This window comes from Staurois parvus, unplaced genomic scaffold (assembly GCF_062004578.1).
Source record: "Staurois parvus isolate SC_StPar_1 unplaced genomic scaffold, SC_StPar_1.0 ptg001435l, whole genome shotgun sequence".
In the NCBI taxonomy this organism is placed as follows: Eukaryota; Metazoa; Chordata; class Amphibia; order Anura; family Ranidae; genus Staurois; species Staurois parvus.
Window position 1 is genome coordinate 622,168 of NW_028319231.1, and position 58,198 is coordinate 680,365.

Consider the following 58,198-nt stretch of genomic DNA (forward strand, 5'->3'; position numbering starts at 1 on the left):
TGACTGTGCCTTCATTTTTAATATTTCAGAGACATACTATACATCAACATGTAGGTCTGGGTCTTGTGATTCTCACAATATAAAGCTCTTCGGTGTAGGATTTATAATTTTTAAACTACAACAGTTTGAAGATGGCAACTGCCAGTGAAGTGAGCAAGTTGGAACAGTTTCTTTTTAACCGCTCTTCTATGCCCTTGCTGTAGAGTGAGTTGCCATAGGAACCCAGGTGTGTCAGCAGGCAAGAACACTTCACACAATTTCCCCAGAAATTGTAGCTTTTCTAGTTATTATTACACAGTATTTACATAGAGCCAACAGTTTGCTCAGCGCTGTACATTACAATGGGAGACAATACACGAGACAGTATAGTAACAATACAATGTGATACATGAGGGGTTTGAGGGCCCTGCTCCTTGGAGCTTACAATCTAGGAGGGAGGGGATAGTGGTACAGGAGGAAGTGGCTGTGGGGGATGGAGTGGTAGGAAGAGTAGAGGAGATCGGCAATTAGCAGGGGGTGGGGTAGGCTTCCCTGAAGAGGTGGGTTTTCAGGGTGCGCCTAAAGGAGAGGAGAGTAGGTGATAGTCTGATGTATTGGGGTAGGGAGTTCCAGAGGATGGGGGAAGCCCTGCCGAAGTCCTGGAGACGGGCATGGGAGGAGGAAACCAGGGAACTAGAGAGTAGGAGGTCTTGTGAGGAGCGGATATCAGGTCGGTGATGTAGTTTGGGGCAGTACTATGAACAGCTTTGTACGTCAGTGTTAGCATTTTGGATTTTATCCGTTGGGCAATCGGAAGCCAGTGGAGGGGTTGGCAGAGGGGGGTGGCGGATACGGAGCGGTTAGTAAGGTGGATGAGTCTGGCCGCAGTATTCAGGATAGACTGGAGCTAATGCATTGAGTTGCTGCCATGTGATTGGCTGATTAGCAATCTGTGTTACCCTGCAATTGAACAGGTGGACCTAATAAAATGTCAGGGCAGGGCTGTGGAACGGACAGGTAGGCCTAGTGGCAGGGTAACGCACTGGCTGACGACAACCACCACCAACAGAGCGAAGTCCCTCAGGGCGCGGAGTCTAAGTCCCAGGCTGCCCTTCACCAGGGCCCCTGATGGTGGGGAGGGACTTGACGCAGCCAGGAACCAGGTCGCGGCCCCCGAGACACCCCGGCTGCGGTAATGGCCGCCGCCAATGGCGTGTAGCTGGTGAGAATGACAATAGCGTAGTCAGGCAAGCCGAGTCGACAACAACGGGACAAAACGGTACAGAACAGTAGACAGAGAATCACAGGTCACGGGCCGGGTTCAGCAACGGAAGGTCAGATCGAAGGAAAACACAGAGAATGGTCTTAGTCACAAGCCGAGTAGGAATACCAGAAGAGTCACGAGAGTATACACAGAGCTGTAGCAAGACAAAGACACAAGACACAAGTGCAAAGAGCATGTGCGGATCACAGGCTTATATGTACTCAGCCACACCCCTCTGGGGGATGGACCTCAGAGACCTGAAGGCATAAAAGCTTCCCACCATGCACAGCAGAAATCCAAGATGGATGCCAGCACATGGAGTAACATAACCTCTGGGAAAAGGTAGGACCTTGACATAAAGTGGCCGGTGAGTGCATGTGTTATAAAACAGAAATTAGGAGATTTTCTTATAGCAGATCTTGCATCCAAATGTGAGGTCCACTTACTAAACACAAGCCTGTCCCTCCATACCAAAATCTTGCAATCCCCTTAAAAAAGAAAAAAAAAAAAGTTGAGAAAAGTTTTAAAAATATATATTCATAATTATAATTTACACCGAGCAAGGCACCTTCCTTCTGCTGAGATGATCCCAGATGTTATGGGATGATACTGTTCTATGCTCTTCTCCTGAGATTTTGGATACCCAATGTCCCCAGAATCCTGCCGGAAGGATTGTGATGTCATTTCCTTTTGTAAGCTGGGTGTAAGCTTTGTGTTTTTATATTTTTACACTTTTTTTTAAAGTGGATTGCAGCATTTCGATGTGGGGGGTGGATTTGGTCCATGAGCAAGTCTGGTGCAGACAGGTGGGGGCACTCTGATAGGGAAAATTCATGTAAGGGGGCCAGGGCCGCTGATAAGGGGTACCTCCGGGCCTCCTGTAGGGGGCCCGACCTCATCACTGTAACAGGGGGGCCTGACCTCATCACTGTAACAGGGGCCTGACCTCATCACTGTAACAGGGGGGCCCGACCTCATCACTGTAACAGTGGGCCTGACCTCATCACTGTAACAGGGGGTCCCGACCTCATCACTTTAACAGGGGGGCCTGACTTCATCACTTTACCAGGGGGGCTCAACCTCATCACATTAAAAGGGGGGCCCAACCTCATCACAGTAATAGGGGGGCCCGACCTCATCACTGTAACAGGGGGGCCCGACCTCATCACTGTAACAGGGGGGCCCGACCTCATCACTGTAACAGGGGGTCCCAATCTCATCACTGTAACAGGGGGCCCCGACCTCATCACTGTAACAGGGGGTCCCAATCTCATCACTGTAACAGGGGGCCTGACCTCATCACTATAACAGGGGGGCCAGACCTCATCACTATAACAGGGGGGCCAGACCTCATCACTGTAACAGGGGGCCCGACCTCATCACTGTAACGGGGGGCCCGACCTCATCACTATAACAGGGGGGCCCAACCTCATCACTGTAACAGGGGGCCTGACCTCATCACTGTAACAGGGGGCCCGACCTCATCACTGTAACAGGGGGCCCAACCTCATCACTGTAACAGGGGGGCCCGACCTCATCACTGTAACAGGGGGGCCTGACCTCATCCCTGTAACAAGGGGGCCTGACCTCATCCCTGTAACAAGGGGGCCTGACCTCATCACTATAACAGGGGGGCCAGACCTCATCACTGTAACAGGGGGGCCAGACCTCATCACTGTAACAGGGGGCCCGACCTCATCACTGTAACAGGGGGCCCGACCTCATCACTGTAACAGGGGGGCCCGACCTCATCACTGTAACAGGGGGCCCGACCTCATCACTGTAACAGGGGGGCCCGACCTCATCACTGTAACGGGGGGCCCGACCTCATTACTTTAACAGGGGGGCCCGACCTCATCACTTTAACAGGGGGGCCTGACTTCATCACTTTAACAGGGGGGCTCAACCTCATCACAGTAACAGGGGGGCCCGACCTCATCACTGTAACAGGGGGTCCCAATCTCATCACTGTAACAGGGGGGCCCGACCTCATCACTTTAACAGGGGGGCCTGGCCAGCAGCAGCTTCCAGCCTAATAATGTAGTACACATGGGCATAAATAATGTAAACATCTGTTGTTCCCCTGGGGCTCCCAAGTAATAAATCCTATTCCCTGGGCTGGGGGGCCCATCAGTTCATCCAGAGGGGCCCGGGAGACTATAAGATAGAGGTACTTTTTTTTTCTTTCTCAGCAGAGGTGGATTCACACAGCAGCGCGGCATTGCCTCATAAATGACCGGCTCACACTCCCTGCTGATGGCAGAGTGATATCATCTTCTTCCCTGCCTGCTGAGAAGAGGGCAGGCTCTGGCTGAGAAGAGGGCAGGCTCTGGCTGAGAAGAGGGCGGGCTCTGGCTGAGAAGAGGGCGGGCTCTGGCTGAGAAGAGGGCGGGCTCTGGCTGAGATGAAATCATCAGCACGGCAGGACGGTGGCAGGATCAGGGCCAATGTAGAGCAATCAGGAGAAGGAGGAGGACTGATGTCAGAGGGAGGCGGCACACTGAGTGACAGGAATATCTGGGGGAATCTTCCCCGTGTGTTCTCCTCAGGTGCGGTATAGCTCTGTCCCCGTGTCTTCTCCTCAACAGGTTCAGTATAGCTCTGTCCCTGTGTGTTCTCCTCAGGTGCGGTATAGCTCTGTCCCCGTGTGTTCTCCTCAACAGGTGAGGTATAGCTCTGTCCCTGTGTGTTCTCCTCAGGTGCGGTACGGCTCTGTCCCTGTGTGTTCTTCTCAGGTGCGGTACGGCTCTGTCTCCGTGTGTTCTCCTCAGGTGCGGTATAGCTCTGTCCCCGTGTGTTCTCCTCAACAGGTTCAGTATAGCTCTGTCCCCGTGTGTTCTCCTCAGGTGCGGTATAGCTCTGTCCCCGTGTGTTCTCCTCAGGTGCGGTATAGCTCTGTCCCCGTGTGTTCTCCTCAACAGGTGCGGTATAGCTCTGTCCCCGTGTGTTCTCCTCAGGTGCGGTACGGCTCTGTCCCTGTGTGTTCTTCTCAGGTGCGGTACGGCTCTGTCTCCGTGTGTTCTCCTCAGGTGCGGTATAGCTCTGTCCCCGTGTGTTCTCCTCAGGTGCGGTATAGCTCTGTCCCCGTGTGTTCTCCTCAGCAGGTGCGGTACGGCTCTGTCCCTGTGTCTTCTCCTCAGCAGGTGCGGTAGGGCTCTGTCCCTGTGTGTTCTCCTTGGATGTGGCATGGCACGGTCCCCGTGTGTTCTCCTCAGGAGCGGTATAGCTCTGTCCCTGCGTGTTCTCCTCAGCAGGTGCGGTACGGCTCTGTCCATACGTGTTCTCCTCAGGTTCGGTACGGCTCTGTCCCCGTGTGTTCTCCTCAGGTGCAGTATAGCTCTGTCCCCGTGTGTTCTCCTCAGGTGCGGTACGGCTCTGTCCCTGTGTGTTCTCCTCAGGTGCGGTATAGCTCTGTCCCCGTGTGTTCTCCTCAGGTGCGGTACGGCTCTGTCCCCGTGTGTTCTCCTCAGGTGCGGTATAGCTCTGTCCCCGTGTGTTCTTCTCAGGTGCGGTACGGCTCTGTCCCTGTGTCTTCTCCTCAGCAGGTGCGGTACGGCTCTGTCCCTGTGTGTTCTCCTTGGATGTGGCATGGCACGGTCCCTGTGTGTTCTCCTCAGGAGCGGTATAGCTCTGTCCCTGCGTGTTCTCCTCAGCAGGTGCGGTACGGCTCTGTCCATACGTGTTCTCCTCAGGTTCGGTATGGCTCTGTCCCTGTGTGTTGCAGGTCCTGAGGAGAACACACAGGGACAGAGTCATACCAAACATGAGAACACGTATGTACAGAGCCGTACTGCACGTGCTGAGGAGAACACGCAGGGACCGTGTCATACCACATCAAAGGAGAACACACAGGGACAGAGCTGTACCGCTCCTGCTGAGGAGAACACACAGGGACCGTGCCATACCGCTCCTGCTGAGGAGAACACACAGGGACCATGCCATAGCGCTCCTGCTGAGGAGAACACTCAGGGACCGTGCCATACCGCTCCTGCTGAGGAGAACACACAGGGACCGTGCCATACCGCTCCTGCTGAGGAGAACACACAGGGACCGTGCCATACCGCTCCTGCTGAGGAGAACACACAGGGACCGTGCCATAGCGCTCCTGCTGAGGAGAACACTCAGGGACCGTGCCATACCGCTCCTGCTGAGGAGAACACACAGGGACCGTGCCATACCGCTCCTGCTGAGGAGAACACACAGGGACCGTGCCATACCGCTCCTGCTGAGGAGAACACACAGGGACCGTGCCATACCGCTCCTGAGAAAACACAGGAAGATGATGATTACACTCAGGGCCAGTGCAAGGATTTGTGTCTACAGTACACAGCAGCGTATTAGCGACTCCTCTTCTCCCTCCATCCATCCAGCACCCCCCCCCCCCACACACACACACACACTATCCTACTGCCATTGTGACAGGAGAGGGATATCTGGTCTGCTGTTCCCCACCTGGTCTGCTCACCTACCCAGCAGAAGCTCCTCCAGATGGTGTTGGTGTAGAGAATCGGGTGCCAGGAGGGGTACTGTTTCCCCAGGCAGGAGAAGATCTCTGACTGCAGCAAAGAGCGGGGGTAAGGCTCCTCCACCCTGATCTTGTCCTCATCTTCCTCCATGGGGCCACCCACTGGCACCCTCTAGCTCCACCCACCCTGCACAGCTGGGTGCACACCACCATTCCTGACAACACAGGAGCCTGCCTGACAGTGTCCCCCGTGCACTCCCTGCACACGCCTGGGATTGGTCCACCACTCCGCCCTCCTCTGCATCCTGGCAGATCTACTCTGATAGCAGGACATGCAGACCACCCTGCCTGCCAGTTACTGCTTTCTCCTCTCTCTGACAGTAGCTTCGTGTAGGTAAACTAAGGCTTCCATGCTGCACCCTCCTTCTTACTGGGAGCAGAATGGGAGATTAAATTTGCCTGTTGGGGGGGGGAACATAAAACTGGTATTATAGAAAATCCAAATCCCCAGCAAGTGGCTGGGATTCAGATTTTACTGCCCCCCCCGCCCAGTGCCCTAAGTCAGCTGCCTAAGTTGCATTATGCTGCCCTGGCCTTTGATATTTGTATGCTTATTCCATATTATTATATACTGTAACACTTGAAGACAAAGCTGCATTTTGTTTTGAATCGGGACCAGGGGTTTAATCGAGGGTGGGGTCAAAGGGGGCCCCGGCAGTTTGGCTGTACAGGGCCCCATGATGTCTAACAGGGGCCCTGGGTAAAGGTGTAGGATGGATTGTTTATTAGCAACGAAAACCTGACAGAGGTTCTAACTTTTCCCCAGTCTACCCAAGGCTACAAAAAAATCTTTTTTTTCTTGGTGTTGGGCTTTAGGTTCTTAAGTGGTTATGACACTAAATGGGTGTGTACAGGAAATGCTTGTAATTAAATAAATTGGTGTAGCGCTCTATCTATAATAAACAAAAATATATATATATACTGTATATTCCCTGTGTTGTTTGTTTGCCCTACCTTGTATTGATGGGCTCGCAGGTCGTTGGCTGCAGTTTCCAGTGTCATGGCCGATCGATTCTCTCTTGTTTATGGTTTGCTACAGTTGTCAAAAGTGGTTCACCAAAGGGGCAAGACAACTTCCTGTTTTGGGTCGCAGCCTCCGATCCATACATTGCCATCTACTATGTGTCAGATCACAAATGTTAGACTGGTAATGAGATTAAAAAAATACATCTGCCAGCGGCATCAGCGAGCTGGCAGATGTGAATTACAATGTCACTGTACTACTTGTGGGGGTGATGAAGATTTTTTTTTTTACACTGATTGCATAAAGGCTGTAAAAACAATTATTTCTCCTTCTTTCTGGCTGCATTCTTGCAGCCATTGAGAACTACTGTGTGAGCTGTGATTGGTCACAGCTTGTCACATGGTACAAGGCTGTTGTGAATGACCTTGTACCATGTGATCTCGGTAATCATTCACAGATTTCACACGTAGTAAGCAATGATGTCAGAAGTGACATCTTGCTTACTACTCTGCATGTGATCACTGATTGGCCAATCAGTGATCACATGATCGGGACCTTGCACAGAGGTCCCTTATGACGATCGGTGTTCCACTGTGTCTTCCGGACACAGTGGGCACCGGATCGCGGTGCTGCGTGCTCCCAGGGAGCGCACACAGTCCATAATGGCGGGCACCGTTTATGAACGGCAACCCGTCCCTGGACTGCCCCCGTCCGCCCATTTATATACAGCTGCCGGACGGCAAGTGGTTAACAAACTGGGAGAGCTCGCTGATGCCGCTGGCAGATGTATTTTTTTAATCTCATTACCAGTCTAACATTTGTGATCTGACACATAGTAGATGGCAATGTATGGATCGGAGGCTGCGACCCAAAACAGGAAGTTGTCTTGCCCCTTTGGTGAACCACTTTTGACAACTGTAGCAAACCATAAACAAGAGAGAATCGATCGGCCATGACACTGGAAACTGCAGCCAACGACCTGCGAGCCCATCAATACAAGGTAGGGCAAACAAACAACACAGGGAATATAACTACACTAATACCGAGGCAACAAACATTTGAAAGTATACAATACCTTGACCTCCAGAAGGTTTTACACCCCTTCACGAGGAGGACATTTTTTGCTGTTCAGCACTGCGCTACTTTAGCTGGCAATTACACGGTCGTGCAACACCCAAATTAAATTTACAATGTTTTTTTCCCACAAATAAAGTTTTCTTTTGGTGGTATTTGATCACCACTGGGTTATTTATTTTTTTGCTATATAAATTAAAAAAACATACTGAAAATTTTGAAAACAAAAAAGTCTCAAAAAACAAAAACATTTCTGAAAAAAAAAGATTATTATTCAGATTATTTGTTTGCAAAATGTTATAACATTTTGCAAACAAATAATCTGAATAATAATCTTTTTTTTTCAGAAATTTAGGTCAAAATGTATTCTGCTACATTTCTTTGGTAAAAATAACCCAAATCAGTGTATATTATTTACTGTGTGAAAGTTATAGCGTCTGCAAATGATTTTATACATATATACACTATTTTGCCGAAAGTATTGGGCTGCCGGCCTTTCTACGTACATGACCTTTAATGGCCCCCCAGTCTTAGTCCGTAGGGATCAATATTGAGTTGGCCCCACCCTTTCCACACGCATGACCTTTAATGGCCCCCCAGTCTTAGTCCGTAGGGTTCAATATTGAGTTGGCCCCGCCCTTTGCAGCTATAACAGCTTCAACTCTTCTGGGAAGGCCGTCCACAAGATTTAGGAGGGTGTCTATGGGAAGGTTGGACCATTCTTCCAGAAGCACATTTGTCAGGTCAGGCACTGATGTCGGGGGAGGAGGCCTGGCTCACAGTCTCTGCTCTAATTCATTCCAAAGGTGTTCTATGGGGTTGAGGTCAGGATTCTGTGCAGGCCAGTCAAGTTCCTCCACCCCAAACTGGCTCCTCCATGTCTTTATGGACCTTTGTAATGGAACCGGACCCCGACTGCTCTAGGGTATTTCCGTTAGACTCCCGATTCCCTGTCCGAACACATATCCACGGACACCACCGCTGACCATACAGGACGAAACAGCACCCGGCTTCTTAAGACAGGAAGTAAACTGCTTTATTTCAACACAAACACAAGATATATACACAGGGCGGGGAAATACAACCAGGAAAAGGAAACACATCAGCAAGTCGTCCCATCAGGGGGAAGGGCTGCCTGAAACACCCCCTACCAAACCAAGACACACAGTAGAACAAAGGGATACACCAGGTGGCAGTAGACAATATAGGAACACATACATCCCATAATAGTTTGCTGGCAAGCAAGACACAATAGAACAATGGGATGCAGCAAGTGTCATTGAACAATGAACAACCCCCACACCCCACCTATACAGGTCCACACAATACTAGGACAGATTACCCTGTTCCCCTAACAAGCACAGGGTACCTCACACATAATGGGAACATGGGGAGATGATACAGGGGTCCCCCCACCCCCAAACGTCACTCCCGTCACAACCTTGCCTTGTACACTGGAGCGCAGTCATGTTGGAACAGGAAGGGGCCATCCCCAAACTCTTCCCACAAAGTTGGGAGCATGAAATTGTCCAAAATATCGCCTTAAGAGTTCCCTTCACTGGAACTAGGGGGCCAAGCCTACGGTATATATATTAGAATTTACACAGCTTTTACTTTCTGACTGCCCATCACCTTTCTTCAGGTGCCCACAACCCCCCCAAATTACCCCTTTTTGGAACATAGACACCGCAAGGAATTTGATGAGAGACATGTTGAGTCCATGAAGCATTTTATTTTTTGCCACAAATTTTCGGAAAATGACAACTTAAATGATGTATTGCTCATGAGCCACTGCTCGCCCACAAAATGCAAGTAGTTAAAAAAACCTAATTTTTTTTTTTAATTCTCAGTATGGTATTTTATTTCATTTAATTTTTAATTTTTATTTTTTAATACTTTTATCAGAATAGTACAATGTTACCATAGTAACATTGTACTACTGTGGGGGGTGATCAGGGATTCAGGGATTTTTTTTACACTTTGCAGAAGAAATAAAGATCATTTCTCTTGCAATGCAAAGCTTGCTGTCATGAACTGTCATAAATGAGTTAGGTTTTTGACAGCTCAAGATAGTGATCTGTGATTGGCTGGAGCTGGTCACAAGGTACAGGGTGCTGTGATTAGTCCCAAGTATCATGTGACAGCTGTGGGCCAATCACAGCTCACTAAGAAGAGAAGCAGAGCTGTTAGATTGATTCATAGCAGCTTTGCTAACATTGTGATCATGTGATTGCATAGCGTTCACATGATCACCGGGTCCCATTCACCGGGATCTTCATTCCGCTGCGCCCTTGTGTTGGTACAGCCAGAGCGACATACCCGTACGTCGCTTTGCCTGTAGCTGCCGCCTTTCCGCAGTGCATTGCGGGATGCGGTTAATGTAGATCAGTCAGTAACTAAGACTGCATGAATGGGTTAGTGACCGTCACAGTAAACACCATCATTTGTTACCATGAAATCCATCCCTGAGCTCCAGTTTGCAACTTTGCCTAGACTTAGATGATGTCATCAGTCTACTGCAGGCAGGAGGAAGCATTTCCTCAGTCTCCCCTCCCCCAGTGATCAGACCACAACAGTGTAACTTTGTAGCTAGTCAGAAGGTGAGAGGCTGCGGCAGAGGCTGATCTGTGTCAGGGATATGTGAATGTTGCCAAGAACTGCACAGGCACCAGGATTTGCATGATTGTGTCATCTCTGAGCCAACATGTCAGTCCTGAGTGTAGATGGTGACCCTGGATGATGCCTGAACAAAGATGGTGATGTCCTTCTGGAGAGACAAGCAGATGAAGGTATAGTCAGGGAGCACTGTGATCTCTGTGAGAGGTAATGAAGACCTGGAAGTGCTAAACATTCACAATTATTTAATTAAAATAAAGAGTATATCTGATGACAGGTCAGCTTTAAACAGACAATCTAATCTAACCAGCTACTTACACCTACCGACCCCCAACCCTCACCCTCTGAACGTCACTTCTGACACCCAAATAATCATTACAAAAACAACACAATTCAGTTATCTTGGGTACAGCAACACAAAGAGAATGAGAGGATATATATTTCCAAATCATACATGAAGCAGAAATAGGAGGAATACATGACTGAGATTACCATGATTGTGCATTGCGGTTATACATGGAATATACACATGAAAAAGCATATTTATTTGAAAATCATATAGGTATATTTATATAAAAACTGCTCATAGCAATTCACCCAGTGAAAGTGAACGCACATTTGTTCTGGGTGAATGGGGCAAATAAACAAATGTCATTAGGCTGTGTCCTGTGCTGGATGAACGCTTTTCATTTATTTAAAATCAAAAATACCGCGTCTGGCCACTAGATGGTGATAAATACGATAGGGAATTCCAATAATATTTAGCACCTTCTAGTGGCCAAATCCAGTATTTTCCAGATCAATGAAAAACATTTGTTTTTGGTATTTTCCCTTTTGAGTGAAAAAAATACTGATAATAATCCAGCACAGGTAGTAGCCTAATGACATGTGTTTATATTCACACAGAACACATGTACATGCACTTTCACTGGGTGGATTGCTATGAGCACATTTATAGAAATACATCCCTCAGTGTGAACAAAATCATTTCTGAGGGTTGTAATGGAAGGGCTGTTCAGGTCTTTGAATGTAACCATACAGTACCACATGGGCGTTGATTTACTAAAGTCAAATAGACGGTGCACTTTGCAAAGTGCAGTTGCTCCAGAGCTTAGTAAATGAGCGGAAGATCCATCATGACTTCCATCATCCAATCATGTGCAAGCAAAATGCCGATTTTTTCATTTCCCTTACAGGTAATTGGGTATTCTTCACAAAACAACGCTTTACCTCTGTAACGGACCCCAAACACCCACAACTGGGTATCTCCATCAAGAAGCTGCTTCTCAGGCTCTGGAACACGAGACCTGTGACTATTGTTACCCCAAGATCCAGACGACACCAGTCTTGAAGTGAACCAGGAGGTAGACTCATTTATTTGTACACAAGATATATACACTCAGGGGACAATCCCCCCTCCCTGCATAATGGCACAGGGTGGGCCAATCTACATTTAGCAACAAGAATCACACAGGTATTCAAACTTCACACCAGCAGACAGTCCAATCAGGAGGGAGGGCTGCTGGAGACACCCCCCACTAAGCTAATACACAAACACATACATCCCATAATAGTTTGCTCCCAAACCAGACAGACAATAGAACAAAGGGATGCAACCACATAACAAATCAGCAACCCCCCACCCCAATATTAGGAGAGATCACCCTGTACCCCTAACAAGCACAGGGTGACTTACACATAAGAGGGATATGGGGAGCTGACAGGGGTCTCCCCACCTCTCCAAAGTCAGCTGTGTTCCATGGGCCCCCCACCCAAAGTGACTCCCTCATTTACTAAGCTCTGGAGTAACTGCACTGGCAGAGTGCACAGTCTATTTGCCTTTAGTAAACCAACCCCCATACACATACTATATACCGAAACACTATAAAGGGAATGTATCAAAACTGGAGCAGACAGAATCTGGAGCAGCCGAGCATGGCAACCAATCAGCTTCCATCTTCAGCTTGTCCGGTTAAGCTTTGAAAATAAAAGCTAGAAGCTGATTGGTTGCCATTCTCAGCTGCTCCAGATTCTGTCTGCTCCAGTTTTGATAAATTCCCCTCTATATGTGAAACTCCAGTGTTGTTGGGGAAACAATCCTCTCCGGGGCTTCCACATACATTACAGATATTCTAACAAACCTTCTTGTAATAATCTTCCCGACTTCTGTTCTGTAGACACTGAGATGGTCTGTTTTAGAACAAATGCTGAAATCCATCAACATGAGAGCTAAATGGAGGTTCTGTCTTATTATATTATAATGTGTAGTACAGGGGCGGACTGACAACTCATTGGGCTCCAGGGCAATAGGGGATCATGGGGCCCCTGTGTCCTTGCCCAAACTCAGAAAAGCTTTTGAAAAAGGTACCAGGGGCATCTCATGGGGCCCCCTACTGACCCCGAGTTTCCAAATGGTCAGTCCGCCCCTGGTGTAGTACAATAAAACATAGAATCAGATGATCATTCCTAGAGAGATATCATCTATAACATTTCCAGTGCAGTGTTAGGAATGTCATAGTCCATGGATACAACCACCACCTGTAATATGACTTGGAATGTTCTGGAATCTTCTGGGAGAAGCAATGATCCCATTATATCATGGGGGGGATGAGGATTCTCAGACATTCTGTCACACCCTGGTTACTGTGGCCGTGGTGGTGAGGACAATATTTGAAATGTTTTTCCAATTAGAGAAAATCCATGGAAAGGTTTTTATTTTTCATAAGTGTAAACGATTTGCAGACAATGACTTGGATGATGAATTACACGTTGTGGTGATTTGTCTTCTCTGTTTAGCTGTTGAACATTTTCTTTAAGCTTTGCAGAGCGTTTTCTTTTGTGATGGATTTCCAGCCGTCTGGTAGATCTGCTGGTTTTGCCTTGTATTCTTCAGCAAATTTCTCATTAAATGTAACAAAAATATATTTCCAGTAATCTGATGACTCGATGCTGGGATCTGGTTGGATGGACCAATCTGGATAAAAGGTACGATACTCTTTGAATGGGTGTGGTTTGAATCCTGTGGCTGAATTTCTAAATGTTATATTAGATACAACAGCTGTACTACATATATCAGTGACTAAGATATCAGTATCATTCCGTCTGTATCTTCCCAGGCCTTCAGGTATGTGGATGGTAGCAAAGTGTGCCTTGTGTCCATCACCTCCGGCCTCACAGGGAACTTTACAGAATGGACAGTGCTTCCCACAGCCAACAACCTTCCTGAACAATTCATCCTGAGGCTTCACCCTCACCCTGGAGAGTAGAGACATTATATCCATAGATTGCAGCTCTGATAAGACTTCTGTTTCTGTATCTTGGAGGAAGAGCTGAATGTCAAATGAAAATTGGCCAACATCAGCCTTGTTCTGGAAAGTGACCGCTTGCATCTCATTCTGTGGGATTACTAATTCTTCCTTTAGTATCTCACGTACACTTTTAAAAAAATCTGAGACTGATAAACTTTTAAGAGAGTTGTCTTCAGTAAGAGCCGATCTTATCTTTGTGTCCAGTGAAGAGAGCAGATCTTCTTGTAATGGTTTTAGGATTTGGGGTGTTGCATATGTTTCAGTGTAATTCAGTATCCAGGCTCTTGTATATGTCTCATATGACCATATATATTTCACATAATCCTGAAAGGACATTTCTTCTAGCAGCTCCTTCAGTAAAAAATCTTGAAAAAATGTTCTACTGCTGAATTTCTTGTTGTCTGAACCTTCTACTATGCTATCCATTATTTTTTGCCCAAGATGGTGGAAAACATGATCCCTCATTGCAGGTTTTAAGCATCGATCACAGAATTCTTTAGCTTTAGTTTGACAAATATCTTTCTCTTGAAATATACTGATAAATGTTTCTAAATATCCAGGCTTTAGTTTCTCCAAACACAGTTTTGGATCGTTCTCTTGAATGAATTTCTCATGCATCTTTTGAAACTCTTTGGAAGCTTTTGCAAGAATGTGAAGCTTGATATCCAGTTCAAACCATGAGGACAAATGAAGATTTTTGGACTCTTTGGAAACATTTGTTGTAATCATATAAAGTAATTCCAGGAAGTAGTTGTCACAATAGTCCTCTCCAGTCCCCACCTTCCCTCTGATATATTTGTCACAGTTATCTATAAGAGAATGAGCAAAATCATTTATTTTGTCAAATTGCTCCTTTCTAGGTCTAACACCAAAAGTATCCCAAAATGAATCTGTCAATTTCTTGAGCCATCCACTCTCAATATATTTCTCATTCATTTTGAAATCAGGTTGAGCGATATCTGGATCCTTCACACCCAGTAAGTGTTCATTTACAGCCGATCCTTTATTACTCATGTCATTCATTAGCTGATGTAACATAGATCTGCTGACAATGTGTGTTTTTAATTCCTCAATCTGTAGGTCTGTCAGTGTCCTCTTCCACATCTCCTCAAATTCTCTCTTTAAATCCTCATTGTTCAGCTTTTCTTTCTTCTCCCGGCACCTCCTGAGGAGATCTGTGATTTTGTCTTCAATCAATTTCTGGGAATTATTTTTCATATTCTGAATCTCAAATTTCCCTTTCTGAATTGAAACAGCCTCATCCAACTTCACAAGAGAATTCCTGTTCAATCCCTCCTTCAGGAATGTTGTGCTCAGAATAAAATCTTGTTTGTATCGTTCTATTAGATGAACATTTTCATTTTTTTGCTCAAAATAGTTTTCTAGCAATTTCATCATTTCACTTTCTCTATTAATCAACACATTGTTGAGCTCATTCCTAAATATGTAGCAAAGTTAATCACTTAGACTCTCTGCAGTCTTATTCTTAACGTTTGTCTCTGTACGGATCAGCCAATCATGGACGGCTTTTCTGAACTCCCATTCCCACTGTGAGAATTGTATAGATAGTTTATTATAAGATTCTGCCACCAGGCTGTTCCTGAAACTGAAGATGAACTTCTCATGTTTTACTGCATTCCATAAACTTTCTATCCATTCTATAAATTCAGGAATGTTTAAAGGCTTGTGCAGGGATTCTTTGCTTGTCAATAATTCCAATAAATACTTTTTTAATTCAGACACATGTTCACTGTACCCAGAATTTACTGGAGCCATTGGTGGGACCCCAAGCCAGAGTCCAGGAATGTACCAGTTTTCTTTCTCCAGATTGTAATCCATCACATCACTGAAAGTTTTGATTTCACTTTTGTTTTCCATCTCTGCAGCTACTTTTGTCATTTCATTCAGATGTTCCAGAAGTTTATTCCTGTCTCTCATGTTCTTGTCATGAGCAGACACATCACTCACATTCTGATGTACAAACTGGCAGTTGGGTTTCTTTCCTATTTCTTTCATTCTAAGAAAAGCATGGACCACAATCTGTAAGATATCCTTCATTTCTGTTGTATTCTCCTTGGCCATATTGACTATGGTGATATCACTCAACCAAACCACTAGTGTGGCCAGTTCATTGTCATGTTCATAACTGCCCTCCAAGGAAGCCAACTCCAGAGCTTTCAGCCCCTCAGTGTCAATCACCAGGATGAAGTCACAGCCCAGCTCCTTCTGGAAGTTCTCTTTCACACTAAGAAGAGTCATGAAGGCTCCTCGTGTGCATCTTCCACTGGCCACTGGGAACTGCAGACCAAACATGGTGTTGAGAAGAGTGGATTTTCCTGTACTCTGCACTCCCAGCACAGTGATTACTCTCATTCTGCGTTTCCCCCCTGTTTTGGTGTCCAGCTCTGTTAGAACATCAGATAACCACCGTAGGGGAATGTTGGAGGCATCTCCATCTATTAGCTCCAATGGGAAACCATTCAACAAGACATCGGCAGCTATTTGTGGTAATCTTATAAATTGTCTTTTGCTTTTATGTATTTTGTTTTCTTTAACCATGGAACATTCAGCTTCATAAAACTGTCCCATCTCACGTAGGAAATGTTCAATTCCTAAAGAACTGTCAGAGATTTTCTGGTCTATCTGTCTGAGTTCTTCCTTATTGATTAAGATATCATTACATTTTTCTTTGTATTCAGCTTGAAGATTAGAAAGATGATTTCTAGCAATTGAATCAAGTTCAAATTTCATCCATTTCAGAAAATATTGTTTCTCAATCTCAGACAAATGAGTGATTGCATCAATAAAGAGCATTAAACCATGGGGCAGATCATGCTTATGTTGTTCCTCACGCAGTGAAATACGTTTCTTCATCAGTTCATCTTGATAATGTTGTGTGTCTTTACCACCTTGCTTTGTCATTCTGCAAAGTTCCTTTTCCACATTAGATAACTGTCTCCAGAGATCTCCCTGTAACTTCATAGTGATGTTCTTATACTCAGACACGTTTGTTATTTCTGCTGTAATTCTCCTGGCAAGTTCCCTGGCCTTCTGACATTCAGGAACTCTTTCATCCACTTGGATGTCCAATCCATGAGTTTCTTTCTCAAGGTCTCTCATTTTATTTTCTTTTGGCTTACTGTTTAAGAAATGAATAATAGTACTTTGTAGTTTTTTTACAAATGTCGCCTCATTTTCTGTGCCTGCATGTATTATCACATTTGATTTTTTCATATTTAGAACTGGCATTAAGTCTTGAAGGGTCTTCAGTGTCTGTGGACTCACAGTTTTGCCAGGACCGGGAGTGACAATGAAGTAATACTGGGTGTCAGTGGTAGGGCAGGATAACCGCAATCTGAATTCTCTCCCAGAAATATCCTCAATGAATATAAACACAGCCGATGAAATTCTTGTCAGAAACATGAACTGGTCCCAGTTGGTCTCCATGTCTCCTCGTAGGTTGGTCACTGTGATGAGTTCTGGGAAAACATCAGACTTACCACAGGGAAAATACCAGGAAACTTCTACCAGTCCATCAGATATTTCCCTCTTAATGTTTCCTCCATCCATATTGTCATGTATGAAGAAGTTATTATGTAGCTGAGGTGGATTAAGAACTTGGTTCAGGATTTTTGATTTGGATAATTTGTTTTTTCCAAGTCTGACAAAAGAGAAGATTGGCATGGAAGTATTGAGCACATTTTCTTCTCTGAACCCTTTACTGTCCGCTAATGACTGAGGTCTCCACTTCTTCACTATGTCTCTCATTGCCCAAAGCATGAGGGTGCAGTGTGACCCGTCACCAGAAGGGAGCAGCAAAGGGGCAGCAAACTGGCACATGGACAATTTGTTTACAATCTCTTGTTGGAGAAAACTGTCTGAGCAATGCAGGAGAAGACACAGGACATCCAGGGGGTTAATGGAGGCAGATGGATTATCACCTGGAAACAAAAAAGCCTTAGATAGGTTGTAATCATCATCATCACCATTATCATATATGTCTACACCAGTAGGCTGATCTTTCTCAAGAAAAATGTCTCTTGCAGCCCTGTTTAAGGCCATAAGTTTCCTTAAGTAATTCCAGGGAAGATCCTCTATAGTTTTAGGAGGTTTGTCATGTACATTATCTAAGCCAATACTCAAGATATCCCTCAGAGTCAATTTTGTAGTCAGGTGTGGTTCCATGTTCATTTTTTCTGCAAACTGATGAAAGGTAGTTTTTCTTGTATGAAGTTCTGTAAGAAAATACATTTTATATTATTATATGTTTCTGTATTACCAGTCTACTTGCAACATTGTAATTAGAGATGAGCGAAGAAATGAAAAATTCGATTCGACTGATTCGGCGAATTCGTGGACAATATTCGATTCGAGTCGAATAAATTCGCTGTGAATTTAACTTAAAAAAGGGTGTTTCTAGGCTTCAGAGAGACTTAATATTAGTGCAGAACACTGTACCTTTAATTTAAATGCCCTTGGAGTCTGCTGGGGAAGAGAAATAATACTGTCTGTCAGTATGACATGCAGATGAGTGCCGTCGATCTTAGAATCACTGCACACTTCACTCCTTTGGCCAGTCACGGGGCCAAAACCAGTGTTTGGAGCCACAGTGTGGCGGTGGAGGCAGCAGCAATGGGAGGCCATACAGCAACCTATGACAAAATGGAAACCAGCAGGAGCGTGAGGAGACCTGAAAGTGGCACATGGCAGAGTGGGAGCAATGGGAGGCGGTACAGGGACCCAGGTCACACTGTGGGCCCAGCAGCAGCGTGACCAGGCGGTACGGGGGCCCATGGCCGATATGGGGCTTGGTGGCACCTATGGAAGGCCTGTAATCTGCCAGCAACCTATGACAAAATGGACAACCGCAGGAGTGTGAGGAGATTTCAAAGTGGCACATGGCAGAGTGGAAGCAATGGGAGGCCGTACAGGGACCCAGGTCACACTGTGGGACCAGCATCAGCGTGAACAGGCGGTACGGGGGCCCATGGCCGATTTGACCTCATTCATCCCATAGTCCTGCCGACTCACGAATAGCGTGGCCTCCTCAAAGGGCCTGAGCAAGCGCAGGTGTCACACATGAGCTGACAATGGCTGACATCTAAGTTACACAGGGAGTACCTTTATCCGCTTTTAACATCAGGAAATCTGTGATGGCCTTTAGCTGTTCGTAAAGGCGGTCTAACATATGTAGGGTTGAATTACACCTTGTTGCAACGTCACAGCATGAGGAGTCGGTACGGGGGCCCATGGCAGATTACATGTCTGGCAGCAGCAATGGGAGGCCCGTAATCTGCCAGCACCCTATGTCAAAAAATTTAACACACCAGCAGTGTGAAGAGACCTGAAAGTGGCACATGGCAGCAGAGTGTGGCGATGGAGACAGCAGCAATGGGAGGCCGTACAGGGACCCATGAGAGACTCTGGACTTGGCAGCAGCATGAGGAGGCGGTATATAGGGGCCCATGGCAGATTAGGGGCCTGGCAGCAGCTATGTGAGGCCCGTAATCTGCCTGCACCCTATGTCAAAAAATTTAACACACCAGCAGTGTGAAGAGACCTGAAAGTGGCACATGGCAGCAGAGTGTGGCGATGGAGACAGCAGCAATGGGAGGCCGTACAGGGACCCATGACAGACTCTAGACTTGGCAGCAGCATGAGGAGGCGGTATATAGGGGCCCATGGCAGATTAGGGGCCTGGCAGCAGCTATGTGAGGCCCGTAATCTGCCTGCACCCTATGTCAAAAAATTTAACACACCAGCAGTGTGAAGAGACCTGAAAGTGGCACATGGCAGCAGAGTGTGGCGATGGAGACAGCAGCAATGGGAGGCCGTACAGGGACCCATGAGAGACTCTGGACTTGGCAGCAGCATGAGGAGGCGGTATATAGGGGCCCATGGCAGATTAGGGGCCTGGCAGCAGCTATGTGAGGCCCGTAATCTGCCTGCACCCTATGTCAAAAAATTTAACACACCAGCAGTGTGAAGAGACCTGAAAGTGGCACATGGCAGCAGAGTGTGGCGATGGAGACAGCAGCAATGGGAGGCCGTACAGGGACCCATGACAGACTCTAGACTTGGCAGCAGCATGAGGAGGCGGTATATAGGGGCCCATGGCAGATTAGGGGCCTGGCAGCAGCTATGTGAGGCCCGTAATCTGCCTGCACCCTATGTCAAAAAATTTAACACACCAGCAGTGTGAAGAGACCTGAAAGTGGCACATGGCAGCAGAGTGTGGCGATGGAGACAGCAGCAATGGGAGGCCGTACAGGGACCCATGACAGACTCTAGACTTGGCAGCAGCATGAGGAGGCGGTATATAGGGGCCCATGGCAGATTAGGGGCCTGGCAGCAGCTATGTGAGGCCCGTAATCTGCCTGCACCCTATGTCAAAAAATGTAACACACCAGCAGTGTGAAGAGACCTGAAAGTGGCACATGGCAGCAGAGTGTGGCGATGGAGACAGCAGCAATGGGAGGCCGTACAGGGACCCATGAGAGACTCTGGACTTGGCAGCAGCATGAGGAGGCGGTATATAGGGGCCCATGGCAGATTAGGGGCCTGGCAGCAGCTATGTGAGGCCCGTAATCTGCCTGCACCCTATGTCAAAAAATTTAACACACCAGCAGTGTGAAGAGACCTGAAAGTGGCACATGGCAGCAGAGTGTGGCGATGGAGACAGCAGCAATGGGAGGCCGTACAGGGACCCATGACAGACTCTAGACTTGGCAGCAGCATGAGGAGGCGGTATATAGGGGCCCATGGCAGATTAGGGGCCTGGCAGCAGCTATGTGAGGCCCGTAATCTGCCTGCACCCTATGTCAAAAAATTAAACACACCAGCAGTGTGAAGAGACCTGAAAGTGGCACATGGCAGCAGAGTGTGGCGATGGAGACAGCAGCAATGGGAGGCCGTACAGGGACCCATGACAGACTCTAGACTTGGCAGCAGCATGAGGAGGCGGTATATAGGGGCCCATGGCAGATTAGGGGCCTGGCAGCAGCTATGTGAGGCCCGTAATCTGCCTGCACCCTATGTCAAAAAATTTAACACACCAGCAGTGTGAAGAGACCTGAAAGTGGCACATGGCAGCAGAGTGTGGCGATGGAGACAGCAGCAATGGGAGGCCGTACAGGGACCCATGACAGACTCTAGACTTGGCAGCAGCATGAGGAGGCGGTATATAGGGGCCCATGGCAGATTAGGGGCCTGGCAGCAGCTATGTGAGGCCCGTAATCTGCCTGCACCCTATGTCAAAAAATTTAACACACCAGCAGTGTGAAGAGACCTGAAAGTGGCACATGGCAGCAGAGTGTGGCGATGGAGACAGCAGCAATGGGAGGCCGTACAGGGACCCATGAGAGACTCTGGACTTGGCAGCAGCATGAGGAGGCGGTATATAGGGGCCCATGGCAGATTAGGGGCCTGGCAGCAGCTATGTGAGGCCCGTAATCTGCCTGCACCCTATGTCAAAAAATTAAACACACCAGCAGTGTGAAGAGACCTGAAAGTGGCACATGGCAGAGTGTGGCGATGGAGACAGCAGCAATGGGAGGCCGTACAGGGACCCATGACAGACTCTAGACTTGGCAGCAGCATGAGGAGGCGGTATATAGGGGCCCATGGCAGATTAGGGGCCTGGCAGCAGCTATGTGAGGCCCGTAATCTGCCTGCACCCTATGTCAAAAAATTAAACACACCAGCAGTGTGAAGAGACCTGAAAGTGGCACATGGCAGCAGAGTGTGGCGATGGAGACAGCAGCAATGGGAGGCCGTACAGGGACCCATGAGAGACTCTGGACCTAGCAGCAGCATGAGGAGGCGGTATATAGGGGCCTATGGCAGATTAGGGGCCTGGCAGCAGCTATAGGAGGCCCGTAATCTGCCAGCACCCTATGTCAAAAAATTAAACACACCAGCAGTGTGAGGAGACCTGAAAGTGGCACATGTTTGAGGCATGATTCATGGCGGATTTAGTCAGTTGTGTCAGGAACTGGTGGTTTGAAATCCAGACTAATCCACGCCTGATTCATTTTCACAAACGTGAGTCTCTCCACACTTTGGGTGGACAGTCGTGTCCTCCGCGGAGTTACAATACCTCCTGCCGCACTAAACACGCGCTCCGATGCCACGCTACTGGCCGGGCATGACAGCCTTTCAAGGGCAAATTCAGCTAGTTGGGGCCAAAGGTCAAGTTTCGTTGCCCAGTAGTCAAGGGGATTGTCTACCTCGGTTGGCAGGGTGCTGTCCAAGTAGGCCCAAGCCTGTTGTTTGAGCTCCTGCTCCAGGTCCACCTGATGCTGCTGCTGCTGCTGCGGCTGGTTAGTAGTTTCCTCACTGCGCTGGTGAAGAAAGCTACTCATCATCGACTGCAGACTGAGGCAGCCACTGCTGGTGGAGCTGCCACTGCTCCTACCACCCCACCCCTCCCCTGCTGCCATGCCAGCGGAACGCGAGCGCACAGGGCCCACAGTGTCTGAGGATGGACGTTGGCGCACAAAGGCAGAGACCAACTGACTACATAGGTGGTTTTTATAGTACGTAATTTTGGCCTCCCTCTCAGCAGGTGTGAAAAAGGCCACCATTTTGGACCGGTAGCGAGGGTCCAACAAGGTGGACAGCCAAAAGTCATCCCTCTGTCTGATGGTTATTATTCGGCTGTCGCTACGCAAGCAACCGAGCATGCTATGGGCCATTTGTGCCAAGGAATGCGAGGGACTTCCTGCCTCCATCTCCACAGCATACTGCCACGGTGCGTCTGGGTCCTCTGTCTCCTCCTCCTCCTCTACCAGATGCTCCTGCTCCTCCACTCCTGTCCGCTGAGTGGAAAAACCACCCATTTCACTCAATAATTCCTGAGCACAAATGTCCTCCTCTACCTCCTCCTCTTCTTCCTGTCCTGCCCCCACAGGGGTCATGTGGCGTTGAGATCTGTGCGCCACGTCTACCGCACCCTGACCAGCCATTGTTAACAGCATTTGTTCCAGGACGTGCAACAGAGGAATGACGTCGTTCATCCCATAGTCCTGCCGACTCACGAATAGCGTGGCCTCCTCAAAGGGCCTGAGCAAGCGGCAGGTGTCACGCATGAGCTGCCAATGGCTGACATCTAAGTTACACAGGGGAGTACCTTTATCCGCTTGTAACATCAGGAAATCGGTGATGGCCTTTCGCTGCTCGTAAAGGCGGTCTAACATATGTAGGGTTGAATTCCACCTTGTTGCAACGTCGCAGATCAGGCGATGCTGTGGAATTCCGTTCTGCCGCTGCAGCTCAATGAGGGTGTTCTTTGCGGTGTAGGAATGGCTGAAATGCATGCACAGTTTACGTGACATTTTAAGGATGTCTTGCAGTGGGATGGTGGATTTTAGGAACCGCTTGACAACCAGATTGAACACGTGAGCCATGCATGGCGCATGGCACAACCTTCCTTGACGCAGAGCAGACACCATGTTCTTTCCGTTGTCAGTCAACATGGTTCCGATTTTTAGTTTGCGCGGAGACAGCCATCTGTCGATTTCTCTGTTCATTACACTCAGCAGTTCCTCCCCTGTGTGACTACGTTCGCCAAGGCATACCAGGTGCAGCACAGCGTGACACCGTTGCGCCCTGCACATGTGATATGCCGGTCGGGTAATGGGACTTGGCACGGGGGTGGCGGCTGAGGACACGGCGGAAAAAGAGGTGGTAGAGGCGGACATGCTTGCTGGACCAAGGACGTGCAAACGTGGAGGCAAAAGCGTCGTGACCTGTCCAAGTTGCTGGTGCGGCTGTGCCGGCACCACGTTCACCCAGTGGGCCGTAAATGACATGTACTGTCCCTGACCGTAGTTACAGCTCCACACGTCGGCGCTGCCGTGCACTTTGGCAGAGACCGACATGCTCAAAGACTGGCCCACCATCTCTTCTACATGTGAATGCAGGGCTGGCACTGCCTTTTGGGCAAAGAAATGACGGCTTGGCACTCTCCACCGCGGCGCGGCACAAGCCATCATTTCTCGGAAAGGTGCTGAGTCCACCAGTTGGAAAGGGAGGGACTGCAGCACCAGCAACTTGGACAGGAGGACGTTCAGCTTTTGCACCGTCGGGTGCGTGCTCGCAAACTGTTGTCTCTTGGATACGGATTCCAAGAAAGACTGTTGACGGAATCCGAGAAGAGGAGTAGCAGGAGAAGGAGCATCTGAACGAGCGGAAGATGCCAATGAGCGACAACTCCCCTCAGCAGAGGTGTTGGAGCCTTGACTGGCTGATAGAGGGCGATTGACGACGTCGGGTGACGGAGCAAGTAACGGAGCGGGTGATGGAGCGGGGGCTGGGGCAGGCAGAACCGCCGTATGTTTATCACGGTTTTCCCAGGCCACCGAATGGTGACGCTGCATATGCTGACGCAACGCTGTAGTCCCAACATGGGCCCCCTGGCCACGCTTGCATTTCTGGCCACATAGTCGACATACGGCTACGTTTACTTCCTCGGGCGGCTTGAGGAAAAATTGCCACACCACCGAGTAGGAAACTTTGCCCCCGCTACTCTTCACTGGCTGACTGCTACTTCCTCCGTGCGCACCGGCACCACTACTGGCCGTGGTGGTAGGCTGCAGTGGAGCTGGTGCTCTACTCCGTGGACGTTTGGCTCCACTGACACTGATGCGACCCTGCTGCTGTCTCCTGGGCAACCCACCGACTGTTTTGCTCGCTGCCAAGCTGCCACCCTCTTCTCCTGATGATGCGGAAGAAATTGCCTGATGACGACGAGGCTGCCAAGTGCGATCAACCTCCTCATCATCAAGTAGGGTCTCCGCCTCACTACTAGCCCCCTCGGCTGCGTCTGGGTCAGGAGACAGACCTGTCTCTAGACCGGCTACCGAGCCACTCTCCTCGCCAGTACTTGTTCGCTTGGCTGCTGAAAAGGCCGATGTCTCCCCCCGTTCCTGACCGCCCTCTGTTAGCTCTTCCTCACTGTACAGTGGGGCTGAGCCCACAGCATGCGATACTTCGCTTGGTGAGGGAACAGCAAAGGACAGGGGCAGGTAGAGGACACGTGATTTCAGTGGGCTTGGTCCCGGGCCATGCCAACTGACGGTTGTGTCTGACGTACCCACCGACCGTTGGCTGTAGGTGTCAGAGGTGACCTGGGAAGAGGAAGACGACCGAGCCAACCAATCAATGACGGCAGGGTTGTCGGTGGAGACACGACCGCTGGATGACACCGGGAGCACTGGCCTCTGGCTGCGAATACTGCTGCCTCGACCCCTTCCTCTGCTGCCACGTCTGCTCGCTCCTAAAACATTGCCTCCTCTGCCACTCCTCTGCATGTTGTCTGACATACTATTTAATTCAACGATTAGGTGTCCCTGAGTAACAATTCTCTGGCACTCAGTAACAATTCTGTCTGTCCCTGAGTATGAATTCTGTGGCCCTGAGTAACAATTCTGTGTCTGTGCGAGTAACAATTCTGTGTCTGTGCGAGTAACAATTCTGTGTCTGTGCAAGTAACAATTTTGTGTCTGTGCGAGTAACAATTCTCTGGCACTCAGTAACAATTCTGTCTGTCCCTGAGTAACAATTCTCTGGCACTCAGTAACAATTCTGTCTGTCCCTGAGTAACAATTCTCTGGCACTCAGTAACAATTCTGTCTGTCCCTGAGTAACAATTCTCTGGCACTCAGTAACAATTCTGTCTGTCCCTGAGTAACAATTCTCTGGCACTCAGTAACAATTCTGTCTGTCCCTGAGTAACAATTCTCTGGCACTCAGTAACAATTCTGTCTGTCCCTGAGTAAAAATTCTGTGGCCCTAATAACGTTTCTGTGGCCCTAAGTAACAATTCTCTGGCACTGAGTGAAAATTCTGTCTGTCCCTGAGTATGAATTCTGTGGCCCTAACTAGCGTTTCTTTGTCCCTAAATAACGATTCTGTGGCCCTCATTAACAAGTCTGTGTCCCTGAGTAATGGTTCTCTGTCCCTAAGTAACTTCTCTCTGTCCCCAATTCTCGTTTCTGTGGCCCTAACTCTGTCCCTGTCCCTAGTACAGAGCGGTCTGCCTCTGTTCAATGACTGCAGGCAAATGAAGATTTCCAAAATGGCCGCTATATATACCTCGACCATTACACAGTGCTGGCTGGCTGCTGATTGGCTGATGCGATCACATGTCGTTGAGGAATGCATTATGGGGCAGCGCGCCTTGTCTGCGCGCCTTCCCCGACATCCCCGCTCCGTCGCCGCACATGTCAGCCGCCATTTTCGGAAAAATTTCGATTCGCGCGTCCGAATTAGGCTGTTTTTCGGATTCGGCACGAATCGAAATTTTTCCGATATTCGACTCGAATTCCACTTCGGATACTTCGATTCGCTCATCTCTAATTGTAATCAATTAATCAATTGGAAAATACGGATACGGTAAGAACACTACTACAACTATAGTAGCCTGTGATCAGCCTACACAAGGGTAGAGAGGACCTAATTTATGTCTGAAAGTGGAGTGCTCAAAAAGGTATGAGTGTTCTATTCCTTAGTTTTCCCATGGCAGTAAAATATACTTGATTGCTGGCTTTGGGATTCAAAAGTGCCGTCTGCTTTTCTGTGTATTTATCTACTTACTCAAGCCAATTTAGTTCTGGCTGAGCACGAAAAAGGAAACTCCCCCACCAGGGTACACAGCACAGAACCGCAGACCACCATGTTTCAAAGTGAAAGTTGAACCATAAAGTAGTCCTGCCTCCACCTGAAGTCCATGGAGTGACACATTCAGACTGAATGGCTGCAGATTGTGTTCATACTACTCAAGTCACACATGGTAACTGTAACGGAACCGGAACCCAGACCGCACTGAGTTTTTCCGTTATAGCACAACTTCCCCTGTCCGAACACCATCCACGGACCACACCCTTGGAATCCCTCAGGAAAATAGACAGACAACCAGCTCTTACTAAAACAGGAAGTCAACTAACTTTATTGTACACAAAACATGTTTTATACAGAGGGCGGGGAAAGACAACCAGGGACAGGACATACATCATCAGCCCACCCTCAGTGGGAAGGGCTACAGTATAGGCAGGAAACACCTCATCACCCCTCCCCATCCAACCAGACACAGAACAATGGGATGCAACCATGTGGCCAAGGACATTGACCAACCCCCACACCAATACAAACAGTACATCCCATAATAGTTCACTGGATAGGAAGACACAGCACAATGGGGGGTAGCACATGGTCAACAGACAATGGACAGCCATGTGGTCTAGACAAAGGAACACACAGGACTCAGACATTCACATACACACCCTGTAACCCTTAACAGGCACAGGGTGCCTTAAACATAATGATTTGGGGAGATGATACAGAGGTCCCCCCACCCCCAAAAGTCACTCCCGTCACATATCTCCCCTTTCGGCAGGAGAGTAACGCAGGAGTAGATCCCAGACGGATGTACTCTGAAGTTACTCTGCATCTCCAGTCCCTCAATGCCAGCACCCACACAGTACCCCATGCAAATTGTCCCACACCAAGCATTACTCACCCAGCCAACCTCTGCCTCTCCCGTAGAACATACCCGCCGCTGGGGAGAAGTACGGACTGGTCCTTCTCCCGGAAATCCTCTCAGCCGCTGGAGAGAAGACAGGGTGGCTGGGCCTCCTTCATCCTTCTGTGGGGGATCTGGGTCGACTGCCCAGCATCCCTGGGGTATCCAGGTGGTGGCTGTAGTTGCTAGGCAGAGGCCAGCGGCGCTCTGCCCTGTTGCCAGCACTTCTGCTGGGGACCCCACATCTGCTCCGGTTGTCAGCACTTCAGCTGGCGGCTCCCCGGCTGGTTCCTCCTCAGAAAAAAAGTCAATCAAATCCCCAGCCTCTGGAACTGGGGTTTGGGAATCGGGGCTCACCATCTCCTGTCCGTGGAACTCAGGAGACATTACCAGTGCTGGGCAGAGTTCAGTACTGTTTGGCCCTGTTGCCAGGTCTACTGCTGGTTCCTCCTCAGCTGAGAGGTCTATCAGATCCCCAGTCTCTGGAATTTCCACTGCTGATTCTTGGGCATGCTGCCGAACATGTCCTAGCAGCTGCCTGTATGCTCTTTCCAGACCCAGTTCTTTCTTCAGCAGGTATTCCAGATCTGGTTTAAGTTCAGAGACCCCTGTGAGACCAAACATAGCCTCTCTGCCTTCCCGCAACTCCTTCAGAGTAGGTTCTCCTCTATCGCCAAACACAAAAAGGTCTGTAAGGCTCTCCCACAACAATCCAGGCCCACCAAAGTCAAGTCCCTCAGGAGAGCACTCTGTGGACACCCCTAAATATTCCTGCTCTGCGTACCACTGCAGAGCCCGATATCTATTGTCCAGTTGTATCTCCTGCTGGACCAGCCTGTCCAACTCAGCCAACCATTGCTCCTGGGGTTGCTCTCCCAGGAATGGCATCCGTGACTTCCGATGGTCCCTGGCCCGTTCCCCTGGGGTTGGGTAGCACTTGCCTTTGTCCATACCAGCAGCCTGGACCGCTCCTCTCCAAAGCACCTCCCAAATCCGCTGCCTGAGCTCCAGGTACTGATCCGTAGACACAGTCCTGGGGTATGTTGCAAGAACAGTCTGTAGTAGCCCTGGGAACTCGGATGCCAGGTCCATATCTCCACTGGGGTGACTGACGTCTTTTCCTGCTCTTGAATCCCGGTGGTGGTTTGGATGTGTTTACAGCTGGAAGCACAATCCCACCGCTTGCCACCAATGTAACGGAACCGAAACCCAGACCGCACTGAGTTTTTCCGTTATAGCACAACTTCCCCTGTCCGAACACCATCCACGGACCACACCCTTGGAATCCCTCAGGAAAATAGACAGACAACCAGCTCTTACTAAAACAGGAAGTCAACTAACTTTATTGTACACAAAACATGTTTTATACAGAGGGCGGGGAAAGACAACCAGGGACAGGACATACATCATCAGCCCACCCTCAGTGGGAAGGGCTACAGTATAGGCAGGAAACACCTCATCACCCCTCCCCATCCAACCAGACACAGAACAATGGGATGCAACCATGTGGCCAAGGACATTGACCAACCCCCACACCAATACAAACAGTACATCCCATAATAGTTCACTGGATAGGAAGACACAGCACAATGGGGGGTAGCACATGGTCAACAGACAATGGACAGCCATGTGGTCTAGACAAAGGAACACACAGGACTCAGACATTCACATACACACCCTGTAACCCTTAACAGGCACAGGGTGCCTTAAACATAATGATTTGGGGAGATGATACAGAGGTCCCCCCACCCCCAAAAGTCACTCCCGTCACAGTAACGCTTCTAATCGGGGATCTATGAATGCATTATAGTCTGCCTACCTCAGACCCTCAGGGTTTAAGTAGTTTCAATTGGGGTACATTATAAATCTTGTCAGATGAGTAACTAGAACCCTCAGGGCCCCGGTGCAAGAAACCATGAAGGGTCCTCCTGACCCCTGGCTGGGGCTCCTCCCTTTGGGACAAGGGCCCTTTCCACTGATCCTGGGGCCCTTTACTCCCATCACGAGACCCTTTCATATGTTCTGCAGCAGGCCCTCTTCATGCTGTCTTGGGGCCCCCCCATTGTGGCGGAATGCCAGGGCCCAGTCGTAACCTTTGCTCCCTGGTAGTTCTGCCACTGGGGTCGGTAGTTATTAGCTTTTTATTATTTTTTACCATTATATTTTATTTATTCTTTTTTTACAATTTTTTAGTAACCCTGTTGAAGTCACATGACAGTGATGTAATGCGTAGGTCAGAGAGCGGAATGTGGTGACATCATTTCTGACACGAACGGCCGCAGCCATATTGGTACACCCAGCACACCCATATCAACACATGTGAATGATGCCTTGTTTGATCTGTTCTCATGTAAGTGCGCATTTGTCTTTACAATAAATTTAATTTGTTTACAATATCACACTATGGAAGCACTTTTTCTTGTTTCCCTGGGAGTTCTGTGCGCTGGCAGATTTCCGTGTCCAAAGGTGAAAGACATATTACCACCACTGAACAGTATGGTCCACCAGTGAGGGGATATCATCCCTACATCGCCGTTTGGGATTCCGCTTAAAGGGCCCCTGCAGTGAGTGTCCTGAAAGCCTTCTGGCCCCTTGTGGTCGGGGCACAAAGGTGAGGAGGCAATTTAGCCGGTGTGGGATTCAACAATCATTTACCTATCCATGTTGTGTTTTTTTTAAATGCGATTTTGTTGGACGTTTTTGCACAAAGACTTTATGTCGTATTTACGATTTTTTTAGACACATGTTATTTATTTCTTCATTGTGTTATTGTATTTTAATACAGTAATACATTCATTTGGTTTCGCTGTGCGTTTATATCACCATTTTCTGTTTTATACTAGTTGCACTCTATATATGTTTGCCACATTTATTTATGGTATTTACATGGTCACTTATTAGTGGTTTTATGTCACATGGCCTTTTGATGCACATTGTGGTATGACTCTTTAGTCACATGGTCACAATTTTTGGCCGCACTGTGCGTTGTTATTGTCATTCTTCTGTGATAAGTGGTTTGTACACTTTTAATATTAAGCACTTCATTTTGTATTTTTCATATTTTGCTCCACCTTCTCATCAGTTTTATTCACGTTCAGGGGCGGACTGACAACTCATGGGGCCCCTGGGGCAATAGGGGATCATGGGGCCCCTGTGTCCTTGCCCAAACTCAAAAAGGCCTATGTAAAAGGTACCAGGGGCATCTCATGGGGCCCCCTACTGACTCAGTGCCTGGGTTTTCAAATGGTCAGTCCGCCCCTGTTCACGTTATTTCATTTATGTTGTGATGGACTCATACGTCCCACTATTACTGTGATTTAGTTCATATTTTATTTCCCTGCGTTTTGCCCACGGTCACGATTTATTGTCTGTTACACCTTTTGGTCCTTATTTTGGACCTTTATTATATCACCTTTCCCTTCACTCCCATATTCCTTCCATTTACTGATTATGTTCTGGTGTATTATCTATTGTCTTCTCATCTCATTATTTGTTTTGGAATGTCTGCGGCATTATTGTGATTAGCGCAACATCAATTTTTTGTTTAATATTTTCCTATTGGGTTCTGTGATTTCTATACGCACCGATATGCTAAAATACATTTTTAGGATTTCTGCACTGAAGCATTGGGTAAGCCCCATATCTCATAGCTCTTTACAAAATGTATTCCAATTCATGATTATGATGTCAAGGTTTAAGGGCCCATCCACACTAGAAACTAAATGTGAATCACACAGGAATGCTGTGAGGTTCCTGTGCAATTCACATACAGTTCTGTGCAGTGAGATTTCAGCCCCATTCATTTTGAAAGGGCTGAAACTGCACCGCACCAAAAGTAATGCACGCTCTCCTTTTTTAAATGCACTGCAACCACATTGCATGGTACTTTTGTACCATGCTAACCTGTGTGGGCCGGTGCGGACATTTGCAACCTGCATTTGGGGTGTCAACTTTGAACTGACCCCCCCAGCAGAACACAAGGGCATTGCAACAGGAACGCAGCTCTCCCGCACTGCATTCTAGTGTGAACGGGTCCTAAGGGAGGGTATACAGAACACAATCCATCAAAACACAACTGCATTCAGATCTTTTTATCCCCTCTGCACTTACCTGAGCCCCATCTGGATCCAGTGTAAGCCGTGTACCAGGATGGGCTCCCCAGGATACAGTGAAGTCACGAACGAGGAAAGCAATCCCAACACCAGCTTTTGTCACAACAGAATTTTACTTAGATGTGGTAAATAAACAAAACCACAAATGCTGGAATATACAATAAATTTACATACACTCAGCCCAAAAGCTGAGACCCTTGTCACTGATGGATGAAGGTAGAAAGTGAAGTAATTTACCTACTGGCGGGCACAACTAAGCTGCCACCTGTTATTACCCTACAGAGCAGGAATCAGTGTATGGGTGTACGGTATGGGCTAGCCTGCGGTGCAGCACAACAGCTTACAATCTTACACAAATCTACAGTATTCCCCCTCCCATAACTGGTCCTGTAGCACGTGCCTGAGTATTCCTTCTGAGCAAAATGCCAGTCTGGCTTGAGTTTGTGGGATTTTATCAGTTCTCCAATGTGAAATGTCACTTTAAGTTGTGGAGTCCTTCCAATGATCAGTAACAACACTTGTGGCCTGACACAAACAGAGACCCTAACTAACTAACTATAGGCCTGTCTCAGTCCTATAGGCGCCAACACTGAAATGAGGTGCGTGCACAATCTTACCGACCCGGGTCTGATTTGCATCCTCTGGTGACTCTGAACAGAACAAATGTCTCTCCACTAAGCGTGCGATATCACAGTATATATATTGCTTAGTTCCCCAGCTTTCCATCAGCTTCCTGGCAGCAATCTTACTTTCTTTGAACAGGGTTAGCGTCTTGAACACCATCAGCTTCACTCAACTGAATTTCTGATTACGGAGGGCTGTCCTCACATCTGGATAGCATCGGATTCTCAGCTCACACAGCCCCCTTTCTCTCTCTCAAGCATGGCTGCTCTCCTCTCCTTTTCCTGTTCACTCTCCAAGTGTAAAACCCCACCCCTTCATGAATATAGAAATTTCTATGCAGTCTGAGGCTGTGTTAGAAAAAACAGTGACATCTTGTGGCTAAGCTGCAGAATGTCAGTCAGAACGTTTTTAATTTACTTCAATCAGTGTTCAAACAATGAAAGTTGTTTCCCCATCTCACATGCCACCCCACTAGAGGATTTTCGTCCTCAGCAACCCTCCCCATACAAAATCATTCTGGGCATAACGCTGTGGGGGCACACCAGCATTGGGCCTTGTTGACCTTCGTAGAGTGACAGGCTCAGAAGCACTGGGGAAGTCAGGCACATTTAATGGGAGAGGAGCTGCTGACTGCTCAACACTTTCCCTTGGTGGCAAACTTGCTAAGGTTGGAGCCTCCATGGGTACCGGGGCAGGGACAACCCACCATTCCTCCCCCTCCTCTAAGGGGATTTCCTCTGTACTCTGAGCCGAGGAGCCATCCCCTCCACGCACACTGGTTCATCAAAATTACAAAACCTCAACATGTTACGATGCAAGTTTCGTGAGGGCCCCCCAGTCCCTATTGGCTCTACCTCATAGACCGGTGGCAGGGTTTACCCTCCTCTTCACCGTGTATGGGACTGCCTCCCACAGCCCATCCAACTTTACAGACATCTTCTTGGCTTTGACTATCACTCGATCACCCGGGGCATACCCTTCCTTCTGCACTGGTCTTGGATTGGGGTGTACACTTGTCTAAGGCGCTCCCCCACAACCTTGTGGATCGCTCTCAGCCAGCGGCGGTGCTCTTGCACCCATGCGGTAGTATTTCTTGGTGGTGGCTCCATCGGATCGGGCATGTGAAGATCTTCAATCTCCCGTCCGGCCCTCCCAAACATGAGCATATGTGGAGAGTATCCAGTGGTACTGTGTACCCTGTTATTATAGGCCCACATCAGTTCAGGTAGGTATTCGGGCCACTGAGCCTTTTGGCGGTCCTCCAGAGTCTGCAGCATCTGGAGCAAGGTGCGGTTGAACCGCTCGCACGCCCCGTTTCCCTGGGAGTGATACGGATTGGTGCGGAAACGTTCGATCCCATACAGTTGGTACAACTCATTCATTAGAGTACCCTGAAAGCATGCCCCCTGGTCCGAATGTATTCTCTGTGGACACCCGAACACCTGTATAAAGTGTTTGCAGACCGCTTCAGCGGCCGACTCTGCCGTCTGGTCCTGCTGGGTACAGCCACCGCATACTTTGTGAAATGACCTGTCATGACTAGACAGTACGAGTGTCCCGAGGTAGAGTACCCAATCTGTACATAATCAATCATAAGTAGCTCTAGGGGTGCTGATGTCTGGATGGCCTGGACAGGAGCCCGCTGTTCAGTACTCTTACTCAGACCGCAGGGCCAACACTTAAGGCATGCCTCGGCCACCATGTCTGCCAAATCTGGACAGTACACGAGCCGTTGGAGCCACTTGAACGTTTTATCGCTCCCAAAATGGGCACCCCTCTCATGGGCTTCCCGGGCAGCCTCCGGTCCCAATGACATGGGGATGACAATCTGTCGCCGGTACTGAAACTCTGACTGCAAGTATATGGTCCGACACAGGAGGCCCTGCGTAACAGTTAGCTTATCCCACTGCCTCAACAACTTTTGGATCTCGGGAGGCAGACGAGCCAGTTCTTCTGACCGAGGCCAGATCTTGGTCCGGACCCATTCTTTCACTTTCCACAGGTCCGGGCAGCTATCCTGGACCCTCTCCCAATCAGCCAACGTCTTTCCCAGCACCACTGGCATCCCGGACGCCACCCCACTTGAATGTGCCATATCCTGGAACATGGGTAATCGACCAAGGTCAGGAGTTTCAGTGTCCTCTAGCTCCTCATCGGCACTCTGAGCCGACAATCCTACAGGGACTCGGGAGAGTGCGTCAGCGTTGCCGTTTTCCCTACCTGACTGGAACTTGATGCAGTATTGGTACTTAGAGAGGCGAGCCAACCACCTCTGCTCAAGTGCACCGAATTTGGCATTTTCCATATGTGCTAATGGGTTGTTGTCAGTCACCACGGTCACCTCTGCACCGGTCAGGTACTCCGCAAACTTTTCGGTCATGGCCCACACCAGTAGTTCCAATTTAAAGGAGCTATAGTTGTCAGGGTTGCACTCTGACTCCCTCAGATCACGGCTGCCATAGGCAATGACTCTCTCATGTCCACCCTGGACTTGGGATAACACAGCCCCCAGACCATGTAGACTTCCGTCAGTGTACAACAGGAATGGGGTGTCGAACCGCGCATAAGCCAGAATCGGGGCACTAATCAGCGCCCCCTTCAATGCTTCAAAGGCCCCTTGTTGCCGGGGTCCCCACTCGATGGGATGGTTCTTCGGGCTCCCTGCAGTGCCCCTTAATAACTCATTTAACGGGCCCACCAAACGAGCAAACTTGGGTATAAACCTCCTGTAGTAGCCGGCCAGTCCAATGAACACCCGCACCTCTCGTAGTGTACTCGGCTGGGGCCACTTCTGGACGGCCTCCACCTTGTTGGGGGTTGACTTTACCCCCTCCTGGGTGACCAAATGTCCCAAATACTCTATCTGTTGTCGAAACAGTTGGCACTTCTTGGGCTTTATTTTGCAGCCCATGGTCTCGCAGCCGTCCTAAGACCTGTCGCAGTTTCTGGAGGTGATCCTCAAAAGAGGCCCCAAACACTGCTAAGTCGTCCAGGTATATCAATACCGACTTGAAGTTGAGATCTCCCAGACAGTGCTCCATCAACTGCTGGAATGTTCCCGGGGCATTGGACAGGCCGAATGGCATCCTGTTGAACTCGTAGAGACCCATAGGTAGGATTAAGGCCTTCTTCGCTCTGTCCTTCTTGGCCATCAGTACCTGCCAATACCCACTGGCCAGGTCAAGAGTCATGAAGAACTTCGCATGACTCAGGGCGGACAACGACTCCTCAATCCGTGGAAGGGGGTAGGCATCCCATTCAGCTTCTGATAATCCACGCAGAAATGGAGACTCCCATCTTTCTTCTGCACCAAGACTACTGGAGCAGCCCAAGGACTTTGACTCTCCTGGATCACCTGGTTTTCCAACATGCTGGCCACCATATCCTTCACCTCCGGGTACATTTTAGGCGGAATTTTCCAGTAACGTTCCCTGATCGGTGCAGCATTGCCGGTGGGGATTTCGTGTTCGATGGTGGAGGCACACCCGAAGTCCTCATCATGTCTCGAGAAGGCCTCCTGAAACTCCCAAAGGGTGTCTTCCAGCAACTTCTGTTGTCCTGGAGTCAGGATCTTGCAGTCCACCCCCATCACTCTACCGCTCCACTCCGCTGTCGGGGTCTCCCTTTGATGGACCTCTACAGCATAGGTCCAGGCTGATCTCCTATCTGCCCGTAGCATGAAGCTCCTCCGTCGAGGAATATCCGCTTCGGACACATAAACTTCGGCCAGCAAGGTATTTCCAGGGACGGTTAACTCACAGTCTTCAACGTTGAGGCAGCGTACAGGCACACATCCATCCTTCACAATAGCGAGGGCCTGGGCTACCAGTGGATGAGTCTGAGTTTCTTCTTGGTAAGCGGGTTAGATCAGCACCTCCAGTCCATTCAGCCGTCGTCCAGCACCAACCGGCAGCATCAATATTCGCTCATGTCGAGGCGGGATCTTCACTGGGGTCCTCCGCGGCACCCTCACGTGTCCAATGGGCCGACCGGACATGTCGCCCTTTCGCAGACTACAGCTCCTCACCATTTGCTGTAGAACCTTCTGGGTTGGCCAGTGTGTGGTGGCCCATTGCCAATACCTCGGCCCTTCTTTGGCATAGAGTTGGTGGTCTAGGTCCCTCAGCACGTTCATAACTAGTGTCATGTCCATCCCTCTCCTGGACGAATGATCCACCAGAACGACCCCCTTCTTGCCCACACAGCCAGACCTACATCCAGACTATTCCTCGGATGTCCATCTCTCTGTTATTGGCAGCCGTCAGGTTGATGACACTCCCGTCTTCCGGCTCCATCATATGTCCAAAGTGTCTTTCGAAGAACTCTAGAGGCATAATGGTGCATTCCAACCCTGTATCAACTAGGCAGCATACCTTCTGGCCTTCCAACTTGGCTTCCATAACGGGGCTCCTGGCATACAGGTCGTGTTCCTCATGCTTAGGGCTTACCTTCTGGTGTACTGCCGCAGGACGCCCAGCTGCTGCGGCGGTCGGAAGTTTAACGTCGGCTCGGACTTCATCTGTTCTGGGCACTCTCTGGCCATGTGACCATACTGTCGACAAGCCCAACAGAGAGGTCCTCTTTTGACGTGCCCCCGCAGCTGAGTTATCCTGAGTGGAGTGGCACTGAGGTCATTTCCGGAGACCGGGGAGATTCTGCCTTCATCTGGGACACTTCCAGCCGAAGTTCTCTTAATTCTGTCCGCAGGGCCTGGACCACATCCTTTAAGAATTCTGAGTCTTCAGATGCAGCCTGACCTCTTGTAGCATGGGTACTACTCACTATTCTCGCCACCACAGGTATGCACTCTTCCTTTCTCTCCACGGCGGCTAAGTAGATGCTGTAGAATGTCATGTTGGGCCCCGTCCGGGTCATCTCTTGCAATTTGTCCTGTAAGAACTTGTTGGAGAGCCCCACTATGAACTGGTCTCGTAGTAGCCGGTCCACCTCCCGGAAAGCTCCCATGGCCTCTGGATCTCGTCGCTGTATTTCATTTAGCGTCTCCTGTAGGTCATTGGAGTACTGCATCAGGGTCTCGCCCTCTCGCTGTGGTCGGTTGAAGAAGTTGCTCCGCAGCTGCACTACTTTAGCACGCCCCCCTTGGGCTCTCTCCAGCAGGGAGAATATTTTCTCTAGGGTGTCTCTCTCAGATTGGGGCCTTACCATAACTGACCGTCTGACGTCACCCTCTAGAGCCCCCAATGCAACCTCTGCCAGCAGCTCGGACGTCAGGTTACACATCCTAACCGCACTTCGCACTCTTTCAGTCCAGTCCTGCAACATCATATTTTTACCGTCAAATTTTGGCAGGTGACTCAACAGCACCCCCACGGGAATGTACCCTACTGGTACTGGCAGGGCGGGGGCAAGCTGTACCAGCGGTGTTGGGACAACTTTGTCCTGCACCGGCGCACCCTGAGCTGGGTCCTGGGCCAGTGCCATTGGCGCTGGGGGAAGATATCCAGCCGCATTCCCGTCCATAATGGTCGCTGTATCCTGCCAACTATGCCAAGTTGTAAGCCGTGTACCGGGGTGGGCTCCCCAGGATACAGTGAAGTCACGAACGAGGAAAGCAATCCCAACACCAGCTTTTGTCACAACAGAATTTTACTTAGATGTGGCAAATAAACACAACCCCAAATGCTGGAATATACAATAAATTTACATACACCCAGCCCAAAGGCTGAGACCCCTGTGCTGCACAGCACGGTGTCTTCTGATGGATGAAGGTAGAAAGTGTAGTAATTTACCTACTGGCGAGCACAACTAAGCTGCCACACCTTACCTGTTATTACCCTACAGAGCAGGAATCAGTGTATGGGTGTACGGTATGGGCTAGTCTACGGTGCAGCACAACAGCTTACAATCTTACACAAATCTACAGTATTCCCCCTCCCATAACTGGTCCTGTAGCACGTGCCCGAGTATTCCTTCTGAGCAAAACGCCAGTCTGGCTTGAGTTTGTAGGATTTTATCAGTTCTCCAATGTGAAATGTCACTTTAAGTTGTGGAGTCCTTCCAATGATCAGTAACAACACTTGTGGCCTGACACAAACAGAGACCCTAACTATAGGCCTGTCTCAGTCTCAAGGTGCCAACACTGAAATGAGGTGCGTGCACGATCTTACCGACCCGGGTCTGCTTTGCATCCGCTGGTGACTGTGAACAGAACAAATGTCTCTCCACTAAGTGTGCGATATCACAGTATATATATTGCTTAGTTCCTCAGCTTCCCATCAGCTTCCTGGCAGCAATCTTCCTTTCTTTGAACAGGGTTAGCGTCTTGAACACCATCAGCTTCACTCAACTGAATTTCTGATTACGGAGGGCTGTCCTCACATCTGGATGGCATCGGATTCTCAGCTCACACAGCCCCCTTTCTCTCTCTCAAGCATGGCTGCTCTCCTCTCCTTTTCCTGTTCACTCTCCAAGTGTAAAAACCCCACACCTTCATGAATATAGAAATTTCTATGCAGTCTGAGGCTGTGTTAGAAAACACAGTGACACCTTGTGGCTAAGCTGCAGAATGTAAGTCAGAACGTTTTTAATTTACTTCAATCAGTGTTCAAACAATGAAAGCTGTTTCCCCTTCTCACACCAGTGATGTGCACAAAAGCCTTGTCCCTCCTGGATCTCTCCCTCCTCGTTGGCTGAGACAGCAATCACAGCCAGTGAGCCATTCAAGAGAGAATGGGCTGAACCATGCTCTTTGTGTGGATGGTCACACAGAGCTGTGTGGAGCGAGCCTGCTCAGGTGCCCCCATAGCAAGCTGCAGGTGACCTGAGAAGAGAAGGAAAGGGGTTGCTCTGTGCAAAACCACTGTACAAAGGAGGGAAATATAGTCATGTTTATTTAAAAAATAAATAAATAATCTGCTTGAAATATCACTTTAATTGTGACTTGGAGAGGAGGACACATAGGACACAGTCTAAACTGATTGTGTACCGGGAATATGAGCGACAGAGTAGAAACTTTGAGGTTTGAAGGCTGAACCTGAACCTTTGTGATTGGGGAGAAGAAATAAATGTAGATTGGGAACTGGTTGTGGTTGGCAGGTAAGGAAGCACACGAGAAGGTTATCATCACCAGGGAGGACAGTGTAGCAGATTAGGGGGATCATGATTGGAATGAGCAGAGGGAAGTTGTTAGTGGCAGAGCAAGATCTGAGCATGGTTGGGGTTGCCGGGAAGATCTTATAGTGTATGGGAGGCAGGCCAGAAAGTGACCATGGTCAAGGAGCAGGCAATAGGAGAAGATCATATTGGGACAGGAGCTGGTTATAGCTGGGGGGGGGGGGGGGAGTAAAGCCGGAGTTCACTTTTTTTCCAGGGGCATTAAGGACAATAGTGAGGCTGAGGCAGGCAGTGAGAGTAGTTGGGCAGTCCACATCAGCAACAATCAGGCAATAGTAGGCTGCAGTATTAGAAGTCTCAGTAGCTGGTAAGAAGAGCCTTTTTAAAGACTTAAATACCCTCCAGGCCACTCCTGGGATCATTAGTGCGGTTTGAAAACCAGGAAAAATAAGGACTGAACTGTAAGAAGAGTCACAAGGAAATCTCAGGGTGTAGCAGAGTAGAGGGTGGAACCAGGCTGGAAAAAAGCAAAGCCTGAACAGAGCTGGAACAAGCAAGTGCAGGAGAAAACTAGGACTGAGCTATCAGAAGAGGAACAAGGAAATTCTGGGCTGTAGCAGTGCAGAGAGAGCAGGAACTTGGTGGAAACAGGGAATCCTGAACAGAGCTGGATGGAGCTGTGATAGGAGCACTGGGAGTGATGGGGGCTCTGTATCTGGCTACTATTAGACAAACATCACTTTTGATTGGTGACAATAAGGTATTCTGTCTCTTTGCTTCACCATGATGTGATCATGATTTTTTGGACTGTAGCAGGCTGTAGCACATTTTGGGACAATGGGGGCTTTAGAGGGGTCTTAGGGGTGGTCCATGCACACAGTTAATATAAGTATGTGTACCACCCTCCTAGTTACACTAGGGGGGAGTTAGATCCCAATAATGGTTAGTGAAGAGCTGCTAGGCGGCTTGGGAATAATAGCCAATTGGGGTCAAATTTAGGACAGGGGTGAGGAGCTCTGCAGACCAGCCTCTGCAGAATTTCCCCCTGATCTGAGGTTCTCTGTGAGGGCCTCAGAGGCAGAAGGCAGATCTGAGGGGTAGCTGGCTGCACTTCTGTAGGGACTTTGGCCAATCCTGAACAGGAGGCTGGAAGGGGCCAGATTCCTAAAAAGGGGAGGGAGTTTGCTTAGTCAGGAGGAGTAGGAGGAAGGAGGGGGTGTGAGAGGTGATGGTCGGGTGGAAGACAGGAGGAGAGAGGAGAGTGCTAGGAGGCAGCCACTGGGCTCACTGAGTCGGAGCCTGCCTGCAAGCTGGTCCCTTCGAGGAGGATCACCTGCGGAGCAGGAGGGAGGCATCCAGCTCACAAGCCTGGTAACTGCAGCTTTCCACATGCTGTGCAGGAGAGCACCCTGAGAGAGTAAACCTGAAACCCCTGGGTGGATTGGGGAAGGAACACTCTGGTGGGAAACCAGATTTTCCCCCTTGCTAGTGACTCTACTTTTTGAAAGACACGGGATCTGGGTCCCCTGCTCAGGACATTAGTGGCTTTGTCTTTTTTGAGGTGCTGGCTAGCACTCCAACCAAGTTTGTTGAGGCTTTAAAGAGAAAGTTGTATATAGTTCAGGAAAGCTGTCCTTGAGATTCAGTCCATGAGGCATCCTTAACACACCTATACCCTATCCAAGTTGATATCCCCCAATAAAATCAACAAAACCAACATTTCATGAATGGATCCCTGACTGTGAATGTTTGCTGTGTGGGAGTGCTGAAGAGATGGTAACGCAGGACTATAGAGGGACCCACATTAAATATTCTTGAGCGGCTCCTACGGGGGTAGTGCTACATATGTCCTGAAGTTTCGGCTTTGACAGATAAGTTAAGGGATCCTGTTTGCTGGGTGAGCAAAGGTGTTAAAATTGTGATGGATTTGGTAAAATGCCTATTTCATTTCAAATTGAATATATATATATATACACTTTTTTTATACACATCTTTTTACATATTTACTTTTATACTTTAATACTATTTCTTTCCACATATTTATAAATGTTTAGCATGAATATATATGCTGTGTGAATATTTTCTGCCTGCTGGGCTTTGTGGTACTTTAAGAAATCCTTGCTTAAGAAATATTTGCTCACAGGAACAGACCCCCTCCCATCGTGTGATTTGGAAGACAAAAGAATGTTTTTCTCTTTTTAAGATAAGACTGAAGAAGATCACACCTATACCATGACGGAGATTGTTTTCGTGTAAAGTGACCAATCAAAAACTAATATAATGCTTATGCTGTTATCACGTGATGTTCGCATCATTTTTCATATATAAACTCACGGTTTCATTTCAATAAATTAGAGAGAAGTTTTCACAGACCAAACGTGTCAGTGTGAGTTTCTTCATGTGCGCACATTCCAAAAGCTGGCCAGCATCATAAATTAGGACAGGAACAGATAAGCACTGGACAATTAGGTCCACTACTAAATCATCTGGTGCCGAGAAACCCGGGAATTCTGGGTAATGAACCTGCAGCCAGCCGACATCAAAAGGCATTAAGTGTCAGTCAAACTGGACAGGCCGGAGATTGATCACCTCTCGGAGCATGGTAAGATATATTTTGCTATCTTACCATTGCTTATCCTGTCTTTGTTGTTGATTCATACCTGTGCCTAGTACGGCTGCTAAAGGTCACTAAAAGCAGGTAACCTTGCTTGCCCGGAGTTTATTTAAATATACCTGCATGTGCTTATCTGTTACCTGGGTCTCTGTTGTGTGTTTTTATGTATCAGTCTTGAGGTGGAAGAGGAGTGGACCTACTGTGGGTTTTGACACATAATTTCTCTTGGGTGTGTGGTAACCTTGTGTGTTGACCACAAGAGAGGAGGTGTCGGGTACGCGTCACTGTAGTGTGACAGCGGGTTGCCGTAACTGTTTGTGTGGGTTACGAAGAGTTACTCAGTGATCTGTACTCTAGCCCACCAAGATAGACTGCCATGTTATGTCCTAAATGTGTGTCTGTGAGCTAATGTTTGCCATTCATAACAGAAGGTTGGGGTTTGTTAAGGGTTAAGGAAAGTCTGGACAGCAGCCTGTGAAGTGTCTTAGATTTGTTAGAAAGGACAGAGAAGGGGGGAGGAGATGGGTCAGACGCTGATAAGACCCCTAGAAAGGAATGTTAGCAGGTGACCTGGTTGCAGAGAGAGAAGAGGAAAAGTATGTGGAATTAAAGATAAGGAGGTATGGCGAAGTAAAAAAAAAAAAAAAAAAAAAAAAAAAAAAAAAAAAAAAAAAAAAAAAAAAAAAAAAAAAAAAAAGGAGAAGAAAGATGTCTTAGTTGACAAACATGTGCTGAAGACAGTAAGAAGTTTGGTATAATGTAGCCAAAGTTATCCACAAAGAGTAGTGGACAGAACAGGTATTGCTACAGAGAAAAAAAAAAAAAAAAACAACTGTTTATGTGTACCATTAATGTGTTAAATATTGAAAAGGATTATTAGTATGTGATATTGTAAAGAGGAGAGAAGGAAGTGAAGCAGTTAAAAAAGTTATCTAAAGTAGCGAAAGTTTGTAAGCTGAAGGTCAGGACTGGCATAAATCATTGTAGGAACAGAGAGGAATGTTATGTGAAAAAAAGGTTTGCTGAACGTGACAGAAGCTTGGTAAAAAAAAAAAACTGTAAAAGCGTTGCATAAAGGATAGTTGGAAGAAATTCAAGAAAATGGCAATTGTATAATGTATGTGTATCACAAAATTGTAATTGGAAGTGTGCTAACACCACCGCCCTATGTTGGAATGTGGGGTGGAGGAGGGGAGGGACAGCCCTGCCCTTTGTCTAACACCTACTTTATGCCCACCACCCCAGCCCTGCCCAGTGCACTTCCTGATGGCAGCCATCTTGCTGCTCCTGCTTTGTCCCTTCCTGCCCAGCCCAGTACACTTCCTGAAGGCAGCCATCTTGCTGCTCCTGCTTTGTCCCTTCCTGCCCAGCCGAGTACAGTTCCTGGAGGCGGCCATATTGGTACACCAAATTAGACAAATGGAAGGCCAACGCCTTGAGTGAGCCGCCTCTACCCAGTGTGTCCGGTCTTACAAGTCAATGGTACATTCTACGTAGCACCGGATGTGCTGAGCAGAATCCCAAGTTGTCTATGGTCCACAGGACCCGAAGATATTGGACGTTTAAAAAGGTACCCCCAATTATGGTGGAACTGAAGCCTGGAGCTCCCCTACCCAGGAAACCACAGTACCCACTGAAACCAGTGCAATCCAAGGCCATGACCACCATACTGGACACGTGGCAAAAGGAACATTTGGCAGTGGTCCTTCTTCAATATGTGGATGACTTCCTCTGTGCTGATGACCTGCCCACGGCTGAAGAAGCCTCAGAGAGTTTACTATGTTACTTGGCACACCAAGGCTGTAAGGCCTCTAAACCAAAGTTGCAATGGTGCTCTACAACAGTCGTATTCTTGGGCCACTGCCTCTCACATGGAACAAGGCATCTTACGGAGGAAAGAGTTAAGGCCATCCAGATCTTGCCACTCCCTTTAGGCCAGAAGCCACTCCATGCCTCTCTTGGCCTCATATCCTACTGTAGGTCATGGATTCCTGATGCTTCTTGGTTTATGCAACCACTCTACGATGCTCTCAAGTCTGAGCCCTTTCATCTGTCCGAAGAGGCCGTCTCCAACTTTTTGGCTCTAAAACGCTTACTTTCTTCAGCCCCAGCCCTAGGTCTACCAGACTACGAGAAACCTTTCAAACTGTTCGTGTCTGAACGCCAAGTCCATGCCACAGGAGTATTGGCCTAGTCCCATGGCGACCGCCTACGACCTGTAGGCTCCTACTCATGCCGTTTAGACCCAGTGGCTAGAGGAGCACCGTCATGTCTGCGTGCAGTTTTCGCTGCTCCAGCTCTGCTGGATAAGACCTCTGATATCGTACTGGGACATGAACTTGTTCTTCTGGCACCGTATGCCATTGCTGCCATTTTAAACCAAGTCCAACCTAAACATTTGTCCACAGCGAGGCATCTTAGACTACAGTGTTCCCTCCACCTTCCTGATAACGTCACTCTCCTACGTTGCCAAACCCTGAATCCGGCCACTCTCCTCCCAATTGCTGAGGGGGGTAATGAAGGTAATGCAGAAAGTGGAGAGGATGATGGAGCCACTGAGCCTCATAATTGTCTTGAAGTGATGAAAATGGAAATCTTCCATCTCCCCACAGTGAGTGAAACACCTCTGCAGGATCCAGACTTCACTTTCTTTGTTGATGGTTCCAGATATGCAGATGAAGGAGGCAAATATTACACAGGATTTGCGGTCACTACTGAAGACACAGTCCTACAGGCAAGAGCCCTATCGCCAGCAATATCTGCACAGGGAGCTGAACTTCAAGCACTCACAACAGCATGCCAGATGAATTAAGGAAAAAGGGCCAATATCTACACAGACTCCAGATACGCCTTTGGGATGGCCCATGACTTTTGACCCACATGGAAGACAAGAGGATTTATGACTGTGGCAGGTACGTGAATAAGACATGGAGCAGCCATTGGACGATTGCTGGAAGCACTCCTTCTACCCATTCAAGTGGCTACCAAAGGCAATAATCTGGCAGAATTGGCGGTAAAACGAGCGGCCATGGGATCACCAGAAATGGAAGGAGAGGTGACCGGAAAGTGGGAACCAATATTCACCTTACAGACCTTACCTGTGGACAGAAGCTACCTCAAGGAACTCCAAGAAGCAGCAAGTCCAGAAGAAAAAGAAAGGTGGAGACGGAGAGGAGCTATTTTCAAAGACGGTCTGTTTGAGTGCAACAAGAGGCTTTGTTTACCCAAGAATATGTTTCCAGCTGTAGTCCAGTGGGCACACAGAGCAGCCCATCTGTCAAAGAGCCTCATGAACTCTCTCATCAACAACTACTATATAGCGCCTGGAATCACCACATTGACGAACAATTTTTGCAGAACATGTGCCATCTGTGCAAAATGCAATCCGGGACGCACAGAGAAGACACCACAGAAACACTTGGCCAAACCCCTATACCCTTTTCAAAGGATACAAATTGATCATATCCAGATGCCAAAGAGTGGGGGGTTAAGTACACCCTAGTGGTGTTGGACATGTTTTCCAGTTGGCCAGAGGCCTTTGCTGTAACTAACATGACTGCTAAAACAACTGCGAAGAAACTCCTCACTGAGGTTGTATGCAGATATGGGCTTACAGAGGTGATAGAGAGTGACCAGGGCCCCGCCTTCACAGCTTCAGTAACCAAAGAAATATGGGCGGCATTAGGAGTCACTCTGGCGTTCCATACCCCCTATCACCCCCAAAGTAGTGGGAAAATAGAAAGAATGCTAAAAGTAGCCCAAGAGACTGGCATGAGTTGGCCAGACAGTCTGCTTATTGCCCTATTTAGTGTCAGATACACACCAAGAGAGAACACTCCCTATCCCCTTATGAGATTTTGTTTAGCTCAGCCCCCAGACTTGGTTGTTATTTTCCACAACAGTTGCAATTACAATTTGATGTGTTAACTGATTATGTGACTGTATTATTACGTGAATTAACCCGTATCCATGTCCAAGTGTTTTCTCCATTCCAGATTCTGAGTCAGATACAGGAACTCACAGCCTATTACCCGGAGATTGGGTATTAGTAAAGACATTTATGAGGAAACATTCCCTTGAGCCAAGATATGATGGTCCATTCCAAGTTCTGCTGACCACAGCCACTTCTGACAAGGTGGCCGGGAAGAACACTTGGATACACGCCTCCCACTGCAAGAAAGTCCCAAACCCAGAGGAAAAGGCGTCATCTACACCATGATGATTGTGTTTTATATCCTTTTTCTAATGAGTCTGACAGAGGCTCAACAGGTGGATATCCCTGAAATAGGTGACACCACTATATTTTGGTACAACTCATCCAACACTCATGTAGCTATTTTCACCTTTGATTTCTGTAGTATAGATCCTATGTGGTGCTATGACCATAATCTATATGATCTTGATACAACTAGCATGTTCTGATAGTAGTGACCAGGTATACATATGTGTCATGGATGATTACTGGGGACCAAAAGATTAGAATAAGATTGGAAGGGATTTGGACTGGTGAGTATGCCCTTGCAAAGGCCATTATGCCTCTCCACATCCTAGCAGAAAATACCCCTGACCCAACGCCTGGCCGTAGGAGGAAACGAAAAGCTCCTTCTGGCAGTTTTGACCCACGTGTGTATATAGATGCCATTGGAGTCCCAAGGGGGGTGCCTAATAAATTTAAAGCCAGAGACCAAGTAAAGCAGGCTTCGAATCCCTGATTCCCATGATAACTGTTAATAAAAATGTAGATTAGAACATTACATATACTACAACCAACAGAGGTTTGTGAATTACACCAGGGATGCCCTTCAAGGAATCGTTGACCAGCTAGCCCCTACATCCTACATGACATTCCAGAATAGAATGGCTCTGGACATGATTTTAGCGGAAAAAAGGAGGTGTCTGTAAAATGATAGAAGGAACCGGAACATGTTGTACATATATTCCTGACAATACTGGCCCGAATGGTAAGGTTACTCTGTCTATAAAGAAATTGGAAGATCTGTCAGTTGAGTTGAAAAAGAATTCAGGGATCACAGACTTGTGGGATCAGTATTTCAGTTGGATGAGTGGGTGGCAAAAGATACTTGCCCAAATAGGTGTAACTGTACTAATAATTCTGATTCTCCTGGTCCTGGTTGTATGCTGTGTTATACCATGTGTGAGGAAATTGATGAGCAAAGCTGTAGACAACAGTACACCTATCTTCCTGAACCAGGAGCAAGAGGATCCCCACATGATGGATGAAGAAAAACCTTACACCCCATTACGGTCCCTCCCCGCCAATAGTAATCTCACAATTTTGTAGGGATAGCATCTGACTTCCTTATGTACAAAGTCTGTGGCAAGGGAGGTGATGAAATAGTCATCACTTGTCTAACGTGCAGCATAAAAGAGTTCCAAGGTACATAAGGACAGATGAGCGAGGTCTTATAGGGACAGAGGAAAATAGTCATTTTAAGGGGGGACTGTGATGGATTTGGTAAAATGCCTATTTCATTTCAAATTGAATATATATATATATATATATATATATATATATATATATATATATATATATATATATATATATATATATATATATACACACACACACATACAGACACACACACACACTTTTTTTATACACATCATTTTACATATTTACTTTAATACTATTTCTTTCCACATATTTATAAATGTTTAGCATGAATATATATGCTGTGTGAATATTTTCTGCCTGCTGGGCTTTGTGGTACTTTAAGAAATCCTTGCTTAAGAAATATTTGCTCACAGGAACAGACCCACTCCCATCGTGTGATTTGGAAGACAAAAGAATGTTTTTCTCTTTTTAAGATAAGACTGAAGAAGATCACACCTATACCATGACGGAGATTGTTTTCGTGTAAAGTGACCAATCAAAGACTAATATAATGCTTATGCTGTTATCACGTGATGTTCGCATCATTTTTCATATATAAACTCACGGTTTCATTTCAATAAATTAGAGAGAAGTTTTCACAGACCAAACGTGTCAGTGTGAGTTTCTTCATGTGCGCACATTCCAAAAGCTGGCCAGCATCATAAATTAGGACAGGAACAGATAAGCACTGGACAATTAGGTCCACTACTAAATCAAAATTAACCAGCAACACAAGTCTGGATTACAACTTTAACTTGTACATTTGCTGTTACTAAATCCGGTCCTTTGAGTTACGGGGCTTTGACCATAAGGGAGTAAAGAATGTTCACTGATTGTATTGAATACGGGAAAGACAGGAAATGTTCAAACATTATGACGGTTCTGAATTATCGAAATGAAAGATGATAACTCACTCAAAACTGTAGACACACCACGCAAGTCTGGAAACCTGGAAATCATGTTCTCGAGATGATCCCAGAACTTCTCACAGGCCGGCTCTCCCTTCTGTAGAATGAGGTCTATCAGTCTCTCCGTTCTCTCTACATGTTCCGGAGTCGTGTACAGATCTATATACTCCTGATGGGTTAGGATGCAGAGAGATCCCACTTCATCATATAAGCCGTCCACATTCTCCGCAAACACTTGTGTTAGTTTTCCTTTTAGATGCTTAATCATCACTGATGCCTTCATGGGGCAGGTCATGATGTCTGGATTTTATCTCCTGAAAAAAAGTACATCATGTTACTATTGACATTAAAGTGAAACAATGACGATTTTGGGTCAGTTTTATTTTTGACCAGTTCCTGGCCGCCCACGGTACATTTACTGCAGGCATGTGGCATGGGCAGGATGGATCACAGACATGTACTTCATGCAGCCTGTTCCAGGTTAGGGGCGCCCATGTGCGTGCCCCCCCCCCCCCCCCGCTAACATACGCTGTCACTGGCCACAGTGGGATATTGTCAGCAGGTCCTGGCCAATGATTTATAAATGAGACCTGCTGATTGTCTGTAGCCAATCACTGCAGAGTCCTGTGTTTACAAACACACAGGGCTCTGTACACAGATCAGCAATCTGGCTGTTTTTCCCCTGCAAAGCAGGGAGACAAAACAGCCAAATCTGTGTAAAACCAGCACATATTACACACACTACATGTGTTACCCTCCCTAGCAGGATGATTATGTCAGTATTTCTGTGCTCAAAGCGGAACATTTTTTTGCATGGAAATATGTTGGTTTTTTATTGTAGGTCTGTAATTCTTAGGAATAACTCACTTAAATCTGTCCGAACAAGAGTCTAGTACACATCCTGCCGGGTAGGGTAAAACATGAAACACAAAATCATAAATTATAATATAATAAATAATCATAAAAAATAATATAATAATAATAATAAATTTAATTCAATAATGTAATCAAACCAAAAACACTGAAATTTGAAATAGAGCGCCAAGTTCGCACATCGCTGAGCTCAGTCGCAGAATCGTTTTCAGTGTCTGATGAGGAATTTCCCCCACAAATCATTATCACTCAATTCTGCAAGTGGTTCTGATTTACTATCGCTGTTCTCTAGCCGGTCTAAAACTGCTGTTGACATAAAGGGACGCTTTTTTTTTAGCTCGGCGTTACCGCTTTTGGTACTGAAAGTTAACCCCGAGCTAAACTTGGGAATACTGCCAGGGGGGGTTAAGCACACAGATAGTCCCTTGTTTGTCCCTTGATGTTAACCCCTTCCCAGCCAGTGTATTATTACAGTTTACAATATTATATCTGATCACTGTATTCATGTCACTATTGCTGTCAGTGTCTGTCAGTTACTGTAAGTCCCAGCGAGGGTCTGGTAGCACCAGATTGTCCACCGCACTATCACAGTTCCACTATAAGTTGCTGGTCACCACCATTACCAATATAGTGTCATAGCTATGTAAATTCCAGTATATATTCCATAGGTTGTAGACCCTATAACCTTCATACAACCCAATTAATATACACTTCTTGGAATTTTTAGTTTTTTTTTTTACCAAAGACATGTAGCAGAATACATTTTGTCCTACATTTATGAAGAAATTGGTTTATATTTTATTAGATATGTTTTATAACAGAAAGTTGAAAATATTTTTTTTTCTAAAATGTTGTCTTTTTCATTTATAGAATAAAAAATAAAAAAAAACTGCAGTGATCGAATATCACCAAAAGAAAGTTCTATTTGTTTGAAAAAAATTCTATAAAATGTAATTTGGGTGCAGTGTTGCATGACTGCGCAATTTCCAGTTAAAGTAGTGCAGTGCTGAATAGCAAACATATGCCCTGGTCGGGAGGGGGTAAAACCTTTCAGCATTAAAGTGGAACTAAACTCAATTTGTTTATATCACTTGTTCTATAATATCAAGTATACCATGGCTCTGATTTTTTCATGCTTCCTTCTTGTCCTGTGCACGCTCCTGGTCCTCCATTGATGCCCCTCACAGCTGTTAGTGTAAATCAAGCAGTGCCACTAATTCTTAATTCACTCTCTGCATACTGCAATTCCCATAGAACTGAATGTGTCAGCACACAGATGGGTAGAACATCTTGCGGCAAAAAAGCCAGGGTGGCAAAATCCACATACACAAGGGGGCATAGAGATATACGTAGCCACCCTGGAACAGGAAGTCTGAGAATAGCAAAAAAAAAAAAAAACATTTGAGAGATGAAAAGAATGAAGAGAGAGATAGAAAGTACATTCTACTGCTATTTAAATATTTTGCAATTGTTCTATTTTTTAAAGGTGTATCTTTGATCCAGGGCCATCTTTAATGCGGGGCAACAGTTCCATTCCCCGCCCAGTCATTTTTGTGGGGCCCTAAGCAGCTGCACCTTGAGCCCGCACCAGCAGGGTCAAAACTGGTGGGGCAGGGGCGCAGCCAGTGGAGGGTGCCGAGAGGTGTGCAGCACAATTACAGATCCTACAGGGAATAGATGTTGAGGAGAGGGTGGGCACCACAGCACTGCATCACTCCCTCTGTTCTTCTAACCATGCCCATCCCGCACCATCACCACCTACAGTGGCTGCTCTTTCTCTGAAGACATTGCATGGCATGGCAAGGTGATGTCACGGATGTACTGTCACTGGTCCCTGGTATTTGGTGGCTGTGGAGAGGAGAGTTCTGAACTTGTTAGCCGGGAAGTGGGATGGTGTAATGGACCACCTGACAGCACCTCTATCAGTCCCCTGATAGAGCCTCCCCAGAGTGCGGAGTCTAAGTACCGGAGCACTTGTTCACCAGGGCCCCTGATGGTGGGGATGGACTTGGAGCGCTCCGGGACCAGGTCGCAGCTACCGGGTATCTCTACCAGAGGTAGAGGAGTCTGCCAGAGGCTCCTGTGGGTTAAGAGTCTGATGTGAGGGAGCCGGGGATACCTGAGGGATGGATGGATGAGCAAGATCAAACAGGCCGTGTCGGTAACTAGCGGGTCAGTGCAGTACAAGACGATAGGCAAAGGATAGTCGGGTCACATGCAGGGTCAATACCAGAAGATCAGATCTATAAGGGAGCATCCAGGAGCAGAGTCAGGCAAGCCAAGGGGTCAGGACAGGAGAAGGCAACAAGGTCAGACAATCCAGATCAGAGTACTCACAACACAGGCAACAGGATACGCAAAGACCATTCAGCAACAAGTGTCTGTTCAGGGCTGGTTTAAGTAGCCAGCCCTGCACCTGGCAGGGGCAGCCTAGGTCCTAGTGCCTGCCCAGTACTGTCATAGACGACGGGTGCACCTGGGTCCTAGTGCCCTGCTGCCTGCATGTCTTGACAGACACCTACGCATGTGTAGACCCATGCGTCGCGATGGTCCCTGACATTGCCCCCCCCCTATGGGCATCCTCCGGGTGCCCAACTGATCTCTCCTCCGCGGGTGGCTACGATGGAACTCCCGGATGAGTCTAAGGGCATGGACATTTTGGGTTGGTTCCCAAGAGTTCTCCTCTGGACCATAGCCTTTCCACTTAATCAAGAACTGGGTCTGGCCTCCCTTCCTTCGACAGTTTAGAATTGCTTCCACTTCAAATTCCTCTTGGTCCTCAACAGTAATGGCTTCAGGGGGTCTGGATTCCCGGCCCGGAAATGGATCTGAGACCACTGGTTTCAGCAATGAAACATGGAACACCGGGTGAATTTTAAAGGTTTCTGGAAGGACAAGCTCATAAGCCACTTTGTTAGCCATGCGTTTGACCTGAAAGGGTCCTAAAAATTTTGGTCCTAGCTTCTTCGAGGGACAATGTAGTTTCAGGTTAGTTGTTGCTAGCCAGACCTTATCCCCTGGTTGCAGCACTAGTTCCCCCCTTCGCTTCTTGTCAAACATCTCTTTGTTATCTTCCTGGGCCTTAGCCATGGCCTCCTGCAGTAGTTTGTTGTTATCAGAAAAAAAACTCACCATGCTTTGGGTGGCTGGAACTGTGCTTTCAGCAATCAGGTCAGGCATGAAGGTGGGGTGGAATCCGTAATTTGCAAAAAACGGCGATTGCCCTGTGGCTGAGTGGTTTGCGTTATTGAAAGCGAATTCTGCTAGGGGCAGGAGTGTCAGCCAGTCGTTTTGCAAAAAAGACGTGTAGCACCTCAGGTACTGCTCCAAGGTCTGGTTGGTCCTCTCTGTCTGTCCGTTGGTCTGGGGATGAAAAGCGGAGGAGAGTGATAGCTTGATACCCAGGGCCCTGCACAAGGCTCTCCAAAATTTAGAGGTAAATTGTACCCCGCGATCAGATACGTCTTCTGGAACCCCATGTAACCTGACCACTTCTCTGATAAAAATCCGAGCAGTCTCTATAGCCGAAGGAATACTCTTCAAGGATACAAAATGACAGACACCTACGCATGTGTAGACCCATGGGTCGCGATGGTCCCTGACAGATGGGTTCGGGGAAGGAACAGTGTCCTCTAGCAACCAATCAGTAAGCAATAATGATGTGCAGTAACCTCTAGAAACCAATTAGTGAGGGATAATGATGTGCTGTAATCTCTAGCAACCAATCAGTGAATGGTAAGGATGTGCAGTAACTTCTAGCAACCAATTGGTGAGGGGTAAGGATGTACAGCAACCTCTAGCAACCAATTGGTGAGTAGCTACGGCCACCACACAAGGTGGTAGGGGCTACCCAAGCTTAATGTCACTCACTTGCTCTGTGGGAGATCAGAACCCATGAAACTTCTAGGACATGTTTGTGAAGCTGAGAACTTGGGCTGTGCAACGTTTCAAGTCAATTGATTGAGATTGCGGCACATTATGATGCGTTAAACTCTCTTTACATTAAGCTGTTCACATGAAATGTTTTAGCATTGTAAAATACAGCTTCATGTGGTTGTACGGACAGAAGGTTTTTTTATCTTAATACATTCTATGTGCAGCAGCCCCTCTGAGCCCCCCTAACACTTACCTTAGCTCCCTCTCTCTCCAGCGATCACCATGACCTTCTCAGCCTTCGGAGATTCTCCTTCCTGAGTGGCTGAGACAAAGCAGTGGTGCCATGGGCTCCCACTGCTGTCAAAGTCAGCTAGCCAATCAGAGGAGAAAGGGGGTGGGGCTTAGTCGGGGCTCTGCTTCTGAATGGACACATGGAGCTGTGACACAGCTCAGGTGCCCCCATAGCAAGCTGCTTGCTTTGGGGGCACTGAAAAGGAGGGAGGGGCCAGGAGCACAGAAGAGGGACCCGACAAGAGGAGGATCTGGGCTGCTCTGTGCAAATCCAACTGCAACAGAGGAGGTATGTATCACACGTTTGTTATTTTTATGCAAGAAAAAAAATGAGCCTTTACTATCACTTTAACGTGAATAATGTTTGGTGTGATTTACCAAATGATCTGAAACTTTCAGAATATGTTGCCATAGATAGAATCTTCTGTTGTGTGAAGTTTGGGGGAAATTGGTTAACATCTAAGCTCTTTTTTGTATGTTAAGCCACATTAAGCTCCCCAAAACAAACAAGCTTAATGTCCCCCATTTTCTTTGTGGAAGGAGGAGATCTATGAAACTTCTCGGACGTGTTTGGGAAGCTGAGAACTTGGGCTGTGCAATGTTTCAAGTCAATTGATTGCGATTTAGGCCGTTTATGTCACATTAAGCTACATTAACCACTTCCCGTCCGGCCATTGTATATAAACGGCCTCCCTGCACCCTGCTTGTGCACGTTCCCTGGGAGATCGCAGCACCGCTATCCGCTGCCCACTGTGTCCTCCGATCATGTGATCACTGATTGGCCAATCAGTGATCACATGCAGAGTAGTAAGCAAAATGTCACTTCCTGACATCATTGCTTACTACGTGTGAAATCTGTGAATGATCACCGAGGTCACATGGTATTCACAACAGCCTTGTACAAAATTGGTCATTTTTACAATAAAGCCAGGAACTGGCTGGTGAACTTGTTTTTTCCTTTTCAGACTTTGGACTTGATAGATACATTCAAAGACCTGAACTAGTTTACTGAAATGTGTACAAATAACTGAATGTTTTTGAGTGACCCTTTTAGGTGGCACTCACTCAGGGGCGGACTGACAACTCATAGGGCCCCCGGGCAATAGGGGATCATGGGGCCCCTGTGTCCTTGCCCAAACTCAAAAAAACCTATGAAAAAGGTACCAGGGGCATCTCATGGGGCCCCCTACTGACTCCGGGCCCTCAGGCAGTGCCCGAGTTTCCAAATGGTCAGTCCTCCCCGAGACCAACACAAAGTGGCCCATAATTGTGAAGTGGAAGGAAAATGAGAAATGGTTTTCAAACATTTTGACCAATAAATCTGTGAAGTGTGGCTGGACTCCTTTAAAAGGGGGTGAAGCTTGCTCAGTCAGGGGGGAGGAGGAGGAAGAGAAGGAGAAGTTGGTGGTGGAGATGCTGATGGAAGGAGAGAGAAAAGTGCTGTGAGGCTGTGAGGAGGTCTGCCGGGATGGGACCTGCCTGCAAGTCTGGAGTCTGAACGGGGAAAACTCAGAACTCAAGGGACTCTTTTTAGAGGAACACTTGTGGAGCAGGAGAGAGCTGTCCACATCACAAGCCTGGCCGCTGCAACTCTCCACATGCCTTACAGGAGAGCACTCTGAGTGAGTACACCTACAACCCCTGGGTGGATTGGGGAGGGAGCACTTTGGTGGGAAACCAGATTCACCCCATGTTCTAGAGACTGTGCACCTTATCTAAGGGAACAGGATCCACCCATCTCATCCCTATACCCAGATAATGTAAATAATAGGTCTCTCTTAGGGCCAGTTCTCACCACAGGCAGTGCAGTGCTTTTTTCTGTATCAAGGCATGGGAAGGAGGTTACATGGGTTCTAATGGTATAGTTCATATACACCAGTGCAGTCGGTTCCAGGAAAAAATAAAATGTACTGTATATTTCTGCACAAAACTGTACTGGGATGCTTTACAAAAGCATAAAAAATGCACCAGACCCCAGTACAGTGATAGGAAAAGGAAGAAAAATATATTTTAACCCCCCCCCCCATGATCCACATCTCCTCATGATCCACATCTGGACAAGATGAAGCTTAGAAGGCTGTATCTGGACCCTGATGGGCTCCATCAGCAGTGGATGTTCCAGTAATGCCTTCTCTTGTGGGCATGCAGTCTCAGCAGTGCAATGGCCATAACCATGAATAAGCCTGCCAGTGCAGACATCTTCTAAACACAGCAACATAAAGCACTCAAAGGACACTTCCAAGCAGTGGTGTCACCTGGTACGGTAAAACATGGTGTCAACCCCCCAATAATATTTTTGAATATAACACTGCATATAATGGCAATAATAGCGCCGTTAACAACTATCAAGTCAGGGTACAGTTGGCAGTAGATTCAGTGATGGGTAAGTGAAGGTCCATCTAGCAGTAGGCTCAGTGATGGGGAAGTTGGGGGTACAATTGGCAGTGGGATCAGTGATTGAGATTTTGTGGTACAGTTGGCAGTGGGATCCGTGATGGAGATTTTGTGGTACAGTTGGCAGTGGGATCAGTGATGGAGAAATTAGGGTACAGTTGGCAGTGGGATCAGTGATGGAGAGGTTGGGGTACAGTTGGCAGTGGGATCAGTGATGGGGAAGTTGGGGGTACAATTGGCAGTGGGATCAGTGATGGAGAGGTTCTGGTACAGTTGGCAGTGGGATCAGTGATGGGGAAGTTGGGGGTACAATTGGCAGTGGGATCAGTGATGGGGAAGTTGGGGGTACAATTGGCAGTGGGATCAGTGATGGAGAGGTTCTGGTACAGTTGGCAGTGGGATCAGTGATGGGGAAGTTGGGGGTACAATTGGCAGTGGGATCAGTGATGGAGAGGTTCTGGTACAGTTGGCAGTGGGATCAGTGATGGGGAAGTTGGGGGTACAATTGGCAGTGGGATCAGTGATGGGGAAGTTGAGGGTACAATTGGCAGTGGGATCAGTGATGGAGAGGTTGGGGTACAGTTGGCAGTGGGATCAGTGATGGGGAAGCTTGGGGTACAGTTGGCAGTGGGATCAGTGATGGGGAAGTCCAGGGTACAGACAGTAGAAGCCACCAGCAGGCTTACTCACGTGCTATGACCCTGGTGCCCTGGTGTCCTCCAGCTCCCGATTATTGGCACAGCCACTGTGCTCCAGCCTGGCATCAGACGCTGCACAGCAGTAGCACAATACACACGAAGTTCAGCAGATGGTGGAATCCACCGTGTGGAAGTTCTCCAGACATTGGAATCCCACCTGGTAATTGCCGGCAGCATCCACCCAGCTGTGACAGTACTCCCCCTGAGCCCTGGCACTGTCTCAGGAGAGCACCAAGTAAGCTGCTAGCAAGCCCATAGTAGTGTCCAGTGGTGACACCATCGTGGTCGGGTATCACTTCCTAAATGATGATGTCACCCTTCTGGCGGGGTTGTTTATGAAAACAATGATTTTGCAATTGAACTACCCCCCCCCCCCCAAAAAAAAAAAGAGGGAAGAAAGTATTTGGAATGCAACTGGAAACACAGAAAAAACGTTAAAAAAGTGCATGCAGAAACACATCTGGAACGGATCTGGAGGATGTTTTTGTGGTGTGAACTGGCCCTCAATGCAGAAAAAGTTCTGTCCCTCAGACAATAAAACATGACTTATACAATATACAAAATATTAAAAAATAAATTCACTCCCCCCTTCCCCTCAATTCCTTTCTACCCTCTTTTCCACCATTTTTTTTTCTCTATCTCTTTCTTTCTTTGAATTTTCATGCTCAATAAAATATTATGAAATAAATAAATAGATAAAATATATCATGTATTAGTAAGCCCCCTTGTTCCCCCCAATTAGTGGATCACACCCCTGGATTATCTTACCTGCTATAGGAGTGCTGAGATGCAGCGATGCTATACTGTCAGTGCGCAACTTTCAGCTGCTCAGGAAGAAAATGATCTCCTTCCCCTCCATTCACATTATATAGACAATGGCAAATTTTTCACCGACTTTCACTTCCTCTAGTTAACCCTTTTATACCCTCAGAATGGTGTTTTCAGAGAAGTCCCGTGTTTTATGTGCAATAACGTGCTGAAGATCATACAGTCTAGGCTAAAGTTCAGGCAAACAGCTAAATACACAAATGAAATGCACATAACTCAGCAAATGAACGATGAGCGATTAATGATATGCACAATATTTGTGGAGCGCCACCACCCTTAAGGGCCGCTGGATTTTAATTGGGTCCCCCTAAGCTCTGCACAGCCAGGCAGCTCGCATTTTCAACAATTTCTCCTAGAGTCAGCAAAACATTCCTTGAGCTTGTTTTTTTGTTGATTTTATTAAGGGCTAACAACTTGGATGGGGTCTAGTGGGTGATGAACGCGGTGTCCAACCCCCGCCCTTCTCACCAACTCATGACAAAGGACCAGCCAATCTCACACCGCACTGTCACTTGCATAACAAGGCCACTCTCAGCTGCACCCTGCACAAAAAATTTTCAGCATGCGGGATTCAAATCCATGTGCCAGCAGCCTGAGAGCAATTGTGGGTTAATTAATGATGCAATTAACCCTTCATACTCCAAGCTGCCACCAGATGGTTTTGGGACTATCAACCCTTCACAATGTTAGCAAGAACAAATGTGAACAAACGTCTGTAACACACACTGTCACCACAGACAGGTATATTCAGAGGATTATTCTATAGAGTAGCACTCTACAAGAGTACAACAAATATGACACCTGCCCCCCCAGTCTATAACTGGCTTATGAAGCAAGGACTACGTGAACCGGGCAACGCATGTCAATAAAAAAAGAAAAAAAGGTTCAAAATCAACTTGCCAGCCAGCTTGCCAACAACCAAATTAACCTGTCTAACAGTATGCGTTAAAAACAGGTTTAATTAGCACACATTTGTAAATACATACGTAAGCCACAAAGCCACATCACCGCACCATGGTATTCTGTGGTCCTAACTCTACAAATTTTGAGAGCCCCCATAGTAGAGGCACATGTATTTAAAGGATAGATCAAGGGCAGGTGCACATCAGGGAGGCCACCCCTCTTAAAGGTACAGGAGTGCAAAGGAACCGCAGCATGTAGCACAATGGCAGCCAGGGCGCCCAGTGCACCCACTCACCTTCAAATCAACAGAACAACCAGGGGCGGACTGACAACTCATGGGGCCCCCGGGTAATAGG

General features: G+C 47.6%; 1 pseudogene; it reads right to left on the reverse strand.

Moving 5' to 3' along the window:
• Positions 1-13,121: 13,121 nt before the first annotated feature.
• On the reverse strand, positions 13,122-48,276 carry LOC149435986 (up-regulator of cell proliferation-like; annotated as a pseudogene).
• Between the last annotated feature and the right edge of the window lie 9,922 nt (positions 48,277-58,198).